Genomic DNA, 72089 nt, shown 5'->3' with positions numbered 1-72089 from the left:
GCTAAAATAAATTTTGGATAAAAATTAAATTTTTATTTTTTTTTTAAAAAATCTGCTCAAATACAAATTCTCTGATCAAATATATTTTAAATAAACAGTATATTAACACAATAAAAATATTCTAATTCAAAATGCCAATTCCAAGTATCAAAAAGTTTCATAACCATCTTTGTCATATACAAAAATATAAGTTCATACACCATTTTAAATTTAAAATAACTACAAACTAGGTATGATCTGACTCGTTGGCCTCATTCCCTTCTCCAGGCGTCGATCCCTGACCCGATATGTGTCACGATGGTGGTGCAGAGGCGGCATCATGTGACTGTAGAGGTGCTAACTCAAAAGCATCAATACCGAGCCGTCCCGCCACCGCAGCTACTATCCTCTCGAGCATCTGACTACGATTCATCCAGTAACTAATCTGATCTTGCATCATGCTCATCGATGTCCTATCTGCCTCTGGCATCGATGCATCATCAGACCGACCAGATGACGAACTGCGTGATTTTTTGGACCGCATGCTATGACCAGATCCTAGCTGCCGCCCGAGGACGGTATCCAAAATCATATCATCTGTCATCAAACAAACCTGCCGCGATCCAGTATCACCGTCAGATCCCACCTCCCTCATCGCCTGCTCTCTCAATTCTAACATTTTTTCCTTCACAATAAACCAAATAAAATCATAAATTTTTTTCAAACTCTTTAAAAGTATTCACAATGTAGAGTAATGATACTTACATGACGCTGCTTCGCCTCCTTGGTCACAAACTCGCCACTCTTATTTTGATAGAATTTAGCATAGGCATCGACTCCGGATAGTCCCTGTTCAAACAAAAAAAAAAGAAAAAAAAGATATCAAAATAATATAAATATTTAATAAGAAGTTACAAAGTATGATTGCAAATGTAGTTACATACCATCCTCTTCATTCCCTGTGCAAAAGAGGCACTTCCTTGCGTGTGAATAGAATCAATCTTACTCCTATTCACCTTATTCGCCTCCGATCGTCGCTACAAAATATATACAATTATAACCAATAAAGGATATAACAAAATTAAAATAACTTGAAACACTAGACATACCTGAAATGCCTCACTTCCAAAATGCTCACATAACCACTGCCAATCGTCACTAGACCCAGCCCAATTTTTGTATGGCTGGGTCACAGGATCAATTTCCTTCGCCTGCAGCTCATTGCAGTATTTATGAAGCCTACATCGCCGATCTCTGTATCTATTTGCAATCATTTTGAGAATACATGCCGTCACTTCTTCATCGATGCAATCCTCGAAGTCAATATTATCCTACACAGTCATCATACCAAAAAGCAAATATATAAAATTATTCATATAATAAAAAATTTATTTATATAACCAAAAATAATATGGATCATGTAATGATATGCAAGACATCCAAATTTAATTCTTACCTTGATGTGAGAGACTAGAGCATCACGGTATCGAGGAGCTACATGCTTGAAACTTTCAGCAGTCCACGAAAAATGATTCCACATATACAAACTGATCTCATTTGCGACGATACTAGCCTCTGTGTCAACCGGATGATCTCGAAATATCTGTACCTTCAGCTTTTCATTGTGTGTACGCACATATTTTTCCAAAACAAGACCCCTACTAGGACCACGCACTGCATGTCGATGCTGTGTTCCTACATGTAAAAATTGATGAAATGAACATATATCATGTATCACTAAATGCATATAACAAAAAAATATATATGGTTTATAAATTGATAGAGATGTACTTGTAAGGAGATGATGCTGTGGTGCCATGACCTCCGGCTGGGCAAGTTCTGGCTGAGCACTAGTCTGCTCTGTGGACTCGGGCAACTGAGTCTCATCTAAATTCTCTGACTCATCATGCAAAATGCTAAAGTGAGGATGTGTATCATCAAGCGGAGCCTGCTGCCTACCCCGTGAACGTCTACGTCTAGGACTAGTCATGATGCTGCAATGATTAAAATAATTTAAATCAGCACGTAATCAAAAAAATTCAAGTATTACATGATATAACAAAAAAAATAAATTGAATTACTTATTCATATTAATTATTGTTCTCAGATTCTGAACTCGTGTCCATATAGTCATCTTCGATGGGAGTCATAGAAGACTTCGACCCTGAAGTGCTATCATCATCGTCGTTAATGAAGTTATTATTGGATCGTGCTCGTGCCCATGCCCTTATCGACGATCCAATAATAGAAACATCCTCAGGTTCATAGTCGTCTCTTTGTAATTGTCCTATGTCAATCATATCATCTGGCACTAATATGTTATCTGGTGCTTGTATTTGATATGCTTCATTTTTAATAATTACACGGACTTCATTCTCTAGATCTTCATCGTTCGGGCATGTGAAAAGTGCGGGATCAAACAAATGTCTATGCTGATCCCTTATTGCAACTCGTCAAGGCTCTTTCATTTTGTTATCATCAATATACCACACTAGTCTTGCTTGCTTTGCAAAAATATAAGGATCACTTTTGTACCATATATGACCAGTGTGGACACTGACGAGTTGAGGATCTATAACAATTGGCCTGTATCATCCTAAGTCATACCATCGACACTTGAATAACATAATCCGTCGAAGACCACTATATCTCAACTCTGTAACCTCATGCAGAACACCAAAAAAATCTATTATTTCACCCTTGTGCTCGCCCTCCACGCTTATTCCACAATTCTGTGTTGTTCGATCGCGATCGTGATTTTTCGTTAAGAATCGCACACCATTGACTATGCATGCTGAATATACTGATACACATCTGTCAGGTTTTCGTGCAAGTGCAGCTAAGTCATTACTGATACAGTTAGGATTGTCTATACGTAGCTGAGCTATCTATAATTAAAAGAACAATAAGTAGGTTAAATTTGACAAAATAAATACTATATAAATAAATTTTTAATCATGGATGAACATTAACATAACTTACCCGTTCGTCAAACCATGATGCGAATTGATTCCTATGTCGTGCCGCTGCTAATGTAGGATTACTTCTTCTGAGCTCACTTTCGTGTTCTCTGAAGTGATACAGTAATACCATGTATATTTTAATTTAGAATCCACGTACATTCATTGATATATCAACAAATAAAAATTAAATGTATATACTCACATCATGTACGCTTCTACCTCCTCGCAATTGTTTAGCACATACCAATGCATGTCATCCGTTTCTTGTGGTGTCAACATTCGAAAATCTGTTTTACCATATGATCGGGCAACATTGGAGAATACGGACAATCCATCGATCAGAATCTCGTCAACATCGATATTCCGTTGTGGCCTTGTAAATTTGGTCTCCACTCTCCAAAGGTACATAGAGCAGAATGTCAGACATTCATTCATAACATGTGCCTCTGCTATTGAACCTTCAGGCCATGCTTTGTTAGTGACGGCACTCTTGTATTCACGCATCTCCCTATTCAATAAATTATCAATTGATATCACATATAATAAGAATACAATAATGAATAATAAATATTACAATATCATGCAATTACCTTTCAATTGGGTACATCCATCTTGTATGTACTGGCCCACCCAATCTAGCCTCATGTGGAAGATGAACAGAAAGATGCACCATGATATCAAAGAAGGCGGGAGAGAATATCATCTCGAGCTTACAGAGAGTAATGATAATCTTCTTCTCCAATATGTCGATCTGACTTCGTCTCAATGTCTTCGCACATAAGTCCCGAAAATAAGTTTCCAGATTAAGTAACGCATCACACACATTATCCGGCAACAATCCGCGCAAACCAACTGGGAGCACATGTTGTAGAAGTACATGACAATCATGACTTTTCATCCCGACGATCTTCCCATCTTTCGACTTGATGCACCGTTTCAAGTTTGAGACGTATCCATCAGGAAACCTCACTGATCTCAAATATGAAAGAAATTAATTTCTCTCTCTTCGATTCAGTGTATAACATGCCAATGGCTTCACCAGCCTATCCCCTCTTCGAATCAAATGTAATTCCTTTCTAATCCGCATATCCTCTAAGTCAAGACGAGCCTTCACGGTATCCTTCGTTCTTCCTTCGATATTGAGAATGGTATAAAATACATTATTAAATATATTCTTTTCAATATGCATGACGTCAAGATTATGTCGAAGAAGAAGCATTTTTCAATATGGAAGATCAAACAACTTGCTCCTTTTTCTCCAATTTTCGATACTTGTTCGCACCCCTACTTGGCTGGCCAGACCCTTACCAAATATGACATCCTGTGGGTTGGGTAACTGATTTAAAATATTGTCCATAGACCAAAATCTTGGCTGCGCACGTCGTTCATGCTTGCCATTGAACTTAAGACTTCTCCTCCATCTATGATCATCTGGCAAGAAACGTCGATGGCCGGTAAAACAAATCTTTCTACGAATACGGTCCGATGTAATCTCATCGTTACAAGTTGGGCATGCTTTATACCCTTTTGTACACCATCCAAAAATATCGCCATATGCAGAAAAATCGTTAACTATCCAAAGCAATGCTGCATGCATGCGAAAGATGCCTCCTGCAACATGATCATATGTTTCGCATCCATCTTCCCACAAATATTGTAACTCTTCGATCAACGGCTCTAAAAATATGTCTATGTCTCTTCCAGGGGCACGGAGACCCGGGATCAACAAGGCCAATAGATTAAAAGGTGATTTCATGCACTTCCATGACGATAAATTATAAGGAAATACCATAACAGGCCACATACTATAAGTAGTACTAAGATTACCATATGGATTAAATCCGTCTGTTGCCAACCCTAGCCTGACATTTCGTGAATCAGCTGCAAACCATGGATGTTCACGATCAAAATATTTCCATGCATCTCCATCTGATGGATGTCTCATGACATCATCATCGATATTGTTTTCCTCCTTATGCCATCGCATGTCACAAGCAGTATGCCTCGACATGAACAATCGACGCAATCATGGTATAATCGAAAAGTACCGCAAAATCTTGCATGGTATTTTCTTTTTCTTCTTATCCTTACCACGACTTTCTTTCCATCTGCTTGAATGACAAATCGGACATGCTTGTAGATCTTTTTTATCCTTCTGAAATAGAACACAATCATTCGGACATGCATGTATCTTTTCACAGCGTAGGCCCAAGTCATCGACTCCCAAACCGAGTCCTTTTAATAATTTTTTGGCTTCATAATGACTTGACGGAAGTAACTCTCCCTCTGGCAGTAAGTCCTTCAAAAATTTGAGCAACCAATTAAACGAGTTATTTGACCACTTACCAAGTGTCTTCATGTGTAATAACTTTATTACGGCGGACAACAGAGAGTACTTCTTACAACCAGGATAAACATCACTTTGTGCATCTCTTAATAGACGCTCGAATCTATCATTTATAGATATATTACTGTCCTCTTCAGCTTCTTATCTCGGAATGGAATGCTGATGTTCTGCTCTCGCTTCTACATTTACTTCAAATAATTCTGGATGAAGATCCTCTAAAATTTCTCTATCTTCTTCACCAAGTGTTTGTCTTTCACGACTGCATGATCCACCGACTGACGATGGATTTATGGGACTCCTGGACAACATGCTCGAGCTAGTCGGCAAATCTTCACCATGACAAGTCCATCTCTTGTAAGTCACATCTATACCGTGTTCGTATAAATGATTCTGAATGTCCGATAAGGTACACCAAAATAAATTCCTACATCGATGACATGGATAACGAGCTTTTTCATCTTCTCTAGTATGATTGGACGCCACATTCATAAAAGTCGTCACACCCGTAATATACTCGGGACAGAACTTATCACGCAATGACATCCAACCACGATCCATACCTATATATTTATGATGCAAACTATACAATTAATTTTATGTAATAATAGTTGACTAATGCCTTATATCTCCTACCTATAGGGTGATGGTCCTATTCCATTCAAGAATGTAAGAATTTAATATTGCAATACATGTCTTCTATACCAAAAAAATTTCGACAGCATTTCGACGCAGTTCTCCAGATACACAAGCATTAAAATTGTGCTATGTATCCAGAGAACATGATCGAAAATATCGATAAAACTCTGCGATATAGAAGCACATGTGTTGCAATATTAAATTCATTCACGTGTCCAAACTGTCCACGAGGACAATTCGAGAATAGTGTGTAAAGCATCAATATTTTTTTCATAAAAAAAAATATTGGTTTATGCACGCTATCCTCGAACGAAAATTCTAAGGCTTATAAATTTGTTATGCTACAATTAATATATTATTATTAAAAATATTTTTATTTTTAAAATATTTTTAAATCATGATTAAAATTAATTATATCAAACAAATAATTATATCTAACATTATATCTAATTACTAAAATAATAAATAATTACTTCTAATGGCTAAAATTTATTAAGAAAAAAAAATTAAAAATGATTCTCACCTTCAACTCTTCCGTGAACAGTGATGGTGACAGTGACGGCAACCGACGATGGCGGTGGCGGCCCGGTGGCAGCGGCGGCCCTACGAAACCAGACAAGCCAGGTAAGGGATTGACCTTCAACTCTTTCTCAGGTAAAAGACTGAGAAAGAAAATGAGGGAGGGAGACAGGGGAGGGAGGGGTCGACCAGCGGCAGCGACAGCCTTGCAGACGCCACGGTGGTGGGGGACGGGAGGTCGAAGCGACAGGCGGTGGCGGGGGATGGAAGGCCGAAGCGGCAGGCGGCAGCGGGGGACGGGAGGCCGAAGCAGCGGGCGATGCCGCGGAAGGAGGCAGCGTGGGCGAGGCGGAAGAGGGGCAGAAGAGGAGGAAGAAGATGAAGGAGAGGGCTCTAGGATTAGGGTTTCAAGGGATTGGAGGGAACCGGAGGGAAGGAGGCAGAGAAGAGGGAGGATTCGAGGGACAGGGTTTGGGAGGGGAGGAGGAGGAGGTCGGAGTCGGAGAGGAAGCGGAGGGAGAGGGAAACGGTGGAGGCGAGGAGGGAGAGGACAGGCGAGGAGGAAAACGGTGGGGGAGGGAGGCCTCGACCGGCGACGGTGGCGGGAAGGGAGGACTCGACTGGCGGTGACACAGTGAAGACCGAGAGGGAGACGGTGCACGGAGGAGAGGGTGGCGAGGTGGGAGGGAGATGGCGCGCTGGGGGGTGGGCTCGATCAGCGACGGGGGGCGGACTCGAGCGGCGATGGTGGCAGGGAGGGAGGGCTCGACGGTGGTGGGGAGGGAGAGAGAGAGAGGATGGTGGTCGAGAGGGAGAGAGAGAGGATGGTGGCGGGGAGGGAGAGAACTTATCTGGAAGGACGACCGGCGACCGGGGAGGGAGGACTGTCGTCGGAGATCGGGGAGGGAGAAAATTTTGACGATCGCGGCGGCGTGGGGAGATCAACATGTTTATTTTCAATTAGGGCCCTATTTCAAAGCATTTTTTTTTAATTAAAAAATATATAGCGACGAAATACATTCGTTGCTAAAAATAAATATTTTATCGCGAAAAAATATATTTTTTGCAATAAAAATTTTTTCATCGCAAATGATTAATTTTTTGCAACGAAAATTTAATTTCATCGCAAATATAAAAAATGGTCATAAAATTAAGTTTTTCGCAATGAAATAAATATTTTATCGCATAAAATCAAATTTTTTGTGACGTAATTATTTTCATCACAAAAAAAAAAATTTAGCAACGAAAAATTTTTTCGTCGTCAAAAAAAATATGTTTTTGCGATGAAAAAAATTTTGTCGCTAAAGATCAATTTCTAACAATGAAATTTAAATTCTCGTCACAAAATATTCAAATTTTTTCAATAAAATAAAATTTAGCGACGTAATAGTTTTGTCGCTAAATATAAATAAAATTGATCGCAAAAGCCTTTATTTTTTGCAACGAAATATCAATTTCGTCGTAAAAAATATAATTTTTTGCGACAAATTTTTTTTTATCACAAAAAAATATTTTTTTACTACAAAAAAAATATTTCATCACAAAAAAAAATATTTTTTGCAACGAAAAAAAGGTTCGTCGCTAAAAATCAACTTCTAGCAACAAAAATAAAAATTTCGTTGTAAAAGATATAACTTTTTGCAACGCAATTTTTTTCATCGCAAATACCTGATTTTTAGGGACAAAATTTAAATTTCGTTGCAAAAACTTAATTATTTGCGACGAAATAAATTTCATCGCTAAAATTTCATCGTTAAAAGTCAAATTTCTTATAGTGACACAACCACAAAAATTAGAATGAGAGTAGGCAATCAATTGTAACTCATCAGCTTGATAAGTCAGAACAAATGACTTAGCCCTTTTTAAATAGTAAAATACTCTTTTAACTCCTTCCCAATGACTTTTTTTAAGATTAGACTGGAATCTACTAAGGACTCCTACTATATAAGCAAGATCAAGCCTAGTATACATTACAGTATACATGAGACTCCAGGCAGCTAAAGTATATGGAAATTTAGATTCATTAAGTTTGTCCTATTATGAGCCTGGATAATCCTTCTTAGACAATTTCTTTGTTCCATCATAGAAAATTGAACTGTCTAAGCAATAATCTATTTTAAATCAATGCAAAGTATCAATATATTTCTCTTGAGATAAATAAAGTTTTCTCTATAACCTATCTTCAATGATTTTGATGCTAAGAACATATGAAGCTTCACTAAGATCTTTTATCTTAAAGGTGTGGACTAGCCAACCTTTAATCTCTATCAAAAGTACTATATCATTACTAGCTAAAAAAATATCATCAATGTATAAAGTGAGAAAAACAATGTTGACTCCCATTGTCTTAACATAAACACAATGATCTTTTGTATTTTGAACAAATCCATACGCTTCTTCATTGTGAAATCTGATATTCCACTATTTGGATACCTATTTCAAGCCATAAATTGATTTCTCTAGCTTTCATACTTTATCCTCATTGCAAACTTCAATGAAACCCTTGGGCTGCTCCATGTAGATATCTTCATCAAGTCTTCCATTCAAAAAAGCGGTCTCCATGTCCATTTGAAATAGCTCATAGTCATAGTAAGCCACTAAAGTCAAAATTGTTCAATAGATTGGATCCCTACAACTGGAGAAAAAGTTTCAACATAATTCACCTCATGCTATTGAGTAAAATCTTTCACTATCAATCTAGCTTTGAATCTTTCAACTTTACCTTCAAAATTTATCTTTTTCGAAAAAATCTACTTGCACTTTCAGGGCTTAATTGATTCAGGTGCATCAACAGACAATAGGTCTCTGCACTTTATTCTTATACATCAAATTTATTTTTTTCTTTCATAGATATCTTCTACTCCTTAGCATCCACATCAATAATAGCTTCCTCATAATTAATTCTTGGGATCTGAAATATCTTCATTTAACCTTATCCATTCAAAAACTTCATCACATAAAAATTAGATGGGCAAAATGTTAAGCTTGGCTTTCTTTCTCTACTTTCTTTCTTTATTGGCTCGAGATAATTCTTTCTTTTATAGGATACTATTTCAGATATATTAACCAGATTGGAAGAAATTTCAGGTGAAACATGCTTACCAACTTCTTTAAGATAAGATTTTTTATCAAGAAATTTATTACAATCAAATCTATCTTCAAAGAACCTCACATGTCTGCTTTCTACAATTATCTTATCCACTGGATCAAATAATCTATATTTTTGAAAAATTCAAGATAACCAGCAAACAAATATCTTTCTTTGTTCTAGGTTGCAACTTCTCGCTACCAGAATCAAGAATAAGAACTTGAGCAACACATCCCCAAACTCTCATCTAATTTAGCATAGGCTTCTTTCTACCCCAGAGTTCATAAAGAGTTTTCTTAATTGATTTTAAAGACATTCGATCCAATACATGAACTGCAGCAAGAAGAGCTTCACCCCAAAAGCTGGTGGATAAATAGAAAAGGCCAACATCAATCTAACTATATCCAGTAATATCTTGTTATACCTTTCAGCAATGATATTTTATTATGGAGTATGTGGAAGACTTAAAAAGTGCACAATACCATTCTCCTTGCAAAAAATAAAGAATAATCTAGATTGATACTCACCACCATGATATGAATGGAAGGTTTTGATACTCTTAGTCATATTCTCTACTTCTAATTTAAAATTCTTGAAAACTTCCGGAGCATCACTTTTCTTATGTAATAAATATATCCTCCCAAATCTTGAATAATCATCTATTCATGTGATAAGGTAAAGATAACTATTCCGCGTATGCACATTCATTAGTCCATAAATATCAAAATACATTTTTATCAAGAATATTTTCACTTCTTTTGGGCTTTAAAAAGAAAAGATAGCTTAGTTATTTTACCATATAAGCAACTCTCACAAGTAGGAAACCTTTTCGAGTTGGTAAAATCAAGCAAACAATCTTTCACTAACTTATTAATTCTATTTTTATCAATATGATCAAGATGAAAATGCCAAAGAAACAAATCATTAGAATGGATGACAAAAGAATTAGCAACTTCACACATGACATTGCTACATAATTCAACTTGATACATATTAAAATTTCTGAAGTCCTTCAAAATTATTTCATCATCTTTATATATGACAAACTTCCCATTTTCAAAATAGAATCAAAATCTAAGTTTTTCCAAATAAGGTACAGATAGAAGGTTTCTCTTCATGGAGGGAATATAAAGACAATAATCTAGATTCAAGATTTTATTATCTAGTAACTTTAACTGATAAGTCCCAACTCCTTCCACTGGTGTTTTATCATCATTGTCTATATAAATAAAGCTCTTTCCTTCTTCAATTTTCTTGATTTTCTTGCATCCTTATAAGTCATTAGACATATAAATAGTTGCACTAGAATTAGCCCACCAACTAAATAGTTTAATGTAGGATACATAAGATTCAAGAAAAAAGGTCTCGCTTGACTTAGTTTGCTTCTAATTTTTTGAATTCTGATAAGGCTTACAATTTTTTTTCAAGTGAGCAAGCCTATTGCAAATGAAACATAGTCTTTGTTAAGTTTCCACTTCAACTTTCTGATTATAAGTCTTTAGCTTATAGCCTTGGAATTGAGGTGTCTTCCCCTTTGTCTGAAAGTTCCTTTGATCATGGGCTTCAACTCTATATTGCTTGTAGAAGGGTTTGACTTACCAATATTCTCAAATATTTTCATAAATCTTCTATAATCTTGATGCTCTATCTTATTGATAAGATTCTTAATCTTTCATTCTATCTCAGTTAAAGTATAAAAATCCTCAACATACATATAGGATTCTGATAAAGAGTTAATACTGGTAGACATAACAGTTTTCTCATCAAAGATTCATGATACACCAATTCATCTACCATAGCAACCATGTCATTGATGTACTTCTGACATCAGCCTCTTCTTCGCATTTAGCTCTAGAAAATTTTTTGCTACAAGTTATTCACATGAGAATCAGATTTCTTTTCAAAGTTTGCCTCTAACTTATCTAATATTTTCTTAGTGGTTTTAGTATGAAATAAGTCATTCGAAAAGTTTTACTAAGGCCAATAAGGACATAAGATCTAGAGACATCATTGGCTAGCTTCCAATTATTATAAATCTTTAATTTCTCTTCATATTTGACTATCTTGGCTTGATCAGTTATTAGATTTGGCTTGATAGGAGGTTGATCAATAAAGATAATATTTTTATAACCATAAAACCCTAGAAGTATATGAATGCTTTACTTTCGGTCTACATAATTGGTACCATCTAAGACCTCAAATTTTAGGATATCACTAAACGTAGATCCACCACTAGGTGCAAGCAAAGAAATTCATGATATTCATAAATATACGAAATTATAAACTCAAATATCTTATGAAATATTCAAAAAAGAATTCATACACCCATAAATTTATGAAAAGTATTTGAAAAAAATAAGAACATGATTGATTATCTAAGATATGTCAATCTATATATACCATGCAATTGTATCACCTGTTGGAGATTTTGCAAATGGTATAAAAATTCACACAAAATATAAATTAGCAAATGCATTATCCATTGGGGATCTTGTAAATTACCAAATCAGTAAATTTTCTTACATAGAAATGTGCATTATCCATTAGGAATTTTGCTTCTTTCTACATTATATTAACCAACTCCCACTATTATTGGTTATGTTCAATTTGAGTTTATAGATAAAATAATCATATACAGACTTAAAAAAATAACAACATAGCATGCCTCATGGACTTAATATGGTAGGCAATAAAATTTTGTCTTTTAATCTCTAACTAATTGTTGTAATTGTGATACACAATATTCAAATGAAGTAGTAATAGCATATATTGGTCAACTAAATAGAGATCAATCATAAAATTGAAAATATATGTTACATAATATCAAAGAAATTAAACTATCTAATCTTTACAAAATAATTTAGTTTTTCCATATGAAAAATTCAAATTTCTTATATATAGAACTTAACAATTCTAAAGTCTTGATATAAAATTATTATACAATTTACAATAGTAAAGACAATAATCACTTATATTTATTAGATAAAATATCTAATTTTATAATATTTTTGCAATAAATCTTATAAAATTCATTTCACATCATGTCATAAGAATATCAACTCTAAATCCTCCTTTGAATAATAATAAAAGAAATTCTCCTTTGAATAGAAGTAAAGAGATCTTTCTTTGAATAGTAGTAACAGAGATCCTCCTCTAAATAATAGTAAAAAAAATCCTCCGTTGAGTAGAAATAAAAGATATCCTTTTTTGAATAGTAATAAAAGATATCTACAAATGATTGACTTGCTTCTTCTATCCAAAATAGATTTCCTAGAATGCTTCACTTGTATGATCAAATAAGATATTTATAGATATCCAATGTTATACCAAGAGACTCATAATGAATTTCATAAACCATATTAACACCTCAATAAAGGTGATAAGTGAAGATTATGAATTTTAAGAGAATATCTCAAGAGAAATATCTTTCTATCTCCCATCCAAAGTTAACTCACAGACCATAAGTTTCTTGCATTAAATTCATATATTGAATTCATTTCTATTTGTATACATGATTTAATTCCCACACCTAAAATCATGGCCTCACAAGTTTCAAAATTAAATATAAAATTAGATGATCAATTAATTTTAAAATTTATTTTTAAATCATAAATCTATTTTTAAAATCATAAATCTAATAGATTTAAGACTTATCGTCACTAGTAAAAGTCATCTCTTTGAGCCCACTATCTTGAGAGCAAAGCTTCGGGGGCTTGGATTGGTATCGCCTATAAGAGGTTGACTTTGGGGGCCGACTTTCTTATTATCGGGAGAGATTTGGCTACAGTGATGAACTAGATGTAAGGACACCAGAGGAGGACCCCACACACCATTACTGGTTGATATTTCGAGACTACTAAGGGAGACCACATCTATGGATATTTGACATGTCTATAAAGAGATGAATAATACGGCTGTGTAGGTTATATCTTTTGAAGCAAAGCATTTGGTTTAGACGACTGCTTCTAAACCGTTTAGTGATATTATTTTATTTGCATCAGGTTTTTGAGAGCCAAAATATCAAGTTACCATCTATAAGTTAAGAAACACCACGAGTCTTCATTTAGATAGGTTTCGACTTTTGAGACTTAGCATTCTCCAATTAAATTTGTTGTTCTGTAGGCACTTGCAAGAACAAAAATCATATAGCATGGTCACTAAAGAAAAAAATAATGGAGTAAGTTTTTAATTTTGCCACATATCTTTTAATACTAATTTTAAATAAAAAAATTAAAAGTCAAAAACTCTTAATGGAGTCGCTAGTCTCGTAATTTAAAACAAAAAGTATGGTATCTTCTTTCTTCTTCATTTTTATAATATATTTTTTATCGATACATACTCTATGATCAAATAATACACATCAAGTAAATTAATCATCAAGCCAGTCAATATACATCTTTAGATAAAATAATATATGATTTTTGAAACATGAAGTTCACCACTATACAGTATACGACCAGATGATGCACACTTAACAAATTAGTCATTTGATAATTTAATATATATCTTTAAATAAATTGATATATAGTTTTTAAAAGATTATATTTACCAATACATACTATATGATACGGTGATGCACGGTCATTGATTTCTTGATATATACTTCAAGTTTTTTTGATACACACCTAATAGTGATCTAATACACACTTTTAGATAAATCAATATATACTTCTAGGTAAATTAATACATAGCTTTCAGAATATAAAATTCATCAATAAATAATACACAACTAGATGATATACATTTGGTAAATTAGTCATCTAACAAACCAATACACATCTCCAAATAAACTGATATATAGTTTGCAAAATATTATATTCATCGATATTTGCTATATGATATGGTGTTATGCATTGATCGATATTGTGATACATACTGTAAGCTTTTTTTATATGCACCTAAAAATTATATATCAATTTATGTATAGATGTATATTAGATCACTATTGGGTGTGTATCAAATAAATTTGTAATATGTATCAAAAAGTTAATGAGTATATATCACGAAATCATATAATGTGTATTGGTTTATATAATGTTTCAAAAACTGTATATCAATTTATTTGAAGGTATGTGTTAGATTGTTAAAAACTAATTTGCTAAAAGTATATCATCTAGTCGTACACTGTATATTGATGAATTTTATATTTATAAATTATATATTAATTTATTTAAAAATATGTATTGACTTGCTTAATAATTAATTTTAGTATGTATCATATGGTCATATAATATATACTGATAAAAAATATATGCTGAAAATAAGTAAGAAAGAGAATATCATATTTTTTTAATCATAAACTGATAACTTTATTAGTAAAAAAATTTTTTGACTTTTAAATTTATTCTTTAAGGACTCATTTAGTTGGGGATAATCTGGCATGAGAAAGTGAATTTCGTATCAGATTATTATGTTTGGTATGAAAATTAGAAGAGAGAGTTGGTAAAAAAATTAATGAGCCTCATTTTATTTTTCGAAGAAAAAAGATAAAATAAATACTATAGAGAAGTTGGTATTTGATAAATTTTCGAATGGTGATATCCATACTTGATAAAAATACTCTTAATAAAGCTGCATATGTAATCATTTAATTTATTTAAATATTTTTTCAAATTCATTCAATAAAAAAATTTTATAAAAAAAAATAAGATAAGATGGTATTATGTAAAAAATTATGTGATTATAATCATTATATAAAAGTTAATTGAAAATGATAATACTATTTTAACATTAAAAATTAATTTTATAGTGAAAGATATATTTATAAATTTTATCATATTTTTATATAAATTTATTTCAAATCAAACGTAGTAAAATTTTTTAATATTATTTTTTAAAATAAATTTTTTATTAATTAAATATAATAAAATTTATTTTTTTATAATTATTTTTGAGATGATAAATAATTTTCAGAAGCTGTCAAATTATTCCGTGACCAGACAAATCTTAATCAAATGGGTCTAAGATCTATGTTAAGAAAAATATGTCAAATCATATAACCTGTCCCATCGTTAATTATCCAATATGCAGATTCTCATGATATATGTGGAGGCGGCGCAACGAGTTACCGGGCGGCCTCCACCCAACGTGGTGCAAGGCTATTGGCAACAATCGTGGGGCTCAAGTCTGATCCACGAGAGTTGTACCATTTGCAATTTTCCACGTCAGATATGGACCTTTGGTAATCTGTCCGTGCTTCCGCGCTTATCTCGATCCCGCTAAATCTCCACATTCACCGAATCTTCTCCCCGATATGGTCTTTATGACGCATTAATTTGCTTCCGCCTTATTCTTCTTTCCTCTAGAGAAATAGAAAACTACAAGACTTCTACCCCTCCTATTTGTCTCTCCGGGACCCCGTTCTCCCTCCTTCCTCTTATTCAAATCCCTCCACCATCGCCTTCGTTCCCACCGCACCTGTCCACCCCCGCTCCATGTCTCTCTGAGGTATGCTCTCTCTTTCCTTCTCTCTCTCTCGCTCTCTCTCTCTCTCTCTCACATTCTCTTTTGATCTGGCTTTTATGTTGTTTCTATGTTTTCTTTTGATTTGTTTGCCAAACGGCAGCTTTATGATTACTGAATGAAAAGATGCTTACTGGACTGAACGTTATGCAATTTTAAGCGTCTTTCTCCGTTCAATCAATTGAACTTTCTATGCTGGTACTTTTTCTCCATTTGTTCTGCTCGCCGTCTCCAAATGGTGGGCGGTTATCTTCTAATTTCTAATGCAGGATCTTAGATGACGAGGAGTGTTTGATGAACGAGTCATCAAGTTTTGATTTTTATGCGTTTTTTGATAGAAAATTGTGATTTTGATGGCATAGCGTAGTTTTGATTGTTAATTTGAATGGAATTCTGAGAATTGAGTTGGAATTGATGGAAAGTTATCACCTTTCAGATGCCCAGTTGTTGTTAATGGTGATGTTGGTGTAGAATTTGTTTCACTGCTTGTGATGTTTCCCACTGGGAGAAGAGTACAGGAAGGCAGTGAGAGTGTGGAGACAATTGGAAGGAAGAACATGGTCAAGGCTTCGCCATGTCTTGTGGTCCTTATTTTTCTGGGGTTTTTCTTGGCAACTTACAACCTTGTGGCAATGGTCATCCACAACCAGAGAGGGGAATCATCCAGAGATTTAATTCAAAAGAGATCCCAGGATCCTGTCGTTCCGATGCCCGACAAGTTGAAGGAATCGGCGGTACCCAAGCGGCCATTCCATGTGGCTGTCACAGCGATGGATGACCCTTACAGCAAGTGGCAGTGCCGGATAATGTACTACTGGTACAAGAAGATGAAGGACATGGAGGGGTCAGAGATGGGAGGGTTCACAAGGGTGTTGCATTCAGGAAGAGCTGATGATCTGATGGAGGAGATCCCTACTTTTGTTGCCAATCCCCTCCCGGCCCATGCGGATCGGGTGAGGATTCTTCCAATAGATAATGTTTCTTGAATTTGTTTGCTCTTTTAGTAGTGTTGTTTCTTGAATTTGCATTATATTGCATTCTTATGGAAAAGGACTTCACTTACAAAATTAACCATGGCAGCAATCTTGCTGAATTCTGTGTTTGAGTGAAATGACATAATCCTATGATAATTTGTGAAAACTTATAGAACCAGACGGCACAAAGATGGTGATGTTTGCTGCAAAAAAACTGGCTTAGTTTGCTGCAAACTTTACTATTTCTATATTCATTTTGTTGAAGACAATTGTTGAGAGGTATAAAACCACAAAATGCAAGAAAGGTATGTCAGAACATTCACGAATAATACTGTAAAAAGACCTACATCCTGCTACCTCAAAAGATATTAACCCTGTTTTTAGAGTCTTTTCTTGGAGAAACAAACTCACTTAATGGTTAATCAATAAAGGATGATTATGATGTATACATACACCAATTAATCTTTTCTGTGATGACTAATTCTGTTTTGTAAGCGCAAAATTGTTTACGGTGTTGAATCTTCAGCCTTTTTAAATGGGCTTTTTGTGAAGCATTTCAGTGAGGCATGATGGTAGCATTTCTATTGGAGCTTTTTTATGAAGCATCTTTAACACTTATGAAGCATTTCACTTATGTGTTGTTTGGAAGCACCTTTTTCGCTATGTTGTATCTTACTCTAGCGGACTTAAATGCAAATTTTTTGTGACCTAATTTCAATTAAGGGCTTTCAGATGATCCATAAAATCGTATTTTTGATTTAGATTGATTCTGTGATTCGTCTACTAAATATCAGTTTAGCTGAGCCATTTCCATCTTCATTGCATCTTTCCGTTCTCCTAAACAGGAAAGCCAAGAACCAGAATTTTCTAGCTTTTCCTCAAAAAAGGAAAACAGCCTTTTCACCATTGCTTATCTAATAGGCATTTTCTATTGAGAATTACCAATCACATCTTTTTCTCAGGAAGTATCGGTCCTTTTTGCAACTAAGGCCAAACATGCTAATCGCTTTTTATCGAGTTATTGACACCATATTTCACATTGTTTCTGTAATGCTTGTGCCAGGGTTACATTGTCTTGAACAGGCCTTGGGCTTTTGTTCAATGGTTGGAAAAAGCAAAGATTGAGGAAGAGTGAGTTACATACATCCACCAACTTGCAATAGTTCCGGTTGTTCCTTCTGCTACAACCTGATTAACTAGTGTTGCTTGATGGAAAAACTGCAGGTATATACTAATGGCTGAACCTGATCACATCTTTGTGAAACCTTTGCCAAACTTGTCTCGTGGAAACTACCCAGCGGCATTCTCATTCTTCTACATTAGACCATCGAAAAATGAAAGGATAATAAGGAAGTTCTATCCAGAAGAAAAGGGTCCAGTGCTACATGTTGACCCAATCGGCAATTCTCCTGTAATTATTAAAAAGGTATATTGAATGGTCTGTGACAGGGTGTAGAAGCTTGTTGTCGTTTAAGCTTGCTAAGTTAATCATTTTATTTCCCTTCTATCTAACAACTCTTTGATGTAATTTTTACTACTCTTGAATGGTTCATAGTCTTTTCAATCTTTTCTGAGGTGAATAATACTGTTGCTTGTTGTTCATCTGAATGCTGTCAAACACACTTCAGTCTCTGCTGGAGCAAATTGCTCCCACTTGGATGAATGTCTCTATAAATATGAAAGACGATCCGGAGGCAGACAATACTTTTGGATGGGTTTTAGAGATGTGAGGATTAATATCTCATATATGCTCTGATTTTGTTTCATGTCTAATAATGGAGCTGAACGATGCTCATTAGTTTCTGCTGCTACCACAGGTATGGATATGCTGTTGCCAGTGCATTGCATGGAGTGCAACATATTCTACGTAAAGATTTTATGATACAGGTGTTTGCTATTGCGTATTTTATTTGGCTTTCTTAAACTAATTCTTCATCGGAGACAGAAATTCCAGTTATGGCTCCAAAGTTGTTCTTAAGATATTCTGAAAATGTTTGACCACAGCCTCCTTTTGACTTAATGGTGGGAAAGGCATACATCATCCACTATACTTATGGATGCGACTATACATTAAAGGTATCCATTCTTCATCTGTGTTCAAGTGCTTTTGTGGTGATAATATTTCCTGTTTAAAACTAGAATGATTGAATTTATTTCATTTCTTAATGTGCTTTGAACATTTTTTTATGGCGATACCAACTTTTTCCATACTATGTCTTCATATACTCGTATAGATATATCAGCTTGCTTCTTTTACTCAAACGCAGGGTGAACTAACTTATGGAACAGTTGGGGAATGGCGATTTGATAAAAGAGCATATCTTCATGGCCCACCACCAAGAAACCTTTCCTTACCCCCCCCAGGAGTTCCTGAAAGTGTGGTAAGGTTTCAACAAACTCCTTTAAAATAACTAGGAAAGCTTTGAATTTTTTTAACTTTTTTTCTAAAGGTTTTTCCATCCTGACTGTAGCATTTCCTACTGATTACTATGTACATTTGGGTAGCATGAAATTTCCTTACGGTTATTTACAGTTTCCATTCTATTTCTTAATGTTCCTTCATTTATCTGGCCAAAATCTGTTCTTTCTTAATGCATTGTTCTTTTGCCTTTTCACTTATGTTTTGCTGAATTTTTCACCTTTATTTTTCTGGATGCTCTTTGAATTTGAGCTTTTTGCTAAATAGTTTTGACAAAACTTTCTTTATTGCCCACTTGGAATATTTTGACACATACACAGAAAGCTATGTACTGTTGATGCTAGATGCATTTGTCCAACCTTTTCCTGGATTGCAAACACAGATTGAATTATTATATTTGCTCTACATGCTGTCAGTGCTTCATTTGGGAAGAGAACATGGGCAATGCATGTTACACAACCATCTACATAATAGGGTGGATAGACATACTATCAACTGCTGTAATTTTATTTAAACCCAAATAAGGAACTAATAAGAAACATTTATGGATTATTTGATCAGTGGGATCTGGAACCAATGCCATCATACTAGACAGAGTGTGATTTCAAATGATGCAAGCTTTTATTAGTATCCTTAGACATGGCTTAAAAAAGTGGCCATCTATAAGCGAATAAAAAAGAGACAAGCTGCTTGTTTAACATCATGGAACAAATAAATGTGTATTTGGATTCATTTATTTTTCTTTATTCATTTTTTCAAAGGTTTTGGATAATATACAATACATGGTGATACCAAAGACATGGAGGATTTCATTATATGTGGAGTTTATTCATTTTCATTTTTGTGATAAAGCCCAAGGCTTGAAAGCTCAGGTTGATAAGTGGATGGGCCCATGATGACTTAAACACCACGAGGGTTCCTACCACTTCCAATGAGGGACTATTGCTCAACAGTTCCTCTCATGTGTAGAGCTGAGGGATGGAAACCAGAGCAAGGGGCGAAAAGTGGATTGGAGTGACTGAGTGAGGGTGTGGAGGCAGCGGAAGGTAAGTGGAATTGTGGGCTTTGATACCATGATATAGTTCGACCCAAAAACTCAAGTTAATAGGTGGATGGCCCCATGAATACTTAAACACTACATGGGTCCCTAGCACTTCCAATATGCAACTATTTCTCAACACTGTATATGTGGAGTCCTAAACAACAATAGCTAGGTGACTCACTGAAGCCAATCCTTTCATAAAATGGGTCCCTCCCTTTCTCTCTAAAAAAATAACATATAAATAGTGCTAGGCAACTAATTTTGTGCAGACCAATGTCATACTTGGACTAATTTTATGATATGACTATTGCTACGTACCTAAGTCCTTCCTAGAAGGCCCAGTTGCATCTCCATTAGCTTTAGCTCATCAGTTACTTTACCATGTCCCTGTGAATTATTTTGATAGAAGTGCTTACTCAAACAATGCATATGTAATAGTTTTGTTCTTCTCTATCTCCTTGTCTGCTTAAAAGTACGGTAAGTTAAGGAAGTAGCAGACTGCATAAGCCTTGTACCCCAATTTTGGTCCACGTCTATACTGATATTTTTACAAGGTCTATCATTACAAATTTCCATTCTGTCTTTCCTTGCATTTTGTATAGCAGCATAGCCAAACTCATAGCTGGGCACTCTTCCTATTCACCGTACAATAAGCTTCTTAATTATTGGTTGAGGCATCTTAAATGCAAATATTACCCCCTCCTAGAAGTATCACTAAGGATGGTAGCCGCTTTTCCTCCCTTTATGTTGCTCAAGTCATTTGTGATTTACCCATTCGTCTGAGGTAAACATGAATCTGACCTTATCCTTCTTATGTAAAAGAAGTTGCAGACCAAGAAATCTTGAGTCAAAGCACATGCCTTCTATCCGGTGATAATGCAATGCCTTGTCATGCTTGAGCTGATACTGTCACCTAAAATGAAAACTATGAGAGCTCATGACTCACCTACTGCTCCAACACTTCTAATTCAGTATGCAGTTGTCAGAGACAAATAACCATAACCTTTCAAATCCCCATGAAGGCAGAATTAGACCCCAGCCTCAGCTCATCTGGTCCTACTGCCTAGGACTTTGCCAGCTTGATAAGCTGGCACCTTCGCTTATAATTCATTTCTCAACAAATAGCTCATGAAGCTCATACCATGCCGAGCCTACGAACCCCAGGATAATGTCTGCTGATTGCTTAGAGCATCAAGTTAAATCTTTTTAGCATGTCTGTAGTTAATACAATGCCCACTTTGTACATCTAAAGGGCAACAAGCTGGCATATCCTTGCCCATTCATCTTATTTGAAGTCCTTTGTGGTATTTTCTTCATATTCCTCTGTTGCGCAGCAGTCTCACGATTCAAAGTAACGAATATTCATTGGATATGACCAGCATGTGCTAGTTGTCTCTTAAAAAAAGGTTTCATAATTAGCATGAAGTAGTTTAGATACAAAATACCATTTCATGGTTATGTCTCCTGCAATTTTGGTCAATGAAGAGGATCGTTTCTCATCATTTTCATTTAATCTTGACTAAAATAGTCTCAAGATCTAAATGTGTTGGCCTCATTGTTGATTGCTGAACCACTATTATGGATGTCGGATTCCTGAATGCCGTAAAGAGAGGACTGAAGCATGATATCCTGAATGATGTTTATGTTTATAATTGAGCAATCTAAAACATGATGTACTAGCAAACTAGAAGTAAACTTCAAGTTTATAATTTTTTGTGTTACCTCCGAGCTGTTCTGCGAGGGCAAAAGCCTAGGGTACCGGAAAGCAGTCCTGGTAGATATAAATGTGTTGAGGTCGCATTTTGATGTTGCCTTCAATGCATCTTGGCTTTGGGTAAAAGGATAATCCAGTTTTCAGACTATAGTGGTGGCAAAAAAATATGATGATTTTTTTCTTTGTTTTTTTTTTTGGTGGGGACACAGCTGAGCTTTTAACCCAGGATGGTAGACCTCTTTGCAATTGGAGAGGGGTACCAATCAGCTAAGACTGATTGGCATGAATGCATAATTCATGTGCAACAATTCTACGGTGCATTTCTTCTATAGGGATGATTGCTACCATCTGCTGCGCTGCATCAACTTCTTGAACAGAAAGGTTTGGATTTGTTGTAACGGTCAGCAAAAGGTTAAATTATTGTAGTTTCATTTTTTAAAATTCCAATCACTTATTCCTCATATTCCTTAGTAATAATGGTGTCTCTATGATTTTCATATAGATTTTTGCTATTTACCAAGGACATTGCTATTTTGCTGGCATAAAATTTCTCTGTGACCCTGAATCTGCCATTCCTTTGCCTCTTAAGCACATCCTATTAGCCAATGAATGGTGTCGAACCAAGTCCGGTTGTGACACCATGCATGAGTGGATTGGGTGGCTTCACAGGGGCAAGGTGCATTACTGATCCTGCTGCAGAGAAATGTCCATAGGCATTTCTGTTGCCCTTTGACTAATCAAAACATTAAACGTACCTTATGTCAATGCTGGCTCTATTCATTCACTCAATGATTCCATTTCTTCAGGTTACACTGGTACAGAAGGTGAATGAGGCTACAGCTAACATTCCTGGGTGGGATAGTGGAAGGTAGCGGTAATCTGAGAGATGTGTAGTTTTGGGAAGCAGCAGTTTTGACAGATTAGATCAAATAGAGAAGCATTAAAAGAGATTACATGCAGATTACAGGTTAAATGTTTTGTTCACAGAAGATGAAAGTGAGAATTTGAATCTTCCATCCATTGTTTCAAAATAAGGAACTTTCTTATCAAATAAAGAGGTTGCAATTGGTTGCTGGAGTATTTTCAGATTTCTTCAAGTCTTATAAATGAGTTTTGTAAGGTAGAATCTTGTTGTTGTTGGGATAGATGCTGCACTTGGTGCATAGTGGAGTCTTACTCCTAATCTCATTTGCAAAATTCTAAGATTAGCATTTTGAAGCTTCAAATGTGAGGTATCTTCTCTTGATATGTTGCGCGATGTATTATCCTGTCCACAGCATTACTTTGCCCATTTTGTTTGTTCGCTGTGTTTGGATGCTGGAAATTACTGTGCCTGTTGTATCTTTTCCAAGATCAAATCCTTTTCCTGGGTGATGTTTTCTGTCCGAAAAACCTAGGATTGGAAATTGGGGTACAATTGAACCGAGCCAAACCGAGTACGAAGAGGTTTGAGCTCGACTTAATTCAAAATATTTGGACTTCAAACTCAATTTAGGTTTAATCGGACTTTAATATCCAACTCAAACTCGACTTGATAAAAAAGAAATAATATTCGAGATTCAACTTGAAAATCAATCAAATCACACTCAAGTTTTAGTTTGAGCTCAAATCCAATCCTTGGCCATAATTAAAAAATATGGTTCAAAATAAGAGTTGGATCATATATATATATATATATATATATATATATATATATATATATATATATATATATATATATATTTGAAAATATATAAATATTCGATTAGGTTCGTGAGTCTTCAAGCAGAGCATATTGCTATTCAAGCTCAACTCAAACTTGATAATAATTGAATCGAGCTTGGATCTAAGTTGAGTCCGAGCGATTCAGCTCATTTGCTCCCATAAATTTGGAAACGTGGGGCACCCCAGGTTCCTTGCAAGTCTTGTTCATCTCTAGGGTAAAGAAATCTCATCAATGGGAAGTGAAAAGAGCTTGGGGATCTCGACGATCCAAACAAGCTGCTTAATTGGAAACCTGACTCCAAAATTCTGATTAATAAGCTCATGCTGGTGTCGTGACAAGAGTTCATTGTCCCAACCCACTTCAAATATGAAACACTGGCATGGGGATCTCTAGATGTTTGCAGTCTATCTACGATTTCCAAAAATAATTGTTTAGACCGTCCAGCGTGAATACATTTTCATTCAGCATAACATATATGAACAAAATAAAGCTAAAGGAAAAAAAGAGAATACTAGAGCTAAACACAACAAGGAACGATTATGGATTATTTTAGTGAAATGATAGAAGGATCCACAACAAACACTCAATAAAACACCTCCAACATCAGAAACATAAACTCCTTCCATTAGAGGAATAAAACCTCTGGACAATAGCCCTCGTTAAACTCCAACAGTAGGCTATCCATTGTGACCCAGAAGGACACCATACACAAAGCTAGCAACATAGGAAGAGGAACGACTCAAACAACACAAACAAAGAACATTACCAACAAAGTTAAATAGCTAGAAGAAGACCAAGCAAACTATAGGAGGCTGAGAAGATAAATCAGATTTCTTTAACCGGAGGTGGCAACCTCCAAGCTCCCATTCCCGAGGATTCAGACCAGATCCCTTCAGCTTCTCTTGGGTGATTTCATCCATCCCCTGAGACATCTCAGGACTCATGTGGTTCCTCCAATCCCCAGCAACCTCATCTTTCCTAAACAACGAGGCATTCATTACCTAAACAACAGCTGTTCACCTCCAAGTTTAAGTTCTCAAAGCTACAAAGCCTTACAATGTCCTCCACCACCACTTCATTCTCTTCCTGCTGGGAGAAGGGACACGCTGTTGTATTTTTCTTTAAAATAAAAAATTTAGATATAGATTTTAGGGCCAACGGCTCCTTGGTTTGAAAAACATCCGGAATGGGTGTTTTTACTTTCCCCAAAAGTTCTTTTTTCTGTTGGTTTGCAACCTATAAGATTACGTATATGGGTGGAAATGAGAGTTTCAGTTTTATTGATTTGCTTTGAATAGTTATCAGATTCTTCTAAATTTAAAATTCTAGAGATTTTTCCTTTTTTTTTTTTTTTTTTTTTATCTCTCCTTCAAAAGGACGTGTTCTTTCAAAGGATATATCTTTTGGATAATATTCTTTAGATTAAATCTGACATGGAAACGTGAGAGAGATCTATTCTTTCTAATTTTTATACTTTCATCGTATTATTTTGACTATCAACGGTTCTAATTGGTTTATCTTTTTCTAAATACGCAGCCTTAGAAGAAGAAGATTAGAATTGGGCATTAAATCCTAAACATAGATTTTACAAGTAGTTGCCTGCATATTTAGTACGATCCTAGCGATTAAGATAATATCATAAATATGTCTTGCCCATTTATTTTATTTCTTCGTGAAACACCCACTCTGCCAACCTCACCGTGCTCCTCCAACGGCACCTCATACTTCATGAGCAACACCTTCTCAGGCTTACTCTCCCTCCAGAACTTGACAACATATAACTATATTTGCCCATAGTTGCACCTCCCCTAGCAAAATAGCTAGTCCAAGTACTTGGCAAATGGAACCGGCTCCATCGTATCCGGCCTCATCTTCTCGATCTGTAGTGCCACCAGGAGACCAGTAGTACATCCTTGGGGTCTCGACAAACAAATATAAATCGGCAGTCAGAGCTGATGATCGAGTCGGGGAGCATCGACTAAGGAATGTGAGAGGAGAGAATTCTAGGTGAGGTCAGGGGTTCTATCTTGGAACCTTTGCCGACGGCAAAGCTCCACACAGTCATGAGGGTTGAGGCTAAGGAGAGGGTGATGACTCATTGGGTGGTAATGGCTTCGAGTCATGATGGCATGGTGAGGCTTGAAGTGCCGTCGGACAGCCACGACGCCGGCAAGCACGAAGGATGAGAACCAAAAGCCTTGGTATTCTCGGATGTGGGTGAGAACCCAGCCTTCCTCGAGTGGGATAGTTGGATCCTCCTCCTTTGCATGGTGAGGAGGCCATTGGAGAAAGATGGAGGAGCGGCCATTGATAGAGGAGAGCTGGACATTCCCTCACTAATGCAGTATTGGTCTGGTACAATGTCCATTGTTTTAAACTAATGTAAAATAATTATCATTTAAGTCTCTACCGATCTTTTGTTGCTTGGAAACAGAATTTGACGTTAGCTACAAGGAGCTCTCAACAGAAATAATAGCATCAACGTTATCGAAAGGAGGTTATAGGTGAAGTTCCACATGAGAATTAATGTATAACACCTTTTCCAGTTGCATAATACTAACTAAATTTGTAAAAAAAAATGTTTAAGTATTGTTAGATGCATGTTATCTTAGTTGTCTTCTGGGATTTATCTCATAAAGCATCAAATTTACCCTCTCTATTTAATGCAAATAATTGGTCCATCATAGGAATCCATCGGTTAAATTTTACAAAAACAAAGAAAAAAAACTAATGATGGCATGATAGAAGATGCAAGTCATATTAACTGTTGTATGAGAATACTTGCCATCACAATAGAAAGAAACCATTTCTCAGTGGTCTAGAAGGTGTATTCATCACTGGAGGATCTAAAAATGAGCACCTCATGCATAGCAAAGGGTTGCTTTGGCATGTGATTACAAATCAAGGCCATTAAAATCTTCTAGCATCCCCCCATGCTGTGAATGGCTCCAAGAAAAATTGTTGATCGAGCTCAAATCCAGTAAGCCTTGATTTGCTTCATATTAACTTAGAATGTTTTTTTTGTTTTCAACCAAAAAAAAGGTGGACCGGATGTCTAGAAAAAGAAAAAGGTGACGAAGGATTTTTTTTTGTTAAACTTCAATTAGGGCGCTGAAGCCGAATTGAATACGGATTGAATAACAGCATATCCATAATAAATAATAAATAATAAATATAAATATAAATATTATTTAAATATAAAAATTTATATTTATATTTATTTTAAATAGATACGGATACAATTCGGATATTGAAAGCACGGATACAATGACAGATATAACTTAGATAATTAAATTTTATGATTATAAAATTAAAAATATTACTAAACAGATGATAAATCAAGTTAATAATACATTTATATGGTGAAATATTTTTTAAAAAAATTAACAAGTACTATATAAAATTATATAAAATTATATGTAGATAGAAGAATTTTTTATTAAATTTCAATTAGGGCTGAAGCCGGATTGAATACGAGATCAGATACCAGCATATCCATATCCATATTTGTTTTATCTAACGAATACAAATAAGATACAAATATTATTCGAATGCAAAAATTCATATCCATATTTTAAACGGATGCAGATGCAATTCGGATATTGAAAGTACGGATACAATGATAAATATAACTTAGGTAATTAAATTTTATGACTACAGAATCAAAGATATTAGAAAATAGATGATAAATCAAGTTAATAATATATTGATATGATGAAATATTTTTTTAAAAAATAATAAATATTATATAAAATTATATAAAATTATATATAGATTCGGATATTCGGATACGGATCGGATAGTTGCCTATCTATATCCATATTCATTTTTTTTTAATAGATACGGATATAGATATGGATATTAGTTGGATCCTTAAATTTCTTTCTATATCCAGATTGATTCGGATACTAAAAAAAATCTGGACGGATAATATCCATACCATTTTCACCCCTAATTCCAATCAATAAGTTTCCCAATTAATATCTATATTTTTAATGCAAATAACTTTTTATTTCTGATAAATTTAATCTCCTCAATAAGTTCTTCAATAATTAATATCTATATTTTTGAGCCCCTCAATGTTCCTATGTTTTTTTTCTTCTTTGGTCTTTAAAAGATAATTTCATTTCTCCTTCCAGTGCTCTACAGGGCTTTCCAAGATGGGAAAAGATTATTGGGATTATTTTTCTAGCTGAAGGGTATGGATTGTATTTTTCGCGTGAAAGAATGATTCATCTTTTTCTCATGATGTACATGATTGGATCGCACAATAGCTGCTACAAATTTTGTGCAGGCAGATGAAAGAGAATTTGAAGTGCTTTGAGAGCTATTTGAGGCATTATCCAATGGCTGATGTCATGAAAAAAAATCAACCATTCTTTCACAGGAAAGATGCAACTCAAATCCCCAGTTGAATGCTACACTTGAGGCGAGTAAATGATGCAAACATGATAAATGTGTTTTACAAAATGTTGTATACAAAATGGATGTAAATGCTAATTCTAATGTTGCTCTTGATCTCCGCACCTGAAGTCAGACACCGAGATGAAGATGGTCGAAATGACACTGTCACTGGAGCTCCATCCGAATACTTGCAAAAAATCCTCACCGGGATGTTCTCCAATAAAGATCCTCCGATGCTTAAATCAGAATATGAAGAACCATGAAAAGGAGAGAGCAAGGATTAAGAACTTACTTTGAAGGTCTCAGAGCTTCTTTATTTATAGGAGAGGAATCGGAGTCGTATACGTATCGGAGTCATGATTGCTTTCTGGATTTGACGTACAGATTGACTCGGAGAAGTTATTTCTTTTTGCAGGAGATTCAATCATGGAGAAATCTTTTTTTATCTAGACTTTCCCAATTTAGGAGAGAGAGAGATAGATCTATCGGTGAAGAGCTTAGCTCGACTATAAACGAGCTACAATAGATTATCCAAAGCTGAGATTTTGGAGATCATGGAGTGCGTGTTGATCTCAAACGATTTGAAATTAGTCAGTTATGGACAAATTAAAATAGATCGTCCAAAGACGAGGTGAAATCGTCGGCAAGGACTGAAGACAAATAGCAACCACAGCTAGCTTGATGGAGTGTACTTGATGACCTTTGTGATTATTGTGCACGTGATCTGATAAACGTCCATCTCCCACAGATCGATCGGAGCCGAGGATCCTTCCAGCCGAGGTCGAGATACAAATCCACAACAGATACAAGAAGCATATAGACCTATTTGTTTTCACATAAGTATTAGAAGTTTGAGGACCCAACTTTTTAAAACTTATATTGAACTCAGAACTCATGTTCAGGGACTTGGAGCTCTGCAGTTTGTTTTGGAGAAAATTGAGTTTTAGTCTTTCAGATATTAAAATTACGATTGAATTATTTTTAATGATATTTAATAATTAAATATTGCTTAAATGGCTTGTTTGTAAGGAGGGAGCTAATGCATAGAACCATAGTAAAATTAGTAGCTTTGCTTAGCCATTCAGAACCTGATTTTAAGAGCCTCCCCCTCCAAAGTTAGGTTCAGATGTTTTGGATGAACTAAACTTGCATTTTTACCACAAGTTCAATTATGGGTAAGCAAACAATCAGAGGTACTAGTTGCCTACGGAAACTCTTTATACTTGAAAGTTGAGTTCAAGCCAAAAGGGCAAAAAAAAAAAAAAATTGCCCATAACGTCATATGTTACCTTTAGAAGCCACGGGATTTTATCCGGTCCCATTTCGTACCTGCATCCAAGCTTGGTCCACATTTTGGATGCTCTACATCTAATACACAAGCAGACAAGCAACAGCTTCCCTAAGGCCTCAAAAGTGCACCCCCCTGCATCTAGTTTGTAGTTGCTTAATTGTTGCGGTGGAATCCAGCCTGACACTGCACTGAGCTAATGAGATTGATGAAGCTTCTAATCAAACCGGCATGGTCGACCTGGCCTCGCTGATCCCCGAGCTCGACAAAGAAGAACTAGGCAGGAATTTCCATGCTCGAACGAGGACTCTGACACCAAACTTGATCTGAAATAAAGAAGCCCACTTGTTCAGGTTTGTCTGACGAAAATCCTTTGACAGGAATCTTGAGAAAATAAAGATCTGAAAGAGATCTAAGTGAGTGATAGATCAAATCTCATATCAGCATACCTAAAGGTCCCTCAAGCAATCATGTTTATAGATCAAATTAGTTAGAATATGTTGGTCTGTTGAGGATTTGTTAGGAGAGGATCTCAACTGAACTCTGATAAATCAGTTCCGATCAAATTAGTTAGGGCTTGATTCGAGACCAAATGGTAGATGTTTATTGCTCTTGATTCTTTTCCTTTTAATTGATCCTTGCCTCGGTCCTCCTTAGCATTCTCTTGCACCTTTTAATCTATACATGATGTTTGTGCTCAGACCTCCAGTTGCATCCAATTTTTGAACCTGACAATGCAGGAATTGATTTTTTAAGATGGAGGGGATATTAAAGCTTAGGATACCTATTTCTGGCCATTTAGCTTCTTTGAAGATGATCGCCCATTTGTTTGTGGCCTTCGAATTTGGGCAGAAGTGAACTTGGAACGCAAACCTTAAAAACATCAAAGATTTGTCGGTTTGTAATGGATTGAGTTCTAATGGAACGCAAACCTTAAAAACATCAACTGCAAATCATTGTATTAGAACAGATCAACTAATATGAAACCAGAAGACTATTCTCTATTGAAGTAAAAAAAAACCAGCACCCTACTACAAACATTAGGACGGACATTAAGAGAGGGTTTGGTTGGATGAGTGAAGGTCTGAAATCGAAATCGGAATGAATGACTCCTATTCCAATCGTTTGATTGGAAAGAGTCTCATTCCGATTCCAAAATGGAATGAAAATAGTTCAATTTATATAGAACTCGATCCCTATCCTCTTCTATGGATTCAAATTTTTATTCCAAATTCGATTTCGATCACTAACCAAACACTTCAAAAAATTTAACCATTCCGATTTCGATTCCAAACCATTTCGATTTTAATTTTTATTTAAATTTCGATTACGAACCGAACATTCTTTAAAGAGCCTCTAGACCATTTCTAACAATCACAGATATCATTTTCGAAGCTGTGTCTCTAATCATTTCCTTTCTTTTTATTCTTGGTTTCTACTCACCAAAAGAGGCTAAGTTGACGCCCCTTTCACCCTCTCCATAAATAGAACATGCATTCTCGTAACTTTTTGCCAGCAACGAGAGAGACTAAAATGTTTGCTATTTCGCTTTGGAACAAAGATACATGCTCTTGTACCATGGCTTTCACAATTCAAACACATCCATCCGAAGAAAAGAGTAGTTGAAACTTGGGGGCAATTTCATGTTTCATCGTGCTTCAACTCTAAGTACTTAGAATTCAAGCAATCAACGTGACATATCTCACAAATGCAAGCAGGAAGCCCACCATCCAAAAAAAAACCTCCAAAATAGATTATCCAAATTATCAAAGCAACAGAGATGATAGCAATTACCATGAAAGATAGGGGTTTTGGAGGTTCATAAAAAGTTGCCAATAGACATGGACCAGCAGACACTAATGCTTGGTCTCTCTATCTCTCTCTCACCCCTACGGCTTGGCAATTATTTAGGATGTGTCTTCAAAAGTTCAACAATCACCTAACTTAAAATAGTCATGCAAATTCTCTGAGTAAATAGTCATGCTTACTTGTCAGGGCTTAGATACGACTTTGTCAGCTTCATTTATTGCCTACTTATATTAGCTTTCTGTGCACTTTCCTCCTACCACATGCTACCTTTTACCCGATCCACAGCAGTAGACGTACCTACCTACCCTTGCAATGAAAGAAGCTACATAACGACAATTGGATCCGTCCACTGGCCACAAATTGAATAAGACATAAGCTATAATTGAACTAGGGGCAAACCTACCGTTTAACCTAGAGACACATACTATTAGGACCTTCATGGGGTAAGCCTCCTTAACCCTTCGGACCACTCTCCTGAATGACGACCACACCCTTTGATAAACTCTAGCATTTTTTTTTGACAAGGTATGGAAGCATCTTTCCAATGCCCACATGACTGCATCAATGCAAATCATGAAAATGATGTCCATCCAACTTTTGCTTTTTTCCATTGTGCCCTGTACATGAACTTTAGAGCCTCAAAGTCCACCCCACACCCCCACAACCAACCCAACAAAAAAAAAAAAAAAAAAAAACAAAAGACTCATCACATCACATAAAGCTAAAATTATATCAGCTCAATGATTATATACTAACAATGCTAACCAAGATGACATGCTAGAGCGACACCACATCTCACAAACCACCTTTGGTCATGCATAAAACTAACAAAAGCCTTGGTTCCTTTTCCCTATATCCTCTTCCTTGTGGTATGATGAAACGTCCATGAAAGCTCAATTTGATGTCACTGAACTAAGTGATAATATTGCGTAGAGAATAGAATATCACATAAGGAATTAACTAGTGGACGCAGTTAACAGATCTCTGGCAAGTGCTTGAATCTGCAAGGATCAGCACAAGAGATAAAGGCAAAGTGCTTGAAACCCGCAGCACACCACATCGATGCAATGACATGAGAAAAGATAAAAGAAAAGAGAAGAGAGTGAATCAAGCCTGGCCTTGCACAAACTGCCTATTAATTGCATGAAGGATAAATGCACCTCTACGCAAGAAGCAAGCATAATAAGATTCGTATGAGACTCGAGATGTAATAAGTTTGCATTAAGGCTTCGACTTAAGACTTCATCATGCCTATAAACTGGTGGCTATATCTAGCATCTAAAACCAGAGTACCCGGCAGAAACACGAAGGAACAGAAAGATAAAGGATAATACTAAAATATGGTGAGGTGACAGTGGTCAAATGTCAGACAGGGCTATAGGACCTATTTCCTGTGCCCCAACGATAGACCTGGAACCCTCTCATTCAAAAGATGCAATAAAAGCAAAACCTCCACAAACACATCATTCCTGGAGTCAGGTATCTCTTCACCACCTTCAAAGAAGTTCGACAAAATTTACCCCCGCATATAAATATATATTCTAATCTGTCGCAACAAACAGAGGCATTCTCATATAACAGCAACAGTCTCGAGATTTACCAACGATCATGTCCGGAATCTCCTTAAATACGTAAACATATTCATATGCACCAAAAATACATTTATAGCAGCTATCAAAGTGAAGCACCATCAGCGCGGCTACAATTCACCATGCCAAAAAAAGATTCATATTACCAAGGAAACTAGTTAACTCTTGATCAACCAAATGCTAAAATGGTATCATAAAGAGTTGGCTAACGTTTAGTTCATAGTGGGGGAAAAATCCACAACAATGTCCGAAAGAAAGAACAAAAGGAAAAGCAGTCTCCATGCAAGCATTGGCTTTCTTAAGGGAAGCTAGTAGATAAGTGTTACGCATAAAAAAGAGAAAGGTCAGTGACGTGGACGAAAGACCAAGCTTGGATTTTGTATCAAGTTTTTTGTTTCCTATATAGTTTTGTAAGTGAGAGTAAAAGAACAGATGAATACAAACTGTAGAAAGCTATGTTACTATCCTAAAAGCCCAGAAGCCTGAGACGTGGTTCACATCCAAAATCCACAGAACACAAGCTGCCAAGGGCCTATGTCACCTTCTAGGTACGATTAGAACCAGCCACTTTTGCTAAAAACAAAATTTACCCATCACCATTTATATCGAAGTTTGTTAAACAAACACCTGACCGCAGAAGGGAAATAGTGAGATGAGTACTAACTACAAATGCCACCTCAACAGCTCTCAGAATTACGAACTTGTACGTTTTGGGTGAAAAATATTATAAGAAGTCGAGTATTTTCTCAGCTCCTTCCACCAAACACAGTGAATTCCGAACGAGCAAAACCCCCATTGGTTGTGCTACATATTATAAAACGTAGAAAGACAGCTAAATTTCTTTCAGATTATATAATAAAACCAAAACAACTAATTTGCATCGTTAGATATGTGAAATCTGATCATAGGAAGATCGTGACCAATTTCAAGTACATAACCTAATCTATTGCCTTTCACAACAATTAACACAAATAAGCATTTAAGGAGCAAACAAAATCAGCAAATGCTTATTACATCCAACGTAATCCAAACAGTATGTCAACACAGGAAAATTGGAAGTTCTTTAGGAAAAACATAAACAATCAAACAATGGAAAGACAGATTCCAAAGGTAGCTCAAAGTAAAACTCTTAGAAATATGTACCAAGAAATAGAAGTAATCAAAATTATCTCCTAGTAGCCTGCATGACATGCCACAGCACTTACAGACAAAATCTTGAGACTCCTGGGTCCAGCAGGTCCAGACTATTCTAAACTCGTACACACCCTAAGAAATCTAGAATCTAGAAGGACCAGACAACTTCAGGAAGATCGTTACATACCTAAGACATCCAATGAAATTATGAGCTTGAACCACATCAGAAATGCCTAATTGAAATAAGATAGAGGCACTTGCATGAATACTCCCATCTTATCAAACAACCAAAAAAGAAAAAAAAAAAAAAAGATAAGAGGCAACAACAGGAATTCGAAGGATAAAATAATCGGGCTCAGCAGTTCCCCATGCAGTGCAGAACTCCAAATGATCCATAAAATCTATAATCTCAATAACTAAATTTAACAAATTATAGTTCCAAAAAAATATCAGATATTCTTCTACGGGGTTCAAGATAGAAAACATACAATCAATGCACTAAGAGAGGAATAGCAATAACAAAAATTATATTTTCCTAAGAAAAACTTATACCTAGTTATTACATCACCATACGGATAATGAGACAGGTAATGTGCATTAAAATAATTATAGAGTAGGTATCTCCGGCGATTCTACTTATGGTTTATTCACCATTCTATAATTGATTTTTCAAGTTTATTCTTACTTTCACTCTCCTCAATATTGCTCATGTTTCCTATTATGCCTTCTATCAATTGATATGGACATTTCTGAGACCATGCTACTAAATGACAACACAATAATGATTAAAAAAATGGCTTGATATCCATATTGTAAGTGCACTGTTACCCTAAATATTTTGCTCGCCATTTTTTTTTCTTTCTTTTGCCCTCAAATGGTGTAATTTGAATGTAAAAAGACATTCAAGAAATGAGGCGATACTCGAACAAGCAGCAAAAACAAAATAACAGACAACATCCCTAGCTACCAAGTGCAAAATCCGAAAAAAAATATTCTCTCCTTGGGAATGCCATTCATCACTTAAATTGCACCTGAATACCTCCAACCAAGCAAGACAACAACAATACAATGCCAAACGAATTAGCCGGGCACACTAAGATAATTTGCTAGATTATGCAGTCTAGACCTTGTCTGATATCTCCATTCACAGGTCAAAGCTCAAAGAAAGAAGTCCCCTCGCCACCAGTAAGCTTTTCAAACTCTCCTTGGAATGCAATATCTCTAAGAGCAGACCTAATACTAACTAGTTTTAAGAGCAGTACCGTCCTTGACAAAATTGTAATTCCTTTGATGAAGTGAATCCTCACAAGCATCCTTAAAAGCTTGTATTTGACTAATCTAATACAAAATTCTTCAAAGACAACTGCGATGTCCCTTTTCTTAACTGACAACGTTTTAGTGAGCTGAAGGCATCCAATTCACAGGATGGATTAAAGAAACAATAATTTGACACATACCCAGAGAAGTCTTAAATATAATGCATCAGGTTGGCCAATCATTTATATTTTTCATCCCTTTCCTATGTCGAAGAATAATAAAAATTTACTATTTGCAAGTTTTCGAAGCTCCTATTTCCTTAAAGACATCATACAGATTCACAAAATTGAAACCGGTTATGTTTGTGAGATTCAAATACAAACACAATCTTGACAAACACAGTAGGTATTCCATCAGAGTCTTCTACACAGACACAAGCAATCAAATTCACATATTCCAACTGGATTGACCATTTATCCAAGCTTCATTCAACATAAATTTCCCACCCATTACTTAGTAAGATATAAAAAACTTCAATTCAGACAATGTAAAACATAACTCGTCTAGCAATTTTGGAAATCCAAATTTGTGTTGGCTAAGTTACATAAATTTACTCCAAACTTCCATTCACTACTTAAAAAACGAAAAGCCAATACCAAGTTTTTGGTTTGGCTTTCAAGTTCTAAATGATTCTACAACAGAAATGTGCATATTAAAACTAAACTCGCAATATGTTAAACTGAGGAAAAAAAATAACTCTAATCATCACAGCTAGATCTTCTTTCTCAAACTAGAATTTCGGTAAGCTATCTGTAGTTCACAATCAAATTTTATGACCACATTTCCTGAACTTCTCCAATATGGATATTACTAGCATCTTATCTTTCTTTAATTAGTTATATAACACCAGTTTTTTTTCAACTTCAAGCAAAGACAGTATTAGCTAATCATGCTATTCTTCTGCCAACATGTTTTATTCCAGAAACAAATTATTCAATATTATAGTAGCCTACAGGAATAAAATCATTACCTGATCAAGCATACATCATAAGCAAGACAATCAACAACATAATCTTGGGTACCAGAAGTTTATTTATAAACCTTCTTTTGTTAATGTTGCTACTTGTTGACTCTTATCCACTATTTCTTCCAACCAAGCAGTGTAAATAACCAGGAATAGAGAACAATTTAAGGAAGCCAAGCTAATATCGTGCTTATTTAGAAGCTTCCTAAATGCAAGAAACATGTTATCTTGTTCCATCAAAGAGCTCAGGTTTAGCCTTATCCACAGCATGGTTATGTATAATCTACCTTCAGCAGAGCACACTGAAAACCTTTTTCCTGACCTTTTTTGCCAGTCACCTAAACCTAAGAGGATAACTGGGTGTATGGAGATCTCACTGACCCAAAGCCAAAAGAACAAGCAATTCTATAATTTATTCCCCATCTCTTCAGAATTCTCCATATGAATCACTAGAGCTATAATAAGACTCTTTCTTGCTGAGCATCTTCAACAATAGCATAGACCATCAACTACTTCAAGATTGGCTGTAGTCATGTTAACAGGCTTAACCACATCTCATTTTGTTCGACATGCTAACTTGACGCCCAGATTTTTCGGTTTTTAATTATTAGTTCTGGAATGACTACTTCCGGACACTTGGACAAGACAAAAGATGGAACAACACTCAATGGGAATCAAAAATTGCTGGGTCCTGATTATGCCACTGTAACAGTCTCGAGATGAGACAAATTACTCGCATATCAACCTACAAAACATGAGGGTAATGACATTTCAAGTATCATCCATTCTGTGTCAAACCATATTAATCAGAATGGTTTAGGCACTTACCCTTAGATAGTGTACAGGATGCATGTATTGGCTACAAGTGTAGCATCAGATAGGGTAGCAGTAGCATCCAGCTTTATTAGATTGAGAACAAAAGAATATCAAATGCTTTGAGATTAACCGTGAAAATAGTATGTACACAGTTGCCATCTCCAAGCTTGTCATGAAACTAGCGTTCATGTAGTAGACATCTGCAAGCATGTCTTTCTATGTGAATGGCATACATAATTAACCATGGAACAGATAGCATCATTGTTTCAAATCACAAAATCCAGAAACAACCAAGCCACAAAACAAATTTAAAACATTTGATGGACAACTGTATTGCATAAGACCATTTAGTTCAATAAAAATTGCATCAGTACATTCAATTTTTTTGGGTTTATTAGTCCTCATGACAATCAAACTTCTAAGCTCCTGGACTATGAGAACAAGAAAATTGCCACATTAGAGTGGTTTAAGACATGTTACATTTTAAGCAACCACATTCACTAAAACAAATTATTTCTTTAGTTAGTTTAAAGTCTCTAGAAGGCATTGAGCTTCCTTAAGTGAATATCTAACTATACTTGAGAACCCAATGAATGCGATAATTTGCTAAAAGCTGCTACAATAATTGTATGATCTTAGTCATCTACCAAATTATCAAAAAATCAACCAAAATAGAACAGCAAGCTCAATGTGCATTGACAATATCCAAAGGTTGAAGAGGTATCTCATACAATAACTAATCATTGTGATCACAAACTGATAAGATAATGACAATTTTATATTGTTAAAACAGTTAGTCAAACAACCCGGGCACAGTGGACAGATTGCCCTTTAAATACATGGAGGTCATGGGTTCGAAATACAGAAACAGCCTTTTAGAGGTAATGTTGTGTGTATCCAACCCTCCCCATACTCCACCATAGTGGGAGGCCCATGCTCCGGGCAGTCCTTTGTCTGGTACAGTTAGTCAAACCACATGACTTCTAGATTAGGCAATTTCTTACAAACTTCTATCTGACCAAAATATTACAATACTAAATTAAGTTTAAATCACTGCTTACTTACATAGATGACACATTATAGTAGGAAACACAACACTAAATCATGTTAGTAGGTCATCTTCATCACTGTGAGTATGCATACAGGAATATCCCAGATGAAATATATGCGCATTAAACAATGTATATGTATTATATGATATTTCTAAAGAGCAATTTGCAGCATGCAATACAATAAGTTCCATGATAAAGATTGTATCATTGGCAATATACTATTTTCACTAAGAATTTTGAATCTAACTAATAAGATATTTGATGATTAGAATAGTGAAAACTCTTGAAAATATTAATTTTAAATGTCCGTAACACTACCACAAAAATCCTAAAAGAGTAATCAACGAAACACAACCTTTCTTTCAAGTAACTTCATTATATAGGTGTTATAATCTCAGATACATATAATTTAATAAGTATCATGCCTCACGTAGTAGCATAAACTACCCAAGAAGGCAGGATATAATATGACATGTAGAAGGACCTCAGACCCATATCATAATGAAATTCAGATTGAATCTTAGAATTAAATATTGGAATGGCCTTGTAACCGTAACAGCACTGCATGCTAATAACATTAAAAGCAATATCACCAGAATAAGTAGATAAAGAATACCCCATGGATTATAGAGTGACAAAATAATTAAATCTGGCTATTGTGGAAACTATGATATTGCCCAACCAAATTACTGCCTTTTAGTAGGACAATAATGATTATGCTGGAAGTTCCACAGACTGGCGTTGCAATAAGATGTTATGTTGATATGCTGGAGTCAAAGAAAGAAAGCCAAAAAAATTTGTCAAGTTATTAACGTGATCTACACAACATGCATGAATAAAATATGCTAGTCAGCCTTCAACGTATCTTCATAGATCCCACATTCTGGTTCAGTCAAAATAACACAACAAACAATTAAAACCGACTAGTGCGTTCACAGTCATAAATTCTAGTATCAGTTCCAAACAGATCAATTATACAAGTTAAAGGATCAGGCAAAAAACAGCAAGCAATTAGAAACCTGGAGTGCTACTCAGGAATAGCAAATTCCACAAAGAAACTGGACTGGTCAGATACCTAAGGCATTGCCTGAAGAAACTAGACCTTTGCCCAAAATGTTACTTCCACTTATAAAAGAACTAAAATCCAGAAATCCTTAAAAACCTAGCTATATCTCTAAAATCCTATTAAAATGTATTATTTTATGCATGCTAGGTGGCGTCACTGACTAGATTTTGTGAACAGCTGTTTCTAAATCTTATAACTATATTTAATCCGTGCCCGTAGCTAGGAAGAAGAGAAATTCTCTCTCCCAGCTTATTTCCTTCGATGGAAAAAAGAAAGGTATTTAACCCGCACAAACTGACATGAAGACTATATCTTTTGGAATAAAACGTACAGCACTCTGGATTTCCCTTCAGTGTAACATATCATCCATTACTTTTTCCACCTGGCAAGCGACACACAGAAAAGTGAAGAGCTCATCAAGCTAGACACGTAGCTACACGCAAACATCTAAATGTGATAACTTTCATCACATAAGATATATGTATATGTTGGCACCAGCAGAAAGCGTCCATATTCCATTTATCGTACAATGCCGTGAATGCAGGTTACTAAGCTACAGCAGAAGAATAAAGGGTATAGCTGAAGCCTAATATAATTCTTAAGTACTGGAGCTCATTCTTTTAAACAGCTTAAGGGGTATACTTCATTGATTAGACAGCTCTACAAGACAGCAACATTCAAAAGAAGGCGTACATCACAAAAAGCTCGGCAAGATTATAGTAAAAATAACAAGGCAATACTTGGATGTGACGGGCTTCACAGGCAAGAACAATGGGAATGCACAAAAAATCAGGAAAAGCAGCGAGATGGCTCTGTGTGGTACATTACCTTCCATTACCAAAGGAGGAAAGGGAGTAAAGCAGCCATGCTTATCCTCCAAGGAGTTGAAAAAAATTCCTCTGCCACATGCATTAAAATGCTTTGCTAGAGAAAGCGTCAATCAGCTTCAAGTTCCAATGAGATGCTCTACAGCAAACTCACCAACCCCCTATAAAAACCATTAGAGGGCTACGAAAGCAAAGGAAAAGAAAACCCCAGCAGTCAAACTTTGAGCCCCGCAACCACAAGATCACATAAAACGAAACAGTCTCGAATAGGTCGCGAAATGATATACCCCTACAGCAGTCGAGCAGTGTTGCACCCCCGATCCATCCATCCTACATCTACAAAGCTCTCAATAGAGATGAGCATAAAAGAAGACATAGCTTAACAAACTAGCAACCAACTTATAAACAGTGCAGTCCGTCCGTGATCCTCTCTCTCACTCTACTTAGAGTAAGATAGGATCTAGTTATCATCACCATCATGAGAAGTAATTATTAGAAACAATAATAATAACAACAATAGCAGTGGTAGCAGCAAAAAGGAGATAAAAAGAGAAGCTAAGAAGTCGAGTAGAGACGCATACGTTTACAACAACAGCAGCAATAGCTGAAACAACTCCTCGTCGACCACCATGCATGACTTGATGATTTCATACAGTTGAGTCGAGAATGAGATGAAGGAAAATAGAAGCTTAGATGCGGTGAGGAGAGCTCAATTTATTGGGTGACCATAGTTTGTAGTACCTCCAAGGAATCCACCGCCACCAGGCGTACCGTCGCCGTACTCGTCGGACGGGATGATGGCGGAGGAGGAGGAACCATTTCTACCACCACAAGCGGCAGCGCCGGCGCCTCCGAGATGGAGCTCCGAGATGTTCGGGATGGCATCATTGCTGATGCTCGCCTCGCCCCGCCCGTCGTCGACGCCTTGGTCGTAGAGGAAGCCCTTGAAGACGTGTCCGCCGATCTTGACCATGGCTTGGTAGGCGTACTCGTCCTCGCCGTCGTCGATGGACGTCACGCGGACGCATTTGAACACGGCCGGCGCTCTAACGTGCCCGGGCAAGTTTTCGCGAAAGCTCGCATCTGGTAGAAAGTAGTTGGGGAGTGAAGGAAGAAGAGAGAGAAAGAAAAGAACACAACCAAACACGTGCAAAGGAGCCAATTTAAATTTAGCCATAATTAAGCTAAATTAAAGAGGGAGGGAGTACCTTGGTGGCTAGAGCTGGTGTCGAGACTGCGAGGAGGGGTGTTGGAGTTGGAGGTGTGGGAGGCGGTGGTGGTCGTCTGGGAGGAGATGAGGCGGGGTTTTTTGGGAGCGGAGGTGGAGGCGGAGGAGCCGGCGGCGCCTACTGCGGCGGTGGAGGCAGCAAGCTGGCGTTCGCGGCGGCGGGCGGCGGGGACCCAGGTGCTCTTGACGTGGGTGGAGCACTCGAATCCGCGGGACTTGCAGCAGGTGCGACACCGGCGGTGGCTGCAATCCTTCTTGGCCTGGTTGCCGCAGTCCTGGCACGTCGAGGCCCCCCCTCCACCGCCGGCGCCGGCGAGAATGCCGGCGGCGTCGAGAGTGGGGACGGGCTTCTTGAGGTAGGAGAGGGTAGGGTTAGGGCTGGGGTTCTGGGGGGGCGGAGGGGGCTGTGCCTGCCAGAGGTGGATCCCGCCGGCGGGCTTGGGGCGGCCATCGTGGGCCTCGTCTACGAGGCAGGGGGCGGCGGTTAGGAGGGGGATGATGGGGTGTTCGGCGGAGGAGGGCAAGGGCTCGTGGTACTGGGGATGGAACGATCCGGCGGGGGCGACGACGAGGACATCGCGAAGGCCGACCATTCCCATGTCGGCGATGCCATAATTGATGCCACCGGGGCGTGCGGAGGCGGAGGAGATGGACCCCCAGCCGCCGGCGGTGGCGGCAGCCCCGCTGCCGGTTCCGGTTCCTCCTCCGCTTCCGCCTCCGCCGGCATTGAAACCGAGGCACAGATCGTCGCCTCGTCCGGTGGCGGAAGACGCCACCCAGTCCGCGAACGCGCCGGTGTCGGATGGGAATCGCCTTCCCGAAGCCACCCCGGCTAGTCTTGGAGGCAAATTTACGCCTCCTCTTATATACCCCTCCCCCCCTTCTCTCTCCCCCTACTCCTCTCGCGCTCTCTCTCTCTCTCTCTCTCTCTCTGTAACTATCTCTCTATGTATCACCAATTATATATCTATATGCCTTTGTGAATCTAAAGCTAACACATAACTGGGGCTATATGTTTCACAATTTCGGTTTTCTTGTTGGGGATGGTCTTTCTTTCTTTCGTTTTCTTCTCTTCTCTTTTCTTTTCTTTTCTTTTCTTTTTTTCTTTTTTTTTTTCTTTTTTTTTGTGGCTATGTTTTTGGCGGGTGGGGGTTAATTATGGGAGTGGTGAAGGTGGGGGGTTTGGGGCTGGCTGTGGGGACTCTGAAATTCCTTCTGATCGAGATCTTCTCGATCACTCTCCTCCTCCTTCTCTTTCTCTCTCTCTCCCCCCCGCCCCCTCTTCTCTTTGTTTCTTTCCTCGCAGGCTTCTGTCTCACTGCCGCTCCCTGCTCTGCTCCTGCTGCCGCTGCCGCTGCCGCCTGCCCTGCTGTTGTTAAAAGCTAAGCCCTCAGCTTTCGGCCCTCACCTCCCCACACTCCTCTCTTTCCATTTTCCCTTCGGTAACCTCTCTCTCTCTCTCTCTCTCTACCTTCTTTCTCCTCGTTAATATTGAAGAGTAACCAGCGTTATCTCTCTCTCTCTCACTCACTCTCTCTCTTTTTTAGCTGGGATCGTAGCATTATTATCCGCCCAGGTCACGTGATGGATATTAACGAGTGACAACGGTAAATTGGGATATTAAAAAATTGGGGTGAAGGTCCGAAGGACGAGAACAGACGAAGGAAAGTTGGGTAAAAAGGAGGAGAGCGTGGAAGAACAAGACACGTGTAGAGAGGGCAGACGGGTCCCTCTCTAGTGCTGCTAGCTCTCTCGGGTTCGGGCTATGGGGCCAGGGATCGTAAAAAGGCCTCCGTATTGCATGCACCAGGTGCAGTTGGACCGCGCAAATCCGACGATAGATAACACGCCACGCGACCCTTGTATGTAACCGATTCTCGATTGCGCGCTTTCCACCGTCCATATGCTCCGGCATTTGCCTTGGTTCACCTGCACCTGGTGCATGCAATAATTTCTCCGTAAAACGGGTCGAGCTCAGGGGGGCTCAGCTTTTCTTTCTCCTAATGCTGACCCCCCATCCCCCTCCTCTGCCCTCCATCAATCCCATCCCTCTAATCTTATTTTATTTCTTTCTCCTCCTTTCCACTCTCTCATGTCTTCCTGCTACCTCCTTGGCTGAACACTCAATGATAAAATAATGGATGGGGGACGAATATATGCAGTGGCTTTCATGGCCGAAGGTCATGAAAGGGTCTTATTTTTTTTCCTTATTTTAAAGCATAAATGGGTTCTGTTCTAGCTTAATTTAACCCTTTCTAGCTTCATTTGGTCCATCTTAAAAGCTCCAGCAAAAGGTTATGTGTGTTAGTATTTTAGGGACATGGTAACATGCATGACCTCCGATTCTTTCTTTCCCTATCACCTTCCTAATTATTCCCTATATAGCAATTATAGACATGCCGCGTCCACTAAAGTATGCTGTCGAAATATTCCTATCAGTCATCATCTACCAAATAGTAATTGTGTTCTCATCTTTTAAGTAATCGGAGAGCAATTTTTACACCTAATGAGCTCATCGGTATGGTGAAACAGACTTGGAACCGGACCCTACCTGGCCTTCCAAGATCTCCACAATGGTTCAAAGCCAGAGGTGAGCCGGCCACGCCCTGCTTGATCTAATGATATGCCAATTTGAAGATTGTAGCGGCGTTCGATCATTTTTTCCTTTAATACCTGAAAAAAATTCTCTAACATTAGAAATCTTTTAAAAAATATAAATTATAATAAAGATAATAATATCACCTTCAATCAACCACATAGTCGTCTATATGCATTTGTAACATGAATTTGATATATGAAGCGAGACAGAAATTATAAAAATTTCTCACATTTGGATCCTTGTATTTGACATGCAGAATTCATGTTATTACTGCTTTGCTTTAGAATCACCTTCAACTAATAAATCAACCTATTTACCAAAAAAAACCAATAAATCAACCTGTGAAGTCGGTGCTTGCATTTATTTTAACCTGGTGGGTGCATGATAAGATACGATGGGTGGAATTAGGGTTTCAGCAGGTGCACCAAATTAGGCTAAGCAACAATTGTGGGGGTTCACACTGGTGTGCGCATGACATCACTGGTCGCATGTGAATGCATATGAATTCTATGTTAGCAAGGTCAGAACATCTTAGGGATGGAAAGCATGTTGACACTTATCTCACTTGGCTCTAAACCATCTTAATCCATGATCAATCTTTCTCGCCAGATGTCGAAGAACTATGCCCTCGTGCAATCAGCAAATTCCATCTTTTGCTTGCTCCATGGTCCGCCATTTCCAAGGCCCACTAGTTGTTCATCAAAAATTGTTAGAGATTGCACAAAGATTAAAGCATATAATACTCATGCACAACTACATCTCTCGTAGGAGTGCAAATGGGTCGGGTTGGAGCAGGTAATGAGTGACCTCGATCTAATCCAATTTCTTAATCGAATATAAATATTGGATCCAAATCCAGTCCAATAAAAAATCAAATTGGATCCATGATCAAATTTTTTAATCCAACGGATCATTCGGATCGGACGGGATCCATATATAATCCAGCCCCAATCTACAAAATGCGGGTTTGATTTAGATCCGAATCGGATCTGGATTAGATCTGGATCAATATAGAGTTGTTTTTATAGTAACAATAATTTTTTAGCTTAGTACAAGTCTCAATTATTTCTTTTTCATGAGAATTTTAGTTCGATACTTAGATTAAAATTTTGGCATAAAAAAAAATTGGGAACAGATATGATTCTCTTCGCCGATTAGCATGGTAAGATCGCCAAATTAGATGATTGCTAGCTTTATTGAGATTTATCCTTTTCAAAAACAAGAAGTATGTGGCCAACTTGTGGCAGCAATCTACGAATTAAGGGCAATGAATCCAATATATTATAAAAAATAAATGGAGACTCAAGAGTCGGCTGAAAATGGTGATGACTTATAGTAGCATAAATAAAAAGGATTGAAGTAAATTTGAACAAGTTTACTTGAAGTTTGGATGGTAGGTATGATTATGAAATGCGACATGTCATAACCTAGTTGCCTTGTTGAATTAGATTGGGATAGCTAAGTATAAATACCATAAGGATATACTTATTTCGAGCAATCACGGAGGCTATCTTAGAGTGGTAGTTATGGGCATATAAATTAATAAATATGGATGGCAATAAATAAGAGATATTACAAACTCATTGTGTACACAGCTGATCATTATGTTGGTAATTGTATCTTTCGACTACTCTTTTTTTATTTAAAATTTCTGAAATATTAACTTGCTCTAATGGTTCGAGGTCACATATTATGTATTAAAGTTACACTTACAATTTTTAGGATAATATTTGATATACTGATATACATAGTCTAATAATAATATTATTATTTTATCTACATTGCCCATAATTTAATAGTAAAACACAAAATTGTAAGAGCTCCAAAAAGAACTAACTTAGGTTGAGTTTGGAGATGCCATAGTTCGAATGAGTATTTGGCTCCTACACTGAGCTCGGATCGAATCGGATTATTTATCTTAAGACCCAAATCAACCCACAAATCTTCACAAATCGAGTTGGATCAAAATTTAATAAATTCAGATGAAATCTGAAAAATGGTACAGGTCCAATTTTAGAACTTGATCCGGCTCCATGGGTCTTTTAAAATGGTTCAATTAGGTCTATATGGGTTGAATCAGGTTGGATGATGGGTCACAGGTCAATCCAATCCGACCCATTTAATCCCATAATCTCTCATTTTCCCTTCAACCATCCCCTCTAAATTTTTTACCTATATCCCAAAGGAGAGTGAAAGCAAGTGAAACATGGTTTTCATCTCCAAGGTGTTTACTAAGGAGTGGAGGATGAGGATTGCATCTACCATTGCCCGTATAGGCAAGGTTGATGGGCTTAGCGTTGATCCAAAGATTTACATAGATCTATGGGTTTGCTACCTCACAAAGCTAAGGACATTGCTTGGATATCCGTTCGAGAGTTGCTCTTTTTGCTCTAGAGAGTAGCTTGGAGCCATCTTTCATGCTGCTCATTCTTGTAGCACAAAGGCATGATTAGCACACCTCACTATCACTGGTGCCTAGAAATGGAAGAGATTGTCAGCCATGTTATACTGCATTGCGGCATAGCCTATTGTTGGGGATTACCGACCGATCCCGCTCGTGCCGACTCATAGTCGGACATATCCGACCGACCGACTGACCGATCGTCGGGCGCCATTACCGACCGATTAACGGCTCTCTACCGACTGCACCACGGAGTCCGATGGCCGACTCCCGCAACGTGCCCGACTGACCATCGGAGGGGTCCGAATCTCCACCCGATGCCACTCAGTCGGCCACCGACCTAAGATCGATCGACTCCTCCGATCGCCGTACTACTGTCAGAGGCTGTCAGTCCTGACAGCAGCATGCGGCACTGCCGCCTAAGGGCATCATCCCGCCTAGGACATTGTCAACCCTAGTGATTTGACAGCCCCACGGCGACGTGACACCTTCACGGCGACTCTGACATTCTACAGTGAATTGACAATTCTCCAATTGTCCGCGTCATTAATGACGGTGCCATACCGTGCTCCACTATATATATCGGGGAAGGCAACAGTGCTAGGGGCCTTCCAAGAAAAACTCTCAGGCTTGCTCCCTTTCTCTCTCTCAATTGGGCTCTCTGTCTTCATTTCACTGTTGCCCAGTCTCCTCTCTGACTTGACCGTCGGAGGGTCCCCGCCGGAGCCGCCTCCGATCAGTGTGGACTTTCTTTTGCAGGCACTCGTTCCCGGCGACCAGGCGACGAGGGGATTGGCCCCAACAGATTGGCGCGCCAGGTAGGGGAGATGGAGTAGATACTAATGACAAAGACAAGAGCTCAACGATCGAGAGTCACCGGATCGGCGAGGCGCTCTTCCCGCCGGGAAGAGGCCTCTCCGCCACCCTCCGCGGCGGAACCCAGCTCTCCGCACCCCGCGGTCACCATGGAGGCGCAAATCGCGGTAATTGTACGGCAGATGACCGTGCTGACGGACGCGGTCAAAAGCCTCCAGCAACAACCGGCACGGCTGCCGCCATCACCGGCCGGGCAACCGCGGCACATCCGATGCCCTCCAGGAGCAGCCTCCGACGCCCGCGTCGATCTTTATCATTTCTGCGGGAGCGCCCGCCACAGCGCTCCCACGGAGAGGAGGAGGGGCGGCAGCGGCACAATGCCCACCGGTCCCAACAACTTTCTTCCTCCCAGTTGGAACGAGCGAGGAAGGAGAAGCGACCGCGAACGCCGTCCGCCTCCCTCTCGGAATCTTTCAGAGACTCCACTCCTGGGGTCTCCCAGCACCGACGGATGGACGACTACGAACGCAGGTTCGAGGAAATCGACCGTCGGCTTGCACAGTTGCAGGTGGACGGACAGAAGTCTTCAAACGATGTCGACTTCTAGACCGCCCAACCTCTCTCCCGACTCATCCTCGACGAACTGATCTCCAGTCGGTTCAAGATGCCGCACGTGGAGCCCTACGACGGCTCTACCGACCCAATCGACCACCTGGAGAGCTACAAAGCTCTCATGATGATTCAGGGGGCAACCGACGCTCTCTTTTGCATCAGCTTCCCCGCCACGCTCCATAAAGCTGCCAGGGCCTGGTACTCCGGTCTTCGATCGGAAAGTATCCACTCCTTCGGGCAGCTCAAGCACTCTTTCGTGGCTCACTTCAGCACCAGCCGGAAGCCGCCGCGAACATCAGACAGCCTTTTCTCCCTCAAACAGGGAGAAAATGAGACACTCCGACACTTCGTGGCACGATTCAATACGGCCACGCTTGAGGTCCGGGACCTCAACGAAGACATGGCTATCTCGACCATGAAACGGGGGCTGAGGGCATCCCGGTTCACTTACTCCCTGGACAAGACCCTCTCCCGGACATATGCCGAATTGTTGGAGCGTGCGTACAAGTATATGCGCGCAGACGAAGGAGCCTCCGACCGATGCTCGATCGAGTTCAAAGGTCCGAAGGAAAAACGAAGGAAGGGTCGGGACCCCGCCGAACCTAGCAGGCCCCCGACCGATGGTCGGTTCTCACCTCCGCGATGAAACCAGAAGTCGCCCCGACGGCAGACTCCAGGGCCGACACGCCCCAGGTACGACTTCTACACTCCTTTCTCTGCTCTCCGTGCGCAGATTTTGATGGAGATCGAGGGGGAAGAATACCTGCGACGGCCTCGGCCTCTGAAGGCAAAAGGCCTCGACCGACGGAAGTATTGCCGATTCCACCGGGGCCACGGTCACAATACCGAGCAATGCATCCAGCTTAAGGATGAGATCGAAGCTCTCATCCACCGAGGGTATCTCGGTAAATTTTGGAGAAACCCGCCGACTCGACCGGTGGCCGACCGACGATCCCAGCCGACTGAAGAAGCGATCACTAATCAGCCGACGGTCGGGGTCATCAATATGATTTCCAAACGACTTGGCCCGGGGATGCCTGCTGGAGGGGGGCCCGTGAAGAAGCTGCGCCCGGATGACGTGATTACTTTTACAGAAGAAGACGTTCGAGGCATCCAAACTCCTCACGATGACGCTGTTGTTGTCTCGACAACAATAGCAAACTATGATGTAAAGAGAATTTTTGTAGATAATGAAAGTTCGACAAACGTTTTTTTTGCTCGACCTTCTCCCGGATGCGACTATCAACCGACCAACTCAAGAGGGTCCCTACGCCCTTGATAGGCTTCGTCGGGGACGCCGTCGCGATGGAAGGTGAAATTACCCTGCCCATGACGGTCGGCATCAAACCATGACAAAGCACGATTCATTTGACTTTCACGGTCGTCCAAGTGCCTTCGACCTACAACGCCATACTTGGAAGACCCGGACTAAACGCCCTCAAGGTGATTGTCTCAACATACCATCTCTTGGTTCGGTTTCCGACCAGGAACGGAATCAGGGAGATGCGCGGAGACCAACAGCTCGCTCGTCGATGCTTTCAGATCTCCGCTCAAAATGATGAGTTGAGGGGCTCCCTGACGATCGACATAGACCAACGGGAGGAGGAAGAATGGGGCTCACCGGCCAAGCTGCTCGTGTCGACCCCGATAGCGGAAAACCCCGATCGAAAGGTATGGGTCGGGTCTCAACTACCCGACCCAGAACGGCAACGATTGACGGAGCTGCTGAAGGCCCACGCCGACATATTTGCTTGGTCGACAGCAGATATGTCGGGCATCCCCCCGGAGATAATAACCCACCGACTCAACATCGACCCGACGATGAGGCCGGTGAGACAGAAGAAAAGATCTTTTGCTCCCGAAAGACAGAAGGCCATCGACGAAGAAGTGGACAAGCTGCTCGAGGCGGGCTTCATCAGAGAAGCCGCATATCCTGATTGGCTCGCCAATGTTGTCATGGTCAAGAAAGCCAACAGGAAGTGGAGGATTTGTATTGACTACACCGACCTGAATCGGGCCTGTCCAAAAGATAGCTTTCCACTTTCAAAGGTCGACCAGCTGGTGGATGCGACGTCCGGGTTTCGACTGCTCAGCTTTATGGACGCCTTTGCTGGGTACAACCAGATTCGAATGGCGTCCGAAGACGAGGAGCACACTGCCTTCGTGACCCCCATGGGCCTCTACTGCTATCGAGTAATGCCCTTCGGGCTGAAGAATGCCGGCGCCACCTACCAACGACTTGTCAATAAGGTCTTTAAGGACCAGATTGGGCGCAACATGGAAGTATACGTGGACGACATGCTGGTGAAAAGTGCACAGATTCCGGATCATGTCCTGGATCTCAAAGAAACCTTCCGCACTCTACGACAACATCGGATGAAGCTGAATCCGACTAAGTGCACTTTTGGGGTGACCTCGGGAAAGTTTCTCGGATTCCTCATCTCACAGCGAGGAATCGAGGCTAACCCTGAGAAAATAAAGGCAATCATCGACATGCGTCATCCGAACACCAAGAAGGAGGTCCAGCAACTGAACGAAAAGATCGTTGCCCTCAGTCGGTTCATCTCTCGATCGACTGAAAGGTGCCTCCCGTTCTTCAAAACTCTGAGGCAGGCGAAGGGCTTCTCTTGGTCGGATGAGTGCCAACGGGCCTTCGAGGATCTGAAGAGGTACTTGGCTTCCCCGTCGCTGCTTGTGAAGTTGGAGGTCGGGGAGACCTTGTATCTTTATTTGGCCATCTCCTCTGAGACGGTCAGTTCGGTGCTCGTCCGAGAAAACGAGAGCCGAACCCATCAGCCTATCTACTATACCAGCAAAGTGCTCCACGGTGCTGAAGCTCGATATTCGGAGACGGAAAAGATGATTTTCGTCTTGACCGTCTCCGCACAGTGACTCCGCCCATACTTCCAGGCGCATGCCATTGTGGTTCTCACCAACCAGTCTCTGAGGGCGATATTGCGCCGACCGGATACATCGGGACGACTGACGAAGTGGGCGATGAAGCTCAGCGAGTTCGACATATAGTACCGACCGTGACCTACCTTAAAGGCCCAGGTCCTGGCCGACTTCATCGTCGAATGCCCGATAGCCGATCAAGGGTCGGAAGGTGTGGACCCGGGACGAGATGCGGTCTCCGAGCCAGACCCGGTCTCCACCTGGGTACTGCACATCGACGGAGCTTCAAACGCTCAGGGGAGCGGGGCTGGGTTCCTGCTCACCAACTCGGATGGGGTAGTCACCGAGTATGCCCTCCGATTCGACTTCAAAGCCTCCAATAACCAAGCCGAGTACGAAGCGCTCCTCGCCGGCTTGAGGATGGCAAGGGAGCTTGGGATCGACAGCCTCCGGGCATTCTCCGATTCTCAGCTGATTGTGGGGCAGGTCAAAGGTGAATTCGAGGTGCGAGATCCAGCCATGGCCAAATATCTCCAGAAAGTGAAGGATCTCATAATGCACCTCGGATATTTTGAAATTTCCCACATCCCTAGGTCGGAGAACGCCCGGGCCGACGAACTCTCCAGACTGGCGACCTCCGCTTTCGACTCTTTGGGCCGGACGTTCGTGGAGAACCTCGAGCAGCCGAGTGTCGATCGGGTCAAAGAGGTGCTACAACTGACAGCTGAACCAAGCTGGATGGATCCGATTGTTCGGTTCCTGACCGACGGGATCAGCCCTGAAGATCCCACGGAGGCCAGGCGGCTCCGATGGTCGGCCTCCCAATATGTGATCATGGAAGGCCGACTCTACAAAAGGTCGTTCTCCCTTCCCTTGCTCAGGTGCTTGGGACCGACCGACGCAGATTATGCTCTCCGAGAAGTGCATGAAGGAATCTGCGGGAGTCACTTGGGGGGCAAATCCCTAGCCTACAAAGTCCTGCGACAGGGTTACTACTGGCCCACCATGAGGAGGGACGCGGCTGAGTTGGTCCGGAAGTGCGAACCATGCCAGAAGTACGTCAACGTACAGCACCGACCGACCAGCCAAATTGCTCCTATTGTCGCTCCATGGCCCTTCGCTCAGTGGGGGGTCAACATTCTCGATCTTTTTCCTCCAGCATCAGGTCAAAGAAAGTTCATAGTCGTCGCCATCGACTACTTCACCAAGTGAGTGGAGGTCGAGCCCCTGGCGCAGATTACCGAACGAAAGATGGAGGACTTCGTCCAGAAATCCATCATCTTCAGGTTCGGATTGCCGCATACCATTATCACCAACAATGGGCGACAATTCGACAATCGAGACTTCAGAAACTTCTGCGCAAGGTTTCACATCACGCACCGACTGACTTCAGTCAGGCACCCACAGTCCAATGGCGAGGTCGAGGTGACCAACCGGACCATACTACACGGGCTCAAAACCCGACTAAATGAAGCCAAAGGCCTCTGGGTCGACGAGCTGGGCTCCGTTCTGTGGGCTTACCGAACGACCCCCCGCGTTCCGATCGGGGAGTCGCCTTTCAGTTTAGCCTATGGGACGGAGGTGATGATTCCACTCGAGATTGGGCTGCCATCTATCAGGATCGAGCGGTATCAAGAGCCGGACAACTCTGATTGTCGGAGAGCCGACCTAAACCTTCTCCCCGAACTATGAAATGATGCTCAACTTCGCATGGGTTCATACCGACAGAAGGTAGCCTGATATTACAATGCCAAGGTCAGACCAAAGCTTTTCAGGCCTGGTGACTTAGTCCTGAGAAAGGCAGAAGTCTTGAAGCCCCTGGACCAAGGAAAACTGGCTCCGAACTGGGAAGGGCCCTACATGGTAGCAGACACCTATGGGCCGAGGGCTTACCGACTGGAGACTCTGGAAGGGAAACCCATTCTCCGGACCTGGAATGCCGACAACCTGAAGTTGTATCACCAATGAACTTTGTACTTGTTCATTCGGAATACAAATTCAGTTTCAAATTTTGGAGTTTTAACTCTTCGACTGACGATCGGCGCTCACCAAGAAGGTCGAGTCCCGACGTCCCGACTCGGACCTAGTGTCCGCTTGAAAATGATGGCCCGACCGCCGACGACGTGTCGGGCGCTCGCAAGGGCCGAACCATCCACGACGACGGGAGTTGACACTCCTTCTACAGTCGAACTTTCGGACCAGACTATCGGCTAACTTACCGATTGGGCCCCGACCAAAGAAAGGCGAAATGACTACGCGACTGCAGTCGCAACTTACCGACCGAGCTATGATCGGTCGAAGGATATTCGGCTTGCCACCGTCTATCACACGATGCGACCACAGTCGCATTCATGACTCACCGACCGAGATACGACCGGCCGAAAGATATTCGGCTTACCACCGTATATCAAGAGGCGCAGTATGAATACCCGACACAAGGGTATCAGGATCCGACTTATCATCGTTTCTCCGACTAAATGCGTCGGACGACAACCGACTGAACGCGTCAGAAGTGACCCGACTACCAAGCTTTATCCGGCGGTCGGTCGGCTTTTGACTCAACGGAAGCGCCCGACTCACAGCCGGGCGAAGGACACCCGACTTAAGCCCTCGACCATCGAAAGGTCGATCCAAAGTCGGGACTTGTTCTACCTTCGTGGCGGCACAAATTGCCGAACGTCCTAACTGATCTATATGGGTTAGCGACTTACGCATTCGGATGCATACCACGACACATGAAAAGAAAAAAAAACAAGCAGAGGAAAAAAGTTTAAGTCCAAGACTTCGATTTCATTGAAGATCAAAATGGGCTTTACAAAGTTGGGCCGAAGCCCGAATACAAGCCGGAGCAAAAGCAAAAAAGAAAAACAAAAACCGACTAATCATCGGAGTCGGCCTCCTCCACTGGATAGCGACCGGGGACGGTCGGCGAATCCGCTCTGGCTTCGACAGTCGGGGCCGCCTGATCTTCAGTAGCCTGCTCTACGTCTTCTTCGGCTTCCGCCCTGGTGGAAAGGCCTTCCGACGCTGGTTCGGCCGTCTCCTCTGCGGCTGGGGCCTCCGATTCTGGCAGAACTATGCTGCTGAGGTCAATTTTTGGGTACAGACCTCGAATGGCTTCCTGAGCATCCTCGTACCCGACCCGGTACGAAAGGAAGTCGCTCTCTAGAAGCTCTTCTCGATACTCTTTCGAGTCACAGAAGTCTTCGATGGCCCGACCCAAGACCTCCTTCGTCGACTCTGCTTCGGCCTTCCCGATGTCTGCATCGGCCTGGGCAATGGACAAGCCTTCTTCGGCCTTGGCAAGATTTTCGAGGCTTACTCGGAGCTGCTCGCGGTCGGCCTCCAGCTCCTTGGCGAAGTTGTCTCGCTCGTACCGAAGCCGGCGGACGGTTCGGGACTTCTTCTTCGCGTCGTCCCTGGCCGACTGCAGCTCTGACTCCGACGTCGACAAGGCTCCCTTGAGTCGGGAGACCTCCTCCGTAAGTCGGGAGACCTCCCCCTCAAGTCGTCCCTCCCGGTCGACCGACTGTTGCAGCTGGTCGACCAGGATGACCTTGTCGGCTTCAAGGGCCGCGACCTTGTCCCTCCAAGCCGCACGCATGTCGTCGAACTTTCGGTATCCGACCTCTAGCTCGGATATATTGAAGACCAGCTGTGCAAAACAAAGCCAACCGTTAAGGGACCGAACTTACGAAAACTGCATTGAAGGCAAAGAAAAGAGAAACTCACCCGGATCATCACCGGATAAAATGAAGACAGCATGTCGGAGACACGCTGATTCTTCATCGCATCGATGTCGGCAGGAAGGAGGAGCGCCTGGCACAGTCTCCTGGCCAAGTCAGGGTTGGCCAGGCCCGACGCACCTTCGGGGAGTGGGAAGTCGGTCGATCCTCCATCGGCCGACCGTCCTTCGTCGCCCGACGCCATGGGGGCCTTCCCTCGGTCGGACGCCCAGGCCCTGACGTCGGAGATCGACGGCAGGCTTGAGCCCGACCGAGTCTCGACCGATGGTGCGACAGCAGCGGGCGCTGGTCGCTCGGGTTCGTGGGCCTCCCCCCGATCCTCCTCTACCTGCTGGGCGGCCGGCGTGCCATCTACCGACTCAGCTGCCCTTCTTTCGGGCGAAGCGGCGCCCTCGCCCGACGGTCCCTCGGACGGGACTTCAACAAGCACTGTCGGCGCCGACAGTGCGATGACGGGCTCCGCCCCCGACCCAGTCGGTTCGCTCGGCGGAGCTGCGTGGGGCCTCTTGGGAGGCCGCGATGGTCCGGCCCCTTGTGCCGGCCTCTTTCGGACGGCGTACTGATGTACGTCGGCTGTCATCAATCGTGATCTCGGCAGCATATCTGCAAACAACAACGGACGGTCAGTACCATAAGGAAGAAACAAAAAGAAGAAAAAGGGCAAGAAAAATGAAAAACCGACCTAGGCGGGGGATCGAGCTGAGGCCGACATCGTACAGGGCCTGCTCGGTGACGAGCTCACTCTGCTTCGGCACCGAGATGTCCTTCAGCCGGTGGAAGTCCTCCCGATCTTCAGCCTCCACCCGACTGTTCTCGTTTGGCTCAGTTCGGGGATTCCCCCAACGAACAGGGAACCCCCAGGGAGTGGAAGAGGATGCGAAGAAGAACTGGTTCTTCCATCCGTGAATAGACGACGGAAGACCAGTAATGAAGGAGAGCCCCTTCCAAGGAATGAAATACCACCACCCTCGGGCTTTAGGGTGGGGTCGGAGGACGAAGAAAGCTCGAAAGAGGGAGATCCGAGGATCGGTCGGCAAAAGCCGACACAGAAGCGCGAAGCTGACTATCAGCCGAACTGAGTTCGGCGTGAGTTGTGCCGGGCACAGCCCGTAATAGTCAAGAATATTTCGGACAAACTCCAGAACCGAGAAACGAAGGCTGGCCCGGAGGTCCTCCAAGTAGAAAGCCACCTGACCCTCGGGCGGGCTGTTAATCCGACCGTCGGCACCAGGGGCGAACAGTCGAAACTGCCCCGGGATGCGGTATTGCTCCCGGAGCCGATCGACGTTCGGCCCCGAAAGTGAAGAGACCTCCACCTCCGGGGTCAACCGAGTGTTGTCAGTCGGCTCTCCCGATCGACCACCTCGCGGAGACGTTCTGGCCATGGACTGAAACAAATGGTAGGGAATAAAGAAGAAGAAGATGGTGAAGATGATGATGGCCCTCAGAAGAAGGAGAAGGAACTACTAAGAAGAACGGAAGCGGAGGGGAGTACCTGGGATGAGGAATTACGCAGGCAGAGTCTCGATAGCGAAATGAGGGGGGTAAAAAACTGAATAGGGGCGACCCTGTATATGTAGCGCCCCCCGACGGTTGAGATGAAGGCACGACCAACAAGGACTCCCCAGATCTTGCCATGTGGCATCATCCGGGCCGTCCGTCGGCCCGACGGTTCGACGCACCTACCTTCAGATCGAGCCACGTCACCTTCATCCGCTCCAACGAACCCATCCCAATGGCCGCGCGCCACGTGGCATAAAGGCCACGACGTTTCATATCCCCGAAGGGACGGCGGGAACGGCGGTTCTCCTTCCCGATGGGACGAGACGTCTGACACCGACAGGACGTTTGACACCGACGGGACATCCGAAACCTGCAGGACGTCCGACGCCGGCATGACATCTGGCGCCGACAGGACGTCTGACGCCGACGGAACGGGACATCTGACACCGACTGGACCTCTGACACTGACTGGACATCTGACACCGACTAGACATCTGACGCCAGCGAATCGCTCGGCATTCATGAGATGCCTGACATCATATCGACCCCCGGTACGGTCGGAACTTGTCACACAGTGAATTCACTCCTTTTCGCCCGGCGTTACTATCCAAACGAAGACATCGGTCAGCGCGCCGTCCGACTAAGGAGTGGAGGGGGGCAACTGTTGCGGATTACTGACCGACCCCGCTCGTGCCGACTCATAGTCGGGCATATCCGACCGATCGACCGACCGACCGACCGATCGACCGACCGACCGATCGTCGGACACCATTATCGATCGATTAACGGCTCTCTACCGACTGCACCAGGGAGTCCGATGGCCGACTCCTGCAACGTGCCGACTGACCGTCGGAGGGGTCCGAATCTCCACCCGATGCCACTCAGCCGGCCACCGACCTAAGGTCAGTCGACTTCTCCGATCGCCGTACTATTGTCAGAGGCTGTCAGTCCTGACAGCAGCATGCGGCACTGCCGCCTAAGGGTATCATCCCGCCTAGGGCATTGTCAACCCTAGTGATTTGACAGCCCCACGACGACGTGACACCTTCACGGCGACTCTGACATTCTACAGTGAATTGATAATTCTCCAATTGTCCGCGCCATTAATGACGGCGCCATACCGTGCTCCACTATATATATCGGGGAAGGCAACAGTGCTAGGGGCCTTCCAAGAAAAACTCTCAGACTTGCTCCCTTTCTCTCTCTCAATTGGGCTCTCTGTCTTCATTTCACTGTTGCCTAGTCTCCTCTCTGACTTGACCGTCGGAGGATCCCTGCCAGAGCCGCCTCCGGTCAGTGTGGACTTTTTTTTGCAGGCACTCATTTCCGACGATCAGGCGACGAGGGGATTGACCCCAACACCTATAAAGTGTGGCAGGTTGCTTTTCGACACAGTATTACCAAGACCTCAATGTAGTCTTGGCATGCTTTATCAGAGTATCTAAAAGAGGGGCAACGGGTTGCGCAGCTATTAGGCCAACAGTCATCTCTTACTGTATCATTTATTGTATTTAGCTATTCATGAATGCATGCATTTTTTGAAAATGTCAGTCAGGGCCCCCTTATAGTTTTCATGAAGGTGTAGGTGCAGGCAGCTGAGTATTGGCAGATGTATGCATGTCAATGTGAGGTCAATTGATCTCATAAAAAAATTAAAGTAAAAGATATCTCATACATTAGTAAAAATTTTGAAATTGATCCTACTAATTTGATGAATTGACCCTATATCTCATATAAAATTTTAAAAAAATAAAAGATAAAAAAGATCATATAAAAATAATAATTATAACCTGAATTCTCTTTTTTTAATGATTCATATGTCCAATCTCTCTCTCTTTTTTTATAAATTATTATTTTTTTATTTATATTTTAATATCTCATCTCAACCCCATCTATCCACTTTTTATATTCAAATCCCATATAAATTTAATTTTTATACTTGTTGCTGCAAGGCTCAAAATCTCAGACAGGAAGATTGGATGAAGGTATGCTGGAGTGGCTGTAGCAATCTGATCTGAGTCTCCTTCGAAGAAATCTGTAAAATAAGTCAAAAATCGATGGAGATCCTTCGATCTTTGACCTTCAGATACTCAAGTCAGTTTGAGCCTCGAGAACAGGAGATGAAAAAAGTAAAATAGAGAGTAGGAGGATTTATATGGAACTAGAGAATTTATGATTTTGTGGGAGCTAGAGTTCCAGCGATAGAGTCTCCCTCTAATTTGAGCTCTAGTTTGAGTTTGGGACTTAAGAGTCAGAATTTATCTGGAGGATCTCTTGGTCTTCTATTTATAGAGGGGCTGATGAGGCCGTTAGAGAGTTTGTTAAGTCATTAGAGGAGTTTGTTAGGCCGTTAGAGGCCAACTATAAGTAAGCTAGAGTATAGCTGTATGTATTAGTTAGAAATGAGGTCATACTTAGCTGTATATGCCAGTTGAAGATAAATTATAGTACAACTGTATATGAGATCGTGGCCAGCTTTCACCGGATGACTGTAACCGTCAATGTAATAGTTCACCTCGATAAAATATCGGAGTGAAATCAAGCATCATATGAGACCCCGAATGTCTCGGATAAATGTAATACTCTGCTTCAAATTGGTGTTTATATGAGCTGAGATGAGTCAGGTCGATACATATATGAGCTAATCATAATACTTCACCAGAAGTCAAGTTAGATAGCTCAGATCGGTATTTATATGAGCTAAAATGAGTCATCGGCATTCAGCCTCTAATTTAGATCGATTTTATATCAACTCAGCCTCTAATTTAGGTTGACTTCCTTATGAGTTCAACATCTTTTTCAGGTCGGCTTTATATGAACTCAGCCACAAATTCAGATCGATTTTCTTGTGAGCTAAAGTGAGATAACCCCAACAACAATACTCTAGAAGGACTACTACATCAAAAGATGAAAAAAGTAATTATGATCTATATTCTCTCTCTTTAATGATTCACATGTCACATCTCTCTCCTTCTCTCATACCACTTGGACCTCTTTTCTCCTCTCTCATTCTTTTTTTTCTTTATTTATTACTTCTCTATTCATCTTTTAATACTCTATCCCAACCCATGGTCCTTATCTCTCCACTTTTTACATTGAAACCCCACATTAATTTATTTTTTATATCCTAATCAATCCAAATACAATAAAAAATTTTATATTCTTTCTATTTTTTTTTCTCAATATGAATTATGTATGTCCTTTTTAGCTTCTTTTTTTGTAACACTCTTTTAGTTTTTTTTTATATCTTTTTCATTTTTTCACTCATATCAAATATATATGGTTAGAATAATTTTTGACTCGTTATTATAACTTTAATATTTAATAATATTTAAGATTTTACTATGATGCTCTTTTCTAATATTTTATCATAAAAAATATTTAAAATATTACATATTATCATTTTTTATATTTTTTATTATTTTTTAAAAATAATATTTTATTATTATTATTATTATTTAGTTCTCTATTTCTCTATTTTTTTTATTATATTGATCTCATAAAATAAAATTTCAGAATCCGCCACTGCAACTGAGTATACTTAGTCAAGGCCGATCAAAGAATCGAGATAGCTAGGGAAAGATGGATCTCCTGCACGGCATCTTTTGCGGTATCCAGGGTGATATACTTCGTCTCAGAGCCTCCATCCTTTGTTTTCCTTGAGATTAAATTTGCTGGCAATGTTCTGGATGAAGGCGCGGAAGATAGTGCTAGGTTCGTGATCGATATCCAGGGAGCTATGCTGGTGGCAACAAAGGGGTATCCTTCCTATGATATCATTGTCCCTTTGGCATAGGTGAGAAGTGCCCCAGAGGGAATGATATATGCAGTGACCATTCTTCAAGCCCCTAATATAGTCCCAAAGGGGGATTCAAAGACAGTCAATTGATGGATTCCAAAGTCTCTTAATGGTCGCCATGTTGAACTCATTTTAGGCTCCTCGTATTCATAGAAAGACGAACTAGATGGTAGACTGAATAGCCTCTTTTGTAGCTGATCACTTCAGACCATCCTGGGAATCGGCTTAGTCAGCCCCATTAAATCTTCATGATATTTTTCATATAAATACTAGTAGTTGTATTTATTCTACGGTGGTACAATTGAGTTGTCTAAATAAATAAATATAGCATGCTCTATAATTTAATTTTAGATAAAAATTCAAAAATACTTATTTTTATTTGATCAATAAAATAAGTGCTTACAAAATCATGAAAATTAATTCGCAATTGCTGAGTGATTTACTCACATACAAACCATCTGACATGGTAGAGATGAAATTGTACTGAAACAACCATGTATAATGATGAGTCAATTTGTTTGCCAATGGTTAAAAGTAAGCAATAAAATTAGCCCCGTAGATGATATAACTTGCAGCAGGATCCACGTATATTTGATATCTAAAATTCCTGTAAGCTTGTAATGGTCCACATCGATGACTCTTTGGTGTTGTGCAAGGTAATGATGACATTATCTTCAAACACGATGGAATTCTCCCCAGTTGATGGGTGAACTCAAGTTTGCATTATAATGCAACCACAAAGCAAGAGGTATAATGCTCGCTGAAACAGTTCTACAGGAAGTCTATGGTAGTATTCATAATGTAGCTTTGCATGGATGGATCGTATAGCCTGTTCTGACGAACGGTTTTCAGAAAGTCCAGCATATGGGCACAGCCGCTTTGGACGCATTTGCTTGGCTCTAAACAAATATAATCAGATTAAAATCGCATACAATCCACCAAAGATATAATAGTATGGCCAGCACCTTTTAGCAAATTTTGCTTTTATAGCACTTTAATAAAATTGTATGATGAAATGTAAAATCGGAAATATATTTTTTAAGAAAATATTAAATTAAAGTTGCAAACAAGCTTTTTTTTTTTTTCTTTCTTTTTTTTTGGGGGGGGGAGGTGGGGTTGTGATGGGCTAATATGAATACATTCAAAAAAATAAAAAAATAAAATAAAATATTTCTAAAAGTTCTCAAAAGTAGATGTAATATTGGTTTAGTCTGCAATATTATTTGACTCTGATTAACTTGTCTAGCAGAGAAAAAGTTGTCCTTTCTTTTGATATAAATGTCCTGCAATGGGGGGAATGGGAGTACACTGTTTAAAATATAGATTTTGATCATGTGGCTTTCTCTTGTATTGCCTCTGCTGCGAGGTATTAACCATGACCAGTGGAAAGAAGGAATAAGGGAAAGAAGGGACGAGAAAATTTGTCTCCAGAATGCGGACATATCTTTAATTGGGGCAGAGTGCATGCACTCCTCACGTTTTATACGTAGTATTTATCAAATACAAAACAAATTAGGTGACTTTTATAGACTATTAGTAGCTTACTGTATTCGAGTTGTTCTTTTAATATTAAACCAAGGCCACCGAGGGCCGGATTAAGGGGGCTCCTAAGGATTCTTTTGGGAAGCATGGAATTATTGGCTTAGAGTGGGGCCCATCGTAGTGGGACCCAACGTTAAAGAGCCCCGTCCGTACGGCCTCGCACCTTCGGTCCACTCCACCACCTCCGCAAATTTAGCTTGGATTGTCTCTGCGTGTTGCCTTCTGGAGCGCCGCGCTTTGAATCTCCAATATATCACACTTATTTCCCATACTAATTTTCATGGAATTTTACTCAATTAGGTTAAATTTGTATCCTCTAAATAATAAAAAATTAATAATTAGATCAGATCCACGAGCAAGGAATCCAACCACAAATGAACATTTATATTCATAGAGAGAGAGAAAAAACAAAGCAATGCGAATATTCGTTTATGGTTGGATCGGTCCACCGCTTAGATCTGGTCTAATCATTTTTTTTTTTTTTTCCAAATGATGTGGGACTATTTTCCAGCTCTCAAGGTATTGGATGGTTTTGAAGTCGAGCAATGCTTACTCTTAGGTCCCCACTGTCGAGTGCTATGAAGTAAATAGGAATGCTTGCTATTTTGATGGACACAAGCTCATGAAATCAAGGATCTCATGGAACAAGCAGTGCTTAAAACCGTGGACCTTGAAACAAGATGCAATCCTTCACGGCAATAAACTTAAATTAGCATGACTCTAAGATAAGATTAGGATTACATGTCATAGGATAAGGACACCAACAATGTTTGGCAGCTCAAATGTAACATTATTCAAGCAGGAATCTTGGATATCTTGGATATGCTGGATTTTGTTATGGAAACTTTGCAATAGGATATAATCTTTTTAATTTCTTTGGTTGGAAGCTCAAAGGTCACTCCAAATCTGAAAATGAGAGTAGATCACTTTGATTTGGCTCCTCAATGATAGCATCAGTCATTCCTCATATATATATATATATATATATATATATATATATATATATATATATATATATATATATATATATATATATATATATATATATATATATTTTATTTTATTTTATTTTTTTCTCTCGGCAAATCATCTTATTCACATGACTGTTCTATCATATTCTAGCTCATGCTATTGTTGAACTAACGGTCATAATGATTATTGTTAAATAGTCACTATAAGGCTTTTCAGTTTAGTTTTTAAGATATAAATTGAAGCCAAAATATTGCAGATTAAATCTTTGTTTATATCACAATGCATGTCGCATGTTCTTAATTAAGTTTGATATATAAAACTATCCTAGCTACGTGAGGTGAATTCATGTAAGCTCCTTGATAAGTCGGTATAAGACCATACTGGTTCCTTGCCAAATAATGTGACTGGGACTACCACTTCTTTGAACCCATCTAGAAATAAAGTTGTCTGCTGTCTATTTATCAGCTGCAAAACTACTGCTTGGTTACTGCAACTTTTTAAGCCAAGTATGGGCACAAAACTCAGTCATTGGACTGGCTTCTTACTGTACATGTTTCTCATTGGACTGGCACCTATCATCAAGTTTTGAAGACCTATATTTCTATAAGATTCCTTTTACTAAAAGGTGAGGTGGAGAAGGCCACAATTGCACTACAAAGAATTTATATGGATGATAAATTAACAAAGGAAGGAAAGGGGGAAAAAAAAAAGCAAGAATGGAGGTTTTTCCACAACATTTCCATGAAAGTTGGCATCTCTAGCTTTCTACGAAACAGTTAGAGAAGCTTCCTCATGTTAGGCATTGATGCCTTTCATGAAATTTATAATGTTAAGATTGCAAAATGCTCTTTTGTCCAGTGATTTAATATGCATGCTCTAAACGAAGACACACATATCCTTTATTCAAAAGCTTACCACATGAGTCACCTTCCACAAAATCAAAATGCTTAGATACTTCTATGACCTTTTAATTAATAAAAGAATGGAATAACACTGAAGCACCTAAGAGTTGGGAATCTCCCTGAGTAGTGAAACTTCCCGAGTTGGGAATCTCCCGATATTCAATCGTTTGAAAATTTACAAAAGTAAAAGGGTTGGCAAATACTGAACAATGGAGTCCCGATATTATATGTTATTGTTAATGCTGCATATATATTATAGTGACATTATATTAAAGTCTATTTCAATCATTATTTTGTCAATGAAACAGCATAACTACATTTTTTTTCTGGGATGGGGTCCTATATATATATCTATGTTTGTGGACATGCCTTTGACCTTTGCAGCTCCTTTATGGGATATAAGCCTTTACCAATAATCAAACCATGATTAAAACAGTATTTACTCATATCTAATGTATTATCAGACTCTCAAGCCATGTTCAAGATTTTTCATAGAAATTATATACCATCTGTGCTACAACATACTGGATTAATTGTCTGTTATCCTATATATACCAAAACAAAAACATCAGTGCTAAAAATTAAATGGTGCATATCATAGAATGGTGCTGGGGAAACTGGACAAATGCTTTTCAATCTAAAACTCCATTGTTTTTTTGTGGCTAGTACAAATTGTTTTTTTATATATTTTATAAGCAGTTGAAGGAGATGGAATTCCAAGTGACATGCGTACGTGCTTTCTTTGATTTGTTCTAACTATCATTATTGCATTAGATGGTACTTTGTGAAAAAAAATTGTTGGTACTATTAAGGACTTTTTGAGTGAAAGCAAGGTAGATTTTATTTTGGTGATGCAATTCCCACCGGTTAAGGTTGACATTAGGTTTGAAAGAACTATTTTCCCTGCAAAGCCAATAAATTTTAATAATAAAATAATTTTTTATTTATTACTTGCATATCTCATGGATATTGCTTTGATGTTATATCTGATGACATAATATGTCCTTACATTACACTATATGGAATTCATGTCGATGCATGATAAATAGAGATCATTGATAGGGAGACAAGATATTTATTTTTTTATAATATTAAAAATATTCACAAATTATGAGCCTAGTTGAGACAGTGTGCTCATTATTAGTTGCTGCATATTGTACTACTATTTATGATAAAGTGATATATCTCAGTCACTAGAATGAAGACTTTTAGTACATTGCAGGTTTTTGTAGGAGATAAATATTGAACTGAGCCATTATGTATATTCTTAAATCTAATACTATCACTAAGAAAAAGTACTTCTAATCACGATAAACAAAAAGTTCTTATTTTCTAAAGATGCCATTAAGCCTTATATATAATTTGTATAGTTTTGATATTGTCAATGAGTGATGCCTGATAAAAAGCTATATATAGACATGATGAGTACATGAAAATTTACAATCATCCAATAGGGATTCCATCATTTCTATGGTAGGAAAAAGCATTTTAGATAGTGTCTCTTATATATCGGACAAAAAATCTGACCAATCAATTTAAAAACTTATTTTATGTTTTATCTATATAATAAAAAAGTATAATATCTATTTCTAAATTAAAGTTTCTAAATTATTTTAATTATCTATTTATTATAGAGAGGCATGCATATAAGTTGAGAATTGATAGTGTCATCGATAGTTTAATCCTATTTACTTATATGGAATATTAGTTAATCAAGGGACTAATACATGAGAAATTATGAAAGGGGTCTTACAAATAATTGTCTAATCTTTTGGGTGAATTGTAATTTGTTGATAAGCATGATTGCAATTACTAAATTACTGAGGACTAATTTATCAGAGGAAGAGATTTCAAAAGGATTCCATGCTACATGTTTTACCCCTGGCCTATATACATAAGATAAAGGCTTTGGAATTTCATAAGTCATAATATGTTAAATAAGCTTTGAAATTCTAAAAATTGTTTAAGAATTCGATAAGTCATTATGACTTTACTAAATGAGTTTGGGGAATTGTAAAATTGTTTTGGAATTCAATGGCCTTACTACATTTTAAGATTTTTAAAAGTTATTTTATAATTTAATAAGTCATTATGATCCCATTAAATGTTTAGAAATTCTACAAAATTATATAAAGGATTTTACAAATCCATGATGTGTGTAAGTAGAATATCATTTTTTGGAAGTTTATTACTTTCTCTTAAGGCATAAAGGATAAAAAGTTCAAGAATGTGTGAACTTTGGAGAATTTTGCATATGTGAAAGTGAAATTCTTTGTGCATCACCCGCGGTGTAGAAAATCTGACGTGGAGCGCACCACTTCATTTTATTAGACCACATAGCCACCGCTTTCCAATACATTTAATGTCTGCAGTTCTACTATTTCATTTGAAATTTGAAATGATAAAAATATCCTTCTTAAAAATTATGATATCCCTTCTTAAAAATTATGACATCCCTTCACAAAAATTACGACACCCCTGCAGAAAATGCTAGATTAAACTTTTTTGCAGGAGTATCATAATTTTTGTGAAGAAGTATCATAATTCTTTGAAGGAGTATTTATGACACCCCTTCATAAAAATTATGACATCCCTTCATAAAAATTATGACACCTCTGTAGAAAAGTTTAGTTTAGTAATTTCTTCAAGGGTATTATAATTTTTGTGAAAAGATGTTATAATTTTTAAGAAGAAAATTTTCGTCATTCAAAATTTCAAGCGAAAAAATAAAACTACGGATATTAAATGCGTGTTAGAAAACGATGGCTATATGGTCTAATAAGATGAAGCGATGTACTCTACATCAAATTTTCTACATTGCGGGCGATGCATAAAGGATTTCTTTATGTGAAATCTCTACAACACAATCCTTATCCATTACACGAAGACATATAGTTCAAGTTGTTGATATTGGATAATTATTTATTTATAGGATTTTCTAATTTGATTAGAAGATGTTTAAACTAACAAGGTTGACAATTAGTTATAAATGAAGGATAAATGATACAATGAGCAAATTTTAGATCTCACTTATCATTCTTTATTTGGGGGACATTCCGGTACTTAACCTAATTCTTGAATGGGTGAAACTTTCTCAAGCATCCTCTAAATCTGCTCCGCATTACTTGGTAGTGGTCAATAAAGGTAATTTCATTGAAGCGGTAGTGTATAATAGATTGTGACAATAGGTGAAATTACAGGATCATATACAGCCTATCCTAGTTAATAACAAAACTTTGTTATATCTTCTGAATAAAATAATTCTAAACGAAGCTTTTTAATCTTTAATGCAAAAGATAGCTATGAAATTTTTCTAAGCTAAAACTTGAAAATGAGAACCGTCTGCGCTTCTGTTCCGTGCGCACGTTCCTGAGATCAAAAGGATTATCCTGAGTTAAAAAAAAAAAAAAAAGACATACATTTGGGAAACAACCAAGTTTATGCAATGTTTGCTTCACGAACGGTGTTGCCAAGCATTTCCATCACAACTTTATAATCATCACAACATTGCTTCATCCTGCACTAGATTGCATGTCACAATAGTGATGATGGCGAAGTTGGATATAAGTAGTTATGATTCCTGACTTCTTACTCTTTCAACTTTTCTCGATATCGTCAAAAGTCTTCTTTTCAGAAAATCAGATATAAGTCCTGGCTATCAGTAGTTTAATCACAATTTCCTAACAGATACTCCACTTTGTTTCATTCAATTAATTCCCAGTTATCAAATACTACCTAAATGTTCCACCAAAACAAAAAATACTTGCTAAATGACACAAACAGAATCTAGAAAAAGTTCAAATCCTCTTCCATCTCTAGAGTGGTCTAGTTCACCCATGGCAGTTGTTCGGAACTAAATAAACAATCTACTCGCATAATGCATGGCATGCATGCCCATTCTCCCATGCTTTCCATGCATGCACTTAATTATACATATCCACACGGTGCAAATCTCCCACTCTTGGAAGTGAATGATGGCTGCTTGCCCCCATGAAATATGTGTGGAATGGTGACTTCTATCTGCTCGCACGAGTTAAACTTTCTAAAGTGCTCATGGAACACAGCATGTGCATTCAGAACTCTTGAGGACTTTATAAACAGTTTTATACAAACTTTTTAAAACATAAGCCGAAAGTTGTGTGTTTATGTTTTGCCTTTTAGCTGAGAACCAAAAATATTTTCAAGGAACAAAAGTAATATGAACTAATATATATCTACCTTTGGGAATCTAGCTAGCGCTGTGACCCTATATCCCTCAAAAGATATGTTATCACTGATAACAATGATGCAAGCCGGAACAGAAGTTCACATTGTTGCCTCGGGGAGCTGGTTACTCGAGTCAACAATACCAACCATTTTTTGACAAGTCGACAATGTTGGATAAATAGAGACCAGAAGAAGAAAGAGATGGAGAAGGAGGAGGAGGAGGAGAATCTCTTGAATAGCTCAAAATAACTCCAACCCCGCGATATTATTATTATTATTATTATCATTATTATTATCCCGGTTAGATGCTTTACTTTGGCCATGTTACGAGGTGGGCGAGTAGAAAGCCAGCTGTTTTACTTTGGATGCGTGTGTTGAGCGTTCTCAAAGTAAAAGAAGGGGCGTCCACAAACAAAGTAAAGGAAGGGGACCATTTTTTGGTGTCCAAAATCTCTGTGGCACCGTCCTTTTCCCACTGCACGCAAAGCATGCAAAACACTGGCTACAATACGAGAGAGAGAGAGAGAGAGAGAGAGAGATGGTGTTGGCGTGGTGAATGGGGTGGGAAACGGAATGGGCCGAGGTGGAAGGAGACAAGGAGGAGGTGGGGGTGTTGGGGGGGGGCAAAGTGACGTAATGTTTGTTGGTGACGCGTGGCCAAGTTCATCCACGCCTCCCCCTCCTTCCAAATGAATGTTTCCCCTTTGTCAGAAGGTTTCCACCAAGGGTACAGACATGATCAATTAAACTAATAATCAATGTCTATGCGTAACGTGGGATGGAGTAATTATAAGGGATCCATCGTATACTTTGATGCTTGCTTGTTACAGTTACTTCTCTGTGATTGTAATAATATATATCTAATTTGTATGGACCTGCAAAACTGGTACCTCTCTTAATTTTGATGATGATCCCCACTCGCCTCCAAATACACTACATTTTCGAAGATTGTCCCAAACATTGTTGAGAACTTTTGTTATTTAGCTCGTTAATCATTTGGCCGTTCATGTAGTTTTCTTTTCTGAATTGAGTTGGGATGTATATCCATGATTTTTTTTTTTTTTTGTGCTTTGTAAAATTTGCATACAGTCATGACTCATGAGGTAATGATTTATGGTAGACTATGTCTCTCCAGTTCAACTCTAAACTAGAAAGGATCCCAACATAACATTTAAATAATTAAACATTTTTACAATACTATAAGATTTTTTTTTATAAAATTTGTTGTAAAACAAACAAATTTTTTCATTTTCCTTCGTCTAACCCATCCACTCTACTTAAGTTAGGGATATTGTTAAAAGGACGAAACAGTTTAACCTTCTATTTCTTGATCCAATCTGCAGGCTTAACATAACTAATTATCTGACCTTTTCATTGTCGAATCAAGCATGTGTACTATTCTTTTTTTTTTAGAGAAGGGAAATACTATAAGGTGGCCCACGTCCCTTACCAAATTATCATCTCCTTGTTATAACATTTTCCAATGTTAGTTTGGGAACTTGAACTGGAGCCTAATAATGATATTCCTAGTCCTAGTTACATGCTTTTATAATGGGTGCTTGAACAATGCCTTTTTTTTGGTTGTCATCTTTCTGTAAAAGTTATTATAAGAAAATATAAATGTTGCTCATTAAAATTTTCACTTTTCATAGGCTCCAAATATTTTTTTTATATTCTAACTATCATGTAAATTTAGAAATAACAGCCTATGTTATGTACTATAGCCATATTACTAGCATCTGTCATCCACAAGGGTATTCTATTACTATCATTTTAGAAAAACATACATTGCTAGCTAATTTTTGCTTAAATAGCAATATATCATACAAAGTTTTTTTTTTTTTTAAAAAAAATTAGAAAGTGTATCCTGGTTGTTGATACTTCTTCTCGTGTTCACATTTCTTCTCATGTTTATTATTGCAACTTTGGCTATTGTGCTATTGTTATATAAATATAAGAGAAAATTAAAGTTTGATACATAAAATGATATTTAAGCTTGATTTAATTATATAGGTATTTTTTGATATCTCTACCATAATTGATCCCTAATGTTCGGTAGAATCAGGGATAAGTGGGGATAAAAATAGTTAAACCAAATGGGGACACTTCTATACCATTATATTTTATATATCATAGAATTAACCATGACTTATCCGCTTTGCTTATCCTATTTCCAAACTAAGTTTCAAGCTAGTTTGAAGGGCTGCAATTTAAGCTCATTTAACTACATTGGATGTTCTGACATTTACATGCTAAATTGTAAGAATTGCAAGTGTATCAATCTAAACAAAAAGAAGTTCGGACATTATTGTCTCTTGCCATCTGCGCAAGAGGATGAATCTTAATTTCGAGTGGCATCAGCCTTTTCTTCGAGCTGTGATTAGAAGTTTGATATTGGGTCCGGATCCAAGTAAGGAGGACTTTTATAGAATAAGAAGTAACCTTAGAAATCTAATTAAATAAGACTGGTATTGATAAAATTTAGGCAAGTTTGAAAGCACCCAACAGCTACATTGATTAAAAGTCCTATCCAATCAAAAGGCACATTATGACGAATACTATTAATTCCTCCAACCATGTTTTGCATTCGCATTAAATCAAATTTAGCATACCGTAAGGAAATTTTTTTCTTCATGATCTATAGAACACTTTTATTTTGCAATAAGAAATGAATATAAATATATTTGTAGGTAGATTTAAGGGGTTCTATAAAAAAAAAATTATGAATAGCGTTACCTAGTTATTATAAATACTATTTTGAATTAAAAAAAAAATTAATTCTCTTCTTTGTCTTGTTTCTTTTATCTTGCTACTCGATTACTAAATAGATCTTCTTTCTCAAGGAGAAATATCTACATATGTATAATAATGATCTTTCAATGTTCTCTTTGAGATTAAATATGTAGCAATAATGTACTAATAAGGTAAGAGGAACAAAAAATAAAAGACTCTTAGACTCATAAAATAATGGAGAGAAAACCGAAAATTTTATTTAACTAAAGATAGTCTTTATAGCGGCCAGGTGCTCATATTTATAGTTGTAGGGCCCTTTGAATCTATTTATAGATATATCTATATCAGTTTCTTGATGAAAATATACAAAAGTTTTATAAATAAGGGAGAAAAAAATATTTCCTGCAATGCGCTAGCATTTTGATTCGGTGCATATATGAAAAAGTGGTTACAGAAATAGAAAATATTCCTATAACATATCCCTTGATTAGATAAGATCTTGATGTCCGATCTCTCCAAATTTGCTTAGCAACATTATTTAATTAAATTTTTAGAATTATTTGAAAATTGCAGCATCTTCTACAACTAACCTAAGTCCAAACTTAGCATCAACTTAGACATGAACCAAGTCAAATGCATATCTTTGCTTTGTTAATAATGTGTGTCGATATTGGGTAAATTTCAATCATAGGGAATTCGATACAATCTGCTTCCGATCGCATGAACTAACTAATGTTAGTTGAAGAGATGCCCAATAATCCTATATAAGAAGAATTTGGATCCTCTAAAATCCTTGATTCTCTCAAGTTCAAGGACCAAACGCTATGGTCTAGTTCTGCAGTCACGGTCATCCATATATTATGAGCCGATCATGATATGTATATATACATCTATGCGCATGAGAGAGAGAGAGAGAGAGAGGGCCCATGCTATATATGGTGCAACAATTTCTTTGTACCAGTAGTTTGATTCATTTCATCGTACATGAATGGATGCTCGTGATCGCAGAACCTTGGTGCAACAATTTCTTTGTATCGATAGTTTGATGCATTTCATCTGCGAGCAGATGGACGCCCGTGATCGCAGAGCTTTGGTCCCAAACCTTTTGGAAGAATGGAAGAAGACAGTGAGGTGGGATATCCACGAGATTGGAAGGTGTGGTGGCAATGGCATTGCCATTGTTGTGCTTCAAAACTCAAAGCATGCGTGGCACTTTTTATCAAAGGTGGATACACGGTGAGTCATACTTTGTACATAAGCCAGAATGAAAGCAAAAATTCCCAACGTCACCAGCGATCCAATCATCGCAACCAACCGAAAGTGTCCATCTCGCCATCCAGCTTTTAGGCTCCAAAGTCCCTCTGACAACTTCACCCCACCAAACCCCATATAATTTTGGCCCCGTGACGCCAGACTCCTCCATTAATAGTTCATGATCCATCCCTTTCCATTGTACTCAAGTACACGCCCCGCTCATTATGTATAGACCACTATGTAAAACTTCAACAGCAATCTTGAAAAATATATATACACAACAGCTTTCATAGCATCATCAAAAGGGATGCTAATAACGAATACTTAAAAAAGATATCCTTATAATTAACTTGACCAATTGTTATCTTATAACGGTTGTTATTTACTAAGATAAAATATTTTTTTTATTTTTTTTACCGCTTAAAAAAACTTGAGTAAATGATGCTTTCGATAAATAATACTGACATTGATTTTCTATTATTATTTATTAATTTTTGATTGATATCTCTATAATGTTTATTACGATTTTTATAAATAGTAATTTTAGGTTATATAAGATTTCAGTAGATAATGATTATGGTGGCTATTATAAATTATAATCAAAGTTTTAAATCCTAGGCCAAGTATGAGAGTTTTTTTTTTTTTCCTAAACTAGTGATTGAGTTTATGATGATGATTGTTATCCTTCTTGTAATAAGATCTCGCTTAAAAAGATTGGCTAGAAAGAATTAGTTGAATTTTTTGATCTTATATAAGTATTCAAGATT

At 39.1% G+C, this 72089-nt stretch overlaps 2 protein-coding genes and 1 pseudogene across 2 annotated transcripts; 1 reads left to right on the top strand and 2 right to left on the bottom strand.

Annotated features, from left to right (window-relative positions):
* The first annotated feature begins 15846 nt into the window (after positions 1-15846).
* LOC105049121 (hydroxyproline O-arabinosyltransferase NOD3-like) lies at positions 15847-23268 on the top strand. The gene is made up of 9 exons (XM_010928680.4): positions 15847-15979; positions 16431-16947; positions 18032-18099; positions 18193-18394; positions 18597-18694; positions 18786-18855; positions 18973-19044; positions 19236-19349; positions 22950-23268. Exons 2-9 carry the CDS (start codon positions 16486-16488, stop codon positions 23013-23015), a joined length of 1152 nt encoding a protein of 383 aa, XP_010926982.2. The 5' UTR covers positions 15847-15979; positions 16431-16485; the 3' UTR covers positions 23016-23268.
* A 1181-nt stretch (positions 23269-24449) lies between these two features.
* Positions 24450-25971, bottom strand: LOC105049164 (cytosolic sulfotransferase 3-like; annotated as a pseudogene).
* A 14500-nt stretch (positions 25972-40471) lies between these two features.
* LOC105049120 (protein LATERAL ROOT PRIMORDIUM 1) lies at positions 40472-42902 on the bottom strand. The gene is made up of 2 exons (XM_010928679.4): positions 41323-42902; positions 40472-41197 (listed from the first exon to the last, which is right to left on the bottom strand). The coding sequence occupies exons 1-2, from the start codon at positions 41939-41941 to the stop codon at positions 40824-40826; spliced, it is 993 nt and encodes a 330-aa protein (XP_010926981.1). The 5' UTR covers positions 41942-42902; the 3' UTR covers positions 40472-40823.
* Positions 42903-72089: the final 29187 nt, after the last annotated feature.

The sequence above is a fragment of the Elaeis guineensis genome, chromosome 7 (assembly GCF_000442705.2).
Source record: "Elaeis guineensis isolate ETL-2024a chromosome 7, EG11, whole genome shotgun sequence".
Classification (NCBI taxonomy): Eukaryota; Viridiplantae; Streptophyta; class Magnoliopsida; order Arecales; family Arecaceae; genus Elaeis; species Elaeis guineensis.
Note: the sequence above shows the minus strand (reverse complement) of the source record. Positions and strands in the feature narration are given on the sequence as shown.

What these genes read in the sequence shown, in the direction of transcription:
- LOC105049120 (XM_010928679.4), bottom strand. Translation starts at nt 41,941, where the DNA reads ATGGGAATGGTCGGCCTTCGCGATGTCCTCGTCGTCGCCCCCGCCGGA. An exon ending in CACCAGCTCTAGCCACCAAG is followed by an intron (nt 41,198 to 41,322) that starts GTACTCCCTCCC and finishes ACTTTCTACCAG; the next exon opens with ATGCGAGCTTTCGCGAAAAC.
- LOC105049121 (XM_010928680.4), top strand. Translation starts at nt 16,486, where the DNA reads ATGTTTCCCACTGGGAGAAGAGTACAGGAAGGCAGTGAGAGTGTGGAG. An exon ending in TCCCGGCCCATGCGGATCGG is followed by an intron (nt 16,948 to 18,031) that starts GTGAGGATTCTT and finishes TGCTTGTGCCAG; the next exon opens with GGTTACATTGTCTTGAACAG. An exon ending in GATGCGACTATACATTAAAG is followed by an intron (nt 19,045 to 19,235) that starts GTATCCATTCTT and finishes ACTCAAACGCAG; the next exon opens with GGTGAACTAACTTATGGAAC.